General features: G+C 39.6%; 1 pseudogene; it reads left to right on the top strand.

Moving 5' to 3' along the window:
* Nucleotides 1-5,538: 5,538 nt before the first annotated feature.
* Nucleotides 5,539-43,429, top strand: LOC129655856 (60S ribosomal protein L15-like; annotated as a pseudogene).
* The last annotated feature ends 28,660 nt before the right edge of the window (nucleotides 43,430-72,089 follow it).

The following is a 72,089-nucleotide window of genomic DNA, read 5'->3' on the forward strand; positions in this document are numbered from 1 at the left end:
AAAAAACAAAAACAAAACATGTCTGAAACATGATGAAGAAGTGGTCCCCTATCTCTCCCCCATGCCAACAAAAAGCTCTACATATCTAGGAAAAAAAAAAAAAGAACTAAAATTTTTAATCTAATATTGGAAAATACTTTTTAATAGAAATTAAAATCTTTTTCATAAACTAATTTGGAAGTTTCGAAACATTTTTGCCCTATTTAGTTTTCCCATAAAATACCAGGCTTTTTTTTTTTTTTCCAGTTTTAGTAGTGTTGGTCAAAATGGAAAAATAATATAATTTCACATTTAACTGTAACAAGATTCTCTTTAGATATCCAGAGCAGAGCTAATCTCACCATCAGGAGTCATTTATGCTGCACTGCATTACTCTTTTTTTTTTTTATTTCTTTTTTTTTTCTTTTTTTTTTTTTTAATTTTATTTTATTTTTAAACTTTACATAACTGTATTAGTTTTGCCAAATATCAAAATGAATCCGCCACAGGTATACATGTGTGCATTACTCTTTTAATGGACAGAACCATACCTGCTCTTCATAACACACACACACTCACATGTGTGCACACACAAGCACCCAAGCCTACAGACAGTTGTTACATGGAACAGCTTGGGGACCTTCACCTGCAGTACCAAGGCAGGTCCAGGCTAAACTAAGCATATACAACTGTTTAATTCTGGGTACTTATTATATGCCTAAAAACAGCATTTTGGACCTTTATAGCTCCAGATTGAAACAAATCACAGAGTCTCAGCGTTGTAAAGCATTTACCAGCAGCTAAGTCTTACAGAGGCCTTCCAGTGTGAATAAAGCCAGTACAATCTTTCATTCCTATCTGATTCTGCTATAGTCATAGAGACGCCGTGCAAAGGATAAAAGAACCATTTTTCATGACCTTCCTCATGTCTCTGAACAAAGCCCGGTGTCAAAATCTTTGAAAAGCTCATATTATAGTAAAGAATAAGATTTTTTAAAAAATATTTGGAAGCATTCATGATACAGGAAAATAATTTCCTCTCTCTCTCCCATCCCCAAATAAAAAACAACCTTATGATGTGTTAGATTGAAATGTTTAAATATTGAACCAGTGCCAAAAAATGGTGCGTATGCCTCAATAAACTTCATGAAATTTAAAAATGATATTATTATCCCATCTGACAGAATGTCTTTCAGAACTTGAAGCTGTGTGGTTCAGATTAGGGGCTTTCTAATAAAAATAAACGTGGAACACATTTGACTTACAAATATAGTGACATGTATAATACTCACAAGACATATATTCAATGAGGTCCATCGGCAATTGCGAGTTACTAGTATCAATTTTGCTTCCTATGCAAGGCAGTGGAGTCTTCTCTTGAATATTACATGCTGATAGTCATAACAAAAACGTGCTTTCCAGGAAGGAAACAAAGCCAGCACTTAAGAAAGGCAACACAGTGCCTATACACACTGACTGAAATATCCTAAAACTTGGTATTTTAGAAATATGGACAACTGATTCTCTGTAATGAGGGTATAATATTCAATATGAAATACATGTATTCACTATAGTTGTCTGTGACATAATGTTAGATGTGTGGCTGAGAGTCATTTCTGCAGTCTCAGTTCTAGTTATTCCATTTTTTAATGATGAAATATATTCCATAAAACCAGTAACATAGGAGAAAAGGGCCCCCTTAGTCCATCTTTCTGTAGCCGTCTCTTTACCAGGAACACTTTATGTAAATAGCATCTCTTGTTTTGCTGCCTCCTGCTTTGCTGCAAATCCTGGTAGAGGAAGCAAAGGAAGTAAGAAATGTTTAGACAGAGGGGGAGGGGTAGAGAAGGGGCCTTGTTCACTCAGCGGCTCTGAGCTCAGAGCATGCACAAGATTGATGATGCTCCCTGGATGTACAGGAAGATCTTCTTGTGAAAGACTGCTCATGAGGCCTGATAGACTTGTCATCTCTTAATAAACATCTTGGATATGTTGGGAGGAGAAACTCAGAGCAGGAGTGGGTACATGCCAGCAGAGGGCTTGAGGATTTACTCAGCATGTCCAGCTGATGGGCCTGCAGAGAGGTGGACCTGCTTCCCCAGCTCAGAACTCCCCTGGGAGATTTCATTCCCTCTGGGGACCCCAGCAGACACATTTGTGATCCCGTTCCTCCCTCCTCTAAAATTTTCCTCATTCAGTGGAGTTCTCAAAAAAGAAGAAGTTCAAATGTTTCAGGAGTCTCTTCTCTAGAAATGCAGGGCATCCACATACTATGATTTTTCTTAGTCACTTGGGAGGTTTTTCTCTATGTTTTTTGAATACTAGAAACAGAGCATCTAATCAGCTTTCATAAACTCCCATGGCAGCAGAAGCAACTTCAGCAGAGACTCTGTCCTGGTTCTACAATGTTCTTCACCTCTTGCCTCCTCTTGACCCACCCCTTTTTATAAATTATTACTGAAACCCAACCTTTCCCATAAGAATGTTATTGATCAACTAACTCCCTAGGCCATTCTTGTTGCCCTTTACATGCATTACCGAGGAAATTCTGTTTCTCCTGTACTCAACACCCCCCACTCCCAAGCAAAGGTCTCACCTCTGTTGCCTCCTCCAGGTCCCAGTTAGGAGCTGGCAACCAGAGCACAAGTCACTAACATTTGAAAACAAAAGAACGTGTTCATGGATGAATTCTATGTTCATCCTTTCCCCTTCCCAACTTAAAATGAAACATTTTTGTATAGCCATTTAAATGTTCATTTTGATATTTCATTCTACTTTCCAATGAGTGATCAGCACATTTTCCCTGGTGTATCTGCATTAGAACATCCTGGAAGACAGGGGTGCAGGCAGGCCAGTCTCTGGGCAGCCCTAGGGCCCCTTTCAAGGAAGTAAAGTCTTTCCTAATGGATATTGCCAATGATGATGCTGACAGCCCTCACTGACACCTGCTTCAGCTCTATAGACATTTTTAATAGTACTGAATCAGTCATGCAGGCCACTTGGCCAGCACAAGACAGCTATCTGACCACTATAAAAACAGAAGAATCTGAAGACACAAATGGGGCCATAGCTTGGTGGCTGTGGTAGGGCTTTATGGTCTCAGCTTTGATATCTAAGCTATGTTCCATCCTTCATTTCCCCCTGTAGGAAATAACTCTTTTGATATTTTGAAGCCTTTTATGTATAACATGTGTGTGTGGCCAAATAGCAAGCTTGCTTATATACATTTTCATCTTGAAATAATTGCAATTAATAAGTTACAATGAAGCTGAAGTACAAGCTTCATTCCTAGGGGAACCACATGTTTATATTCTTACAAGTCAGCTATAGCCTGAAGTCAAAAAGGTCAGCTTCCACTGGAATTCAAGGTTTGTAGAAGATATGTGATGGGGTGGGCAATGAGGAAGGGGGTGAAGTTGACTTCCAGAATCCTCTTCTAGAGTCCTCTTCTGTCCTCTGCAATACCCAAGGCAACCACTCTTTATTACTCTCCTACTCATCTTATCCCCAGGCAGAGCAACAGAGAACTGCACATGTGGCAGCATCATTCCTCTTCTTAGTCCCCCACCTTTCAAGGTAAACAGCCTAGTAGAAAGCCTCTGCAGGTCTGCTTGCTGAGAAAACTGGGAAAGCAGCTATTCTGTGATGGTGTGGATGGAGTCAGCTGCATAGCTTTGTCAAAGAAACCTTTTATTAGGTTCTTTCAGAAATATCAGCTATTCCATGGAAATACTAGAATTCACTTTATAAAAGCCCCTAAGCTCAATTTCCCTGATGCTGGGAAAGATTGAAGGAAGGAGAAGGGAACAACAGAGGATAAGATGGTTGGACGGCATCACTGACTCAATGGACATGAGTTTGAGTAAAGTCCAGGAGTTGGTGATGGACAGGGAGGCCTGGCACGCTGCAGTCCATGGGGTTGCAAAGAGACATGACCGAGCAACTGAGCGGAACTGAACTGAACTGAACTGAAACTCAACTCAGGCAGTACAGCAAAGATGTAAGAAAGCTTGCTCCAAGCAAGATCAGCTTTGCTTTGATTCCAGGCTCTACCACTTTAACTGGACAGCTTTACCAGTTCTTATAATTCCCTTCTGCCATTCTCCTTTCTCATCTACGGGGGTCATTCATGGATAATATCTTATACACAATCACCACTCAAAATTTAGGGCTATTATTATTATCACAGCTTGTTATTATCATTATGCTTGTTATCATCATCGTGCTTGTTATTACCAGGATTGACTGAAATTCCCTTCATTAATTTAACATTTATTGATCATGATCTCTGTGCTATGTGTGGTCAAAGATGAAGAAAAATATGGAGCCTGAAATGAATGTATTTTACCTCCCACATCAATCTAAGTACAAAAATATTCACAGAACCAAGCGATTCCTAGACTATTTCAGGTTGCAGACAAAAAGTAGAAGATAATCATGATAACTAAAGCACCTCATTTGGCTTTGCATCCACCGCTTCTTTCCCAATTAAATCTTGGTGTTCTTGAGTGGTTTCTTGAGGGTTCATGAAATAGTTCCCTCAGCTAAAAGATACTCCCTGTATCCTTTGGCTTCAGTTTACCCTACTGGTGTCTCTTTTTACTGTCATTCTCAATAAATCAAATTTGCATCTGTCTTTGGAAGACCCTTTTGAAGAGGAGCAGAGAATTTTTAAATGTTGACTTGATACTCTAAGCCAGCCTGAGCTCCCCAGTTTGACAGACCCTACCACTACAATTAATTGTCATATATATCACTTCACATTTCATGCATATTTTATATTTCTTGCCAAGACATTACATAGGTTTTGCAAATACCCCTTCCCATAAATTCACTGATTCCAAAAGCCAGTGATGCATGCTGAGGGCATCCAAACTGCTGCCGAACCTAGGAGGCCACCCCAGCACCTTACTTTGCCTGTTTCTTCCCCATGCCAGCTATCTTTGGCACATGGGAGGTGCTCCATGGAACGCACTGACTGACTGCTCAGTCTGACATGTCCGTCTCTTATTGGTACCTGCTCTTAACCACAGCTCCGAAGAGGAGGTACTTTACGTGACATTTGATTATTTAGGCTACAAAATAAGAAGTCCCATCATCTCAACATATCAGGGAGATCTTAATGAAACAGCATTTTATTTTTCTTTTCTCTTTATTGCTTCTCTTCCTCACCCATGTAAGTCTTGGAAGAGCCACAGAAAACAATAAGAGAACATCCTATTGCTCTCAAAACAGTGTGGGTGTACACGCATATTTGTTTTTGTTTTTTTTTGCTATATGTTGCTCAGTCACATCCAACTTGCTCAGTTGGATGCCCAGTTGCTCAGTCACATCCAACTCTTTGCGGCTCCATAGACTGTAGCCTGCAAAACTCCTCTGTCCATGGGATTGTTCAGGCAAGAATACTGGAGTGGGTTGCCATTTCCTTCTCCAGGGAATCTTCCTGACTGAGGGATCAAACCTGCATCTTCTGCATCTCCTGCATTGGCAAGCAGATCCTTTACTACTGAACCACATGGAAAGCCCACATATTTGTCTTTACTCCCTACTTATTCCAGGATGTTCAGAGAACTTTATCAGTCAGAGATATATTCCGCTGCAGATAACAGAAAATCCCTCAGAGAGCGGCATGCACAAAGAAAGGAAGTAGTTGCTGTGTGGAACAAGTTCAGGTGTAGGCAATCTAAGTCTGGAGAGAGGCTCAATGGCTTCTGGACCCTTCTATCTTTGGGTTGAACCACCCTTACTGTGGGGTCTCATCTTTAAAATTGCAAGATGGTAGCAGCACTTCCAAGCATCATGTCTGAAATCCAGACCAAGAGAAGAAAAAAGAGCAAAAAGTTGTGTGAATAACCCTATCCTGTTTAAAGAATTTCCCAGAAATCTTATCTAGCAACTGCCACTTGCATTTCTATGAACAGAACAATGCTTTATATTAATCTCCAATTTCAAGGAAGTCTGAAGAAGATAAATTTTTTAAAGCAGGTTTCCTACCACTCCCAAATAAAGTAAGTTTTGTCATCAAAGGAGAGAGTAGATATTAGATAGGTAATTAGCAGTGTCTGCCAAAAAAATAGGCTTTGATACAGCAAAAAAAAATGTCATCAAAGATATTTGTAAAAGAAAATTTCAAGGTCTAACTTCTAAGAAGAATCTTTATTTTAGGTGGATAGCACTTTACAAAAAGCATAACAGGATGTTAAAGTAGGACATTTTCTTCAACCGCAGCTCCTAAGGCCAAGAGTGAAATGATAGGTGTCAAGTATACCTGCATGGCCAGGTAAGATTATGGGCATTCTGTACAGAATTGGCAGCAGGAATAGTCAAGAACTGGTCTTCCATGCTTTAGCTGAACACACATCTCCAGCTGACACAAAAAGGCTCACCTCAAGTCAAACAGAAGGCCTATAAAAGAATCACCTGTAGGCTCGACTTGTGTCCCATGAAATCAAGGCACCCAGGCACTGGTACCTGATTCTCTCCTGAGAAAAACAAGATAAGAAAACCATGTAAAGTCACAGCCTTGGGACAGAGCGAAAGAGGTAGCTGCCTTCAGAGTAAAATGTATTTCTCCTAAGAACTGGGCAAAAGTATATGTTTTTCAGAACTAAGTGTAGAACCTCATAGAAAAGAAATACCCTAGGTTTATTTGAAACTGGATTGCAACTAAAAGAAGGCCAGGCGTGCATACTCGACTGTTGTCATTATGAGTAGGATGAGTTATGTCCTGGTTGGCCAGGGGCAATCCCATGGGACAACTGCTGTCCCAGCATCCCAGCAACTCTACTGATAGCTCTTCCTTACAATCTCAAAAGTGTCCACTTCAGATGACAAATTACATGGTCACTTGGTAATGAAGGACTCTCATTGACACACAGAGCTGGATTATCAGCCTGCAGTTTCTCAAGATCTTAATCTGCGAGGGTCCTAAAACATCACTGGGAAGGTACCTAGCAAAACTACTTATGAGGGATATTGTTTATGTGAATAATAGGATGACTTCAAGGTGCCAATTAAGGAGAAGCAGAGTCATAGGTAGTAACAGCAGATGATTGATAAACTTCTTTCTCAGGATGGTACCTCCAGATAATTGGTGGAATTCATTTTGCCAATAGATAGCTAGTTTGAATGGATCAGAGGAATAGAAGAAAACATGTTACAAGAGATCTTCTGATGTGTTCTCCAATATAGAATTCAGTGGTAAATATACATTGAACAAGCAGATGAAGGAGATATCAGTTTAAAGTGGGGCTAAATACCTTCCGTAGATTCTCATGTATATCAGTCAAGCTTTGTCAATGCGTCATAATTTTTGAAATTATAAAGTATCAGGTGCTTCATTTCTCTACAACATCACTTTGGGGCTCAAAACACCCACAGGGTGTTTCCTATATGTGAAAATCATCCCTATGTATACAGCAGGACCAATACTGGGATAAAAAATCATCTTTTTTGGATGCAGACTCTGTCACAATTACATTTGCTATGCCCCCCAGAATGTAAAGAGGAAAAACAGAGGAGAAAGAAAAGGAGCCAAATAGAGCACATAAGCCACATGGATTATCAATATCCTGACAATAGAGCATTAAATTAGTTTTCTTCACATCATTGATAAAAACAAATGTTGATTAGGACAAAACTAACCACCTCCTGGACTTCCCAAGTGGCACTAGTAGTAAAGAACCCACCTGTAAGTGCAAATAGATGTAAGAGACACAGATTTGATCCCTGGGTTGGGAAGATCCCTTGGAGGAGGTCAAGGAACTCATTCTAGTTTTCTTGCTTGGAGAATCCCCATGGACAAAGGAGCCTGGCAGGGTACAGTTCATAGGGTCGCAAAAAGTCACACATGACTGAAGCATTTCAGCAAGCAAGCCAGCAACCACTTTCTAATGGCACCACTTCTAAACACCATCACACTGGGTATTAGAATTTAACATATGAATCTTGCTGGGACACAGACATTGAGTTCATAACACCTGCCCTACTGGAAACCAAGTCTACTAGGTCTACCTAGTATCCCTAATATTGCATCTAATAATACTGTTGATGAAATATACATGGCTGGTCTGGATGGGCTTTTTCTTTGTGAACCCAATAGAGACTGAGCCCTTAGTTGTCATTACTAGCTTTTCTAAATGTCTACACATTGCAGCATCTTGCTAGGGAACAGTGCCAGCCTTGTCAGGATTTATAAAATTCATCTTTTTTTGTTTGGGAATCAAAATAGCATTTGCCCATTTAGACTTCTGGCATCTCTCTGATTTACCATGATTCTGCAAAGATCACACATTTCAATAAAAGTTGCTAGATATTAAATGCTTACTAGATATCAATCAGTGTGCTGAGAGCTCTTACATACATTATCTCCTACCAGGTTCAATGCATGATACTGGATGCTTGGGGCTGGTGCACTGGGATGACCCAGAGGGATGGTATGGGGAGGGAGGAGGGAGGAGGGTTCAGGATGGGGAACACACGTATACCTGTGGCGGATTCATTTTGATATTTGGCAAAACTAATACAATTATGTAAAGTTTAAAAATAAAATAAAATAAAAAAAAAAAGATTAATGGACCCTGTCTAATTGTAACATGTGTGAACACAAAATGCTAATTTTTAAACACTTTTAAGCCAGCATTATAGAATTTCTTTATTTTTCTACAAAACTTGGTTGTCCTCAAGTTCTCCTGTCTACCAAGTCACACTACATCTCTAGTATCCTAAAGGTCACCATCTGAGTCCCTGTTCCAGCTGACCTTCGGCAGGCCGGTGTCTTTCACAAATCTTGAGGATTCCAAGGAGAGTTTACTTAGTCCTGGTGTCATTTGTCACCTCTGAGAATAGCTTTTCTGGACTTTGTAAGATGCTGTGAAAGTGCTGCGCACAATATGCCAGCAAATTTGGAAAACTCAGCAGTGGCCACAGGACTGGAAAAGGTCAGTTTTCATTCCAATCCCAAAGAAAGGCAATGCCAAAGAATGCTCAAACTACCGCACAATTGCACTCATCTCACACACTAGTGAAATAATGCTCAAAATTCTCCAAGCCAGGCTTCAGCAATATGTGAACCATGAACTTCCAGATGTTCAAGCTGGTTTGAGAAAAGGCAGAGGAACCAGAGATCAAATTGCCAACATCCGCTGGATCATCGAAAAAGCAAGAGAGTTCCAGAAAAACATCGATTTCTGCTTTATTGACTATGCCAAAGCCTTTGACTGTGTGGATCACAATGAACTGTGGAAAATTCTGAAAGAGATGGGAGTACCAGACCACCTGATCTGCCTCTTGAGAAATTTGTATGCAGGTCAGGAAGCAACAGTTAGAACTGGACATGGAACAACAGACTGGTTCCAAATAGGAAAAGGAGTACATCAAGGCTGTATATTGTCACCCTGTTTATTTAACTTATATGCAGAGTACATCATGAGAAATGCTGGACTGGAAGAAACACAAGCTGGAATCAAGATTGCCGGGAGAAATATCAATAACCTCAGATATGCAGATGACACCACTCTTATGGCAGAAAGTGAAGAGGAACTAAAAAGCCTCTTGATGAAAGTGAAAGTGGAGAGTGAAAAAGTTGGTTAAAGCTCAACATTCAGAAAACGAAGATCATGACATCTGGTCCCATCACTTCATGGGAAATAGATGGGGAAACAGTGGAAACGGTGTCAGACTTTATTTTTCTGGGCTCCAAAATCACTGCAGATGGTGACTGCAGCCATGAAATTAAAAGATGCTTACTCCTTGGAAGGAAAGTTATGACCAACCTAGATAGCATATTCAAAAGCAGAGACATTACTTTGCCAACAAAGGTCCGTCTAGTCAAGGCTATGGTTTTTCCTGTGGTCATGTATGGATGTGAGAGTTAGACTGTGAAGAAGCCTGAGCACCGAAGAATTGATGCTTTTGAACTGTGGTGTTGGAGAAGACTCTTGAGAGTCCCTTGGACTGCAAGGAGATCCAACCAGTCCATTCTGAAGGAGATCAGCCCTGGGATTTCTTTGGAAGGAATGATGCTAAAGCTGAAACTCCAGTACTTTGGCCACCTCATGAGAAGAGTTGACTCATTGGAAAAGTTTCTGATGCTGGGAAGGATTGGGGGCAGGAGGAGAAGGGGACGACAGAGGATGAGATGGCTGGATGGCATCAGTGACTCGATGGACGTGAGTCTGGGTGAACTCCCGGAGTTGGTGATGGACAGGGAGGCCTGGCGTGCTGCGATTCATGGAGTCGCAAATAGTGGGACACAACTGAGCGACTGGTCTGATCTGAAGATGCTTCTCCAGACTACTGTGATGCTCCTCACTTACATTCCATTGTTTGAGCAGCCCCTCTCGAATTTGCCAAATAGAGCTAACACTAGGCACTATAATCAATAAACTGGCTTCAGCCCCTGAGACAACACAATCCCACGCCCACCCTAAAACTCAGAAATATGATGGGTATAGTAGAGTGTGAGGAAAATGAAGGAAGAAGGGAGGATATCTTTTTTATTTTAAATTCCTCTATTTTCCCCCCATACTCTCACACGGATACTCCAGTCTCCCATTTGACTTTTTTATGTACCAGAGCCCTCTTTCTGAAAAAAAGAAGTTGGAAAAAATAATATAGGTTGAATCAGTGACCAAGAATAAAAGCAATGCAGAATAAAAGAGGATGTTTCAAGCCACACAGATGAATCATCTATTGATGCCACAGATACTGCCTTTTTTTGAAGCATCTATTGTGTTCTCTCTTTGGAGTTGTTTATTAGAAACTAAATATCTTCCATGGAGCAAAATTTCCATACTTTCATGGTGACTTTAATTTCTGAAAACAGGCAAAAGGTGTTTGGAACTAAGTCTGACAATTAAGGTGAGTAATGTGTTTCTAGGTCAAAAACCAGATGTGACAATATTGCAATGATAGTGAGGTTTTTTGTAACTGGGGAAGTAGCTGTTAAGGATATTCCCAGAGAGGCACTTACAAAGATGTTTGAGCAATTGCAGTGTGAGTATTTCGAAGCCCAACACGCACCAGGAAACATGGTATCATGACTAGAACCTAGCCTTGTTGGTTAATTCTAGGGATAAAGCCACATTCTGCAACTCACTTTGTCAATTTGGAAACATTGTTTGGTCATTTTTCTTTTCATATTGCTCAGCTGCAGTAAGTGAATAATGTCTGCCTTGAAAAAATTGTTGTGAGGGTTCTTATGCCAGATGAGTGGGCCATGGAGCTCAGGAGATAACACTTCTACTTTCACTCTTTCCATGGGCAAAGCTAAGACATTTGAAAATCCTTGTCTGCTTCTAATCTCAAGGTGGATGTTTTAGAATCAATGAAAAAAATAATGTCCCTGTTAAAACATTCTGTCTCTATGTTTCAATGTATACAGGAGCAGAGGAATTAGTTTTGAGTGTTCAGGAGGCAAATATATTGAATGGATAAGAAAAAAATGTATAAAATCCAAATAGTCATAAACAGTGAGATTATCTGTTGAGATAATCCTACTTGCCTATCGCATACTGTTCATCACTTTGCTGCCTCAGAGGTGAGGAGTCCAGGCTGAGCTGACATAGCAACAGAACCCAGAGTAAACTATACAGATATTTACTGAACTGAAATTTTGTTTTATAGAATGTATTCTTATACACACACACATGCTACACAGAGAATGAGAAAGTGAAGCCTGGGAGAGATATCCCATCTGGAAATCCTACCTTGGGACAATATAATGAGGAGGTATATAGAAGCACAGTTTCCCATGGTAACAGCCTTTATTGTAGAAATTTTGTCAGCAACCAGGTGCACTTATTATTAAAGCTAATTTAAATAATAATAGCAATATTTATGAAGCTACTAAGCACTGTACTACATGCTATGGCCACATGATCATAGCTGCTTTGGTTTAGTATAAAAGTCAGTATCCACTAGTCACATAGTCAAGAATGAATTTTTATGGATGCAAATACAGATTATATAGATGTATCAATTACCAAGAAAAAGACATCAGGTTCCCCAAAATGTACAGGGAGTGTGGATTCCTTGGCACATCCACTGGAGTCGGGAATAGGCCAGGCCAACAAGGTGGAGACTATCAGATGCCAGCGGGAGGAAAAGAGGTCATGAGGGCAAGGAGACAACCCACTATTCTAAAGCAAATCATTTACTTTTGAATCGCTGGTGATTTTACAAAAGAGATGAGTTCTGCAGCAAGGGCAGCCATGTTTCACCAGCAAGCAGAGTTATGGGGTCAGTCTGAATTCCATAAAGCTGCAGAGGCTTGTGAAAGGCACTATATGGGCCTCAATAAACAACAATGATCAGGTTAACCTCTTGCTTCCGAGATGCTCCTGGCTTTCTGTTTGCAGCAGGACCTGATTTTGGGCATGGTTAACAGCATTCCCCACTGATGCTGCCCTTTACAAAGCAAGTGCATTGTGACAGAAGGACAGAAGATAATCTCAGGATCTAAGTCCACTTTGATGAGTGTGAACATTGGACTTTAGTGTGAAGGTATTTTACATCATCGCCATCCCATTTAAGCCAAATAAAGAGAAAGCACTCCTCGGCAGAGGTTTTGTTTAAAGTCCCTCTTATGGGTTTCTGCTCTTAGTAGTTATATAACAAAGTGGTGGCATAACATATAGAGGCAGTGGGATGAGAGTTGAACATACCTGTATTTGAAGCCGTAATGAGAGCTTGGAGGTAACAAGGGGGGTGATTTGGATAATAATTAATAACCTGAGTTCCAGGCGCCACTGGAGCAGCATGCAAATTCAATGACCCCGCAGTGGTACCTCTTGAAGAAGAAGGTGCTTTATTGCCTCTGTCAGGCGTTCCCTTCTCAGCTGTGGTTTCCTTCCAGACTCGGTGGTTTGCATACTGCGGCTAAGCATTAAGCAGTAATGAATAACAACCCAGCCACTCTGCACACTGCAGTGAGAAGCTGCCATAATTGGCTCCCCCAGCCTCACTGTTCCCTCCCCCTCTGCAGAGGAGAGGAGGCCACTCATGGCAAGCACTTTGACAAAATGCAAAGCGCGTGGGAGCCACCACAATACTCAGAGGACACAGAAGTGATTGCACCAAATCTGTACTTATACTTTCCCCAAAGATACAGAGCCTACTGACTGGAGATATGAAGTATGCAGTTCCCCTCACACTCTGGGAAGTACAAGATTCTAAGGGACCAGGTAAGTATTGGAATTCTTGATATATGTACGTGCTTTCTGGGCTTCTTCCCCCTACTTTGGGTTTGGGTTTAGATTGCAAAACTGTAGGGATGAGAAGATCCACAAGAAAGATCGAAGGACATGAACCCTAATTTGGATATTGTTTTCTCTGATCATATCTAAGATTTTTGTTGTTGCTATTTTTAATGTCAGACTCAGTGCTCAGCCCTCTGTTCTAATTTAACTCTGCCACTACACAGATGATCCTGAACAGGCTGGAAGGCCATTCTGAATTGCAAATAGCAATAATATCAGTCAAAGGTACTGAGAATGAAATGAAATAGTAAGTTTAAGAATATATCTAAAACTTAAATCCAGATAAACAAAAGTTCTATTCATGTCTAGCTTCCATTCCATATCCCAATTTTTAAACTTTTTATGTTGCAATACAATAAAAGGCCTACTTTCTATATTTTGGATTCTTTAATAAGGATAAGCCTCTGACATTTTGGCTTAAGTGATTAGATTTAACTGAAAATTAAATTCTGTACTTTTTACTAGTTGACAGACCCAGTGACTAGCTTAACTAGAGGCCTAGGAATAAGGTCAATAACAGATAGTAAACATTAGCCCAGTGGACTCTTCAATGTTGAACACTGAAACTATTTTTTTTTAATTTATGGATATGTTTATTGAAATATAGTTGGTTTACATCATTGTGTTAGCTTCATGTGTATAGCAAAGTGATTCAGTTATACTTATACATATATGCATATACATTCTTTTCTAGTTTCTTTTCTATCATAAGCTATCACAAAATACTGAATGTAGTTCCCTCTGTTATACAGTAGGTCTTTGTTGGTTATCTATTTTATATATAGCAGTGTTTATATTTTAAAACTATGCTCCTAATTTACCCCCTACTTTTTCCTTTGGTAACCATAAGTTTGTTTTCTATGTGAGTTTATTTCTGTTTTGCAAATAAATTCATTTATATCATTTTTTAGATTTCTCACATAAGCAATATCATGTGACATTTGTTTTTGCCTGACTTACTTCACTTAATATGATAACTTCTAGGTTCATCCATGTTGCTGCAACTGGCATTATTTCATTCTTTTTTATAACTCAGTAATATCCCATTGTGTATATATACCACATCTTCTTTATCCACTCATATGCCATGGACACTCAGGTTGCTTCCATGTTTTGGCTACTGTAAATAGTGCTGCTATGAACATTGGGGTGCCTGCAACTTTTAAAATTGGAGTTTCCTCTGGATATATATACATAGGAGTGGGATCACTGAATCATAGGATACTTCTATCTTTAGTTTTTTAAAAAACCTCCCTACTGTTCTGTACAGCGACTGCATCAATTTCTATTCCCACCAACAGTGTGTGGGGGGGCGGGGGCAGGGGGGTGTTCCTTTCTCCACACATTTTCAGCATGTATAATTTGTGGACTTTTTGATAATGACCATTGTGACCAGTCTGAGATGATACCTCATTGGAACTTTGATTTTTATCTAATAATTATCAATGTTGAGCACCTTTTCATGTGTCTGTTGGACACCTGTATGTCTTCTTTGGGGAAAAGGAAAAAAGAAAAACAAAAACTTCTAGAAAGCAAGTACTTGGTACTTACATGTATAACACATAGTTATACTGCTATTCTTTCAATTGTAGGTACTAGAAATTTAACTGAGATTATCATTTGATATTCAATTGTTCCATATAGCTATTTGAATCACATTTAGAATAGTTATTTAACTTGGTAATTTATAAGCACAAGGATTTGAAATGAATAAATTAATACCATGGTGAGCAGTTCAGCCAAATCATTAAAAGCAAAGGCTTTTAACAGAGACTATAAGGAACAAGGATTTCTTGGAAGGCGATTAACAGGATAACCTTAATTTAGACAGATAGTCACCAAACACTGCATGAACATTGTGCAGCCAAGATGTGATAATCAGAGGAAGAGGTTGTATCATAGGGTTGGAGAAGAAGCCAAAGTTCAGATCACTTAGGACTTTGTGATAAAGATTGATAGTAGTCTCTTCCTTTACAGGACAAGCTGATTTTTTTTTTTTTTTGAGGTTGGAAATGTTCTTGAATAAAATATCATCTTTCTTAGCCTCCTTTGACTATAAATATGGGCATGTGATTAGATTCTGCCCAAGGAGACTTAGCAGAACTTAGCTAAGAACATCCAGAAAGCTTTCTTCAAGTTTTCTGTTCTTTATCCCCTCTTTTCTCTTTCTTTCTTCCCATTTGAAAAATACATGTAATAGCTACAGGTTCTCTTACATTATGGCCATGGGCTACACTGAGGATGGATGCCAAGGTGAAGAATAGCAGACTAACACAGTTGAGGGGCCCAGGGTCCCTCACGACTTTCTGGAGCCACCAAGCCACTACTAGATGAATGTATTCAGAGTTTTTCTACATGGAAGAATAAACCTTTGATTTGTTTAAATACCATAATTGAATATCTGTTTCAGCAGCTGAACACGATTTCTTGTAGACCCAGACATCAAAAAAGGACCTTTATTTTATTTTCCCTATGATGAGAAGCCAAGAAACTTTTTATGTTTTTAATATAAATTTATTTATTTTAATTAGAGGCTAATTATTTTACAATATTGTATTGGTTTTGCCATACATCAATATGAATCCACCACGGGTGTACACGTGTTCCCCATCCTGAACCCCCCTCCCACCTCCCTCCCCATACCATCCCTCTGGGTCATCCCAGTGCACCAGCCCCAAGCATCCTGTATCATGCATCAAACCTGAACTGACGATTCATTTCACATATGATATTATACATGTTTCACACATAAAACACAAGATCCAATTCACATATTTTAAAAAGAAAACTGACTGTTATATGGAGAATGGATTGAAGCGGAAGAAAAGAGGAAAAGCAAGGAGGTCAATTAGAAATGTTCAGCCTTAGTTCAAATGAGAAATCAATATAGCTTTGAGTTGGGTGGTGCGAATAGGAATGGGGAGAATAAATATTTTACAGGTTGAAAATCTAGGGGATAGTGAAAGATTTGATGAGCGGTGAGAAAGAAGCAGATTACTTACCAATAAACTTCAGGTTTTTTAACTGTTATTTAAAACCACTTTAGTTGAGAATGTGGGAAAATAAAAGGAAAAATATAAAAGGAAAAGCTATGCAAACATTTAGAGGTAGAGTGAAAAAGGAAAAGCCATCAGTGAAAACTGAGATGGAGATGTCTGAGAGGTAAGGGGAAAAAGGAGTGTGGGGTTACAGAACTCAAGAGAGAAGAACGTTTCAAGAAGGAAAGAATGGCCAGAGCTGTCGAATGCTGTTGAGGATTCAAGTAAGATGAGACTCAAGAAAACATTAATCAAATATGGAAACATGGTAGCCAACATGATGGTAACTAATTATAGACATGGAAATCAGATTGAATGGGTTAAAGAGTTCTGACAAACCCTTCCACTAAAAACAACTAGAAAAGCTGGGATATACTCACACAGATACACACATTTGTCTGCTTGAGTCATTATAAATATAATAAAGTTCTAACTAATCATGCAACCAAGATCCAGAAAAATGTAAGCCAAAGAGTTGAGCACAGCATTTGAGGAAATTTCCTCTTCGCAGCATCTCCTGTTCCCAGGAGAGGAAGCTGAAAGAGGACAGGAAGACAAAATCAGAGTCCTGGGACTACCAGTAAGGAGTGTGCTAGTGACTCTTCCTCCCTCTGTGCTCAACAGGAAAAAGCTACAAAGTAGAAGTAACAGTGATTCAGCATTCAAGAGGTTCTTGTTCAAATACTGAATTAACTCAAATCTAAAATCTATTGGCATTGACCTGTATTACCTAAATTACCTAAAATCTATAATTACTTTTTCCCTAGTAGGCTGTGATGCAAACTAAATCCCCTGAAAGAAGAACATCACTCTTTTCTCAAATTATTTCTATAAACTGTGACAAAATAATACCAGCCTGGCACTTAAAAAATATTCAAGCACATATGATGGAAAGCTACATTAAATAATAAACAACAGCATACTTTAAGGCAAGAAGCAATGCTGCAAACTGAGGACATTTTAAAATGATGGAAAGGTAAATTCGCCAGGAAGATTAAACAATTTAAACTTCTTTATGGTTAATAATAACCCAAAACAGATACAGAATTTTGAAGTATTGACAGAACTGAAGAACTACATAAAATGCCCAATCATTATGCAAGATTAAGTGTTTTTTCTCAACAACTAATAGGACAAACAGGTATTTTTTTTAAGATTAGGAGGATATAGAAGATTTGAACATGATTAGTAAACTTATCTAATTGACAGAGCACTGTGCCAGTCACTTCAGAATAAAAATTCTTTCAACAACACAGAGATATTTACAAAAATTGACCATAAAGTACATCACAGCAAACTCAAAAATATTGAGACTATGTTGCTTGTTCCCTACTATAACATCGAAAACTAGAAATCAACAATGAAAAGATAACTATAAATCCCTATATTCCAAGTGTTAATAAACTGATCAACATACTATTTGTTTGTTTTTCTAAATTTTCAGTTTGTATCATATATTTTAAAAGTTAGTACATATTTCCTAGTTCTATTCATTGAAGAGGCCCAGACGAGACCCAAACCAAAAAGGAATAAGCACCACTAGAGCCCATGTTATGATCTCTAAATGTCATTTCTCATTAAAGAAACCAATAATCTTTGGATTTCAAGCACCTAATCAATATACCTTTAAATAACATGATTCAAAGAAGAAATCTCAATGGAAATTGGCTGACAATGAAAATGTAACACTTAATAATTTGCAGCAGGTGGTTAAAGATATGCCACATCAAAGAAATGTGGTCATGCCTTAAAATTAAGGAACTAGTTCAGTTCAGTTCAGTTCAGTCGCTCAGTCGTGTCCGACTCTTTATGACCCCATGAATCAGAGCACACCAGGCCTCCTTGTCCATCACCAACTCCTGGAGCTCACTCAGACTCACGTCCATCGAGTCAGTGATGCCATCCAGCCATCTCATCCTCTGTCATCCCCGTCTCCTCCTGCCCCCAATCCCTCCCAGCATCACAGTCTTTTCCAATGAGTCAACTCTTCGCATGAGGTAGCCAAAGTACTGGAGTTTCAGCTTTAGTATCATTCCTTCCAAAGAGCACCCAGGACTGATCTCCTTCAGAATGGACTGGTTGGATCTCCTTGCAGCCCAAGGGACTCCCAAGAGTCTTCTCCAACACCACAGTTCAAAAGCATCAATTCTTCAGTGCTCAGCTTTTTTCACAGTCCAACTCTCACATCCATACATGACCACTGGAAAAACCATAGCCTTGACTAGACGGACCTTTGTTGGCAAAGTAATGTCTCTGCTTTTCAATATGCTATCTAGGTTGGTCATGACTTTTCTTCCAAGGAGTGAGCGTCTTTTAATTTCATGGCTACAGTCACCATCTGCAGTGATTTTGGAGCCCCAAAAAATAAAGTCTGACACTGTTTCCACTGTTTCCCCATCTATTTCCCATGAAGTGATGGGACCAGATGCCATGATCTTCATTTTCTGAATGTTGAGTTTTAAGTCAACTTTTTCACTCTCCTCTTTCACCTTCATCAAGAGGCTTTTTACTTCCTATTCACTAGTAATACATTCCAAAAGTTAGAAGAGCCTTGTTGGTGCTCATTGTTTAATTGCTAAGTCATGTTGACTCTTTGCAACCCAATGGATTGCAGCACACCAGGTTTCCCTTTCCTTTACTATCTCCCAGAGTTTTCTGAAATTCATGTCCATCGATTTGGTGATGCCATCCAACCATCTCATTCTCTGTTGCCCCTTTCTTCTCCTGCCCTCAATTTTTCCCAGCATCAGGGTCTTTTCCAATGAGTTGGCTGTTCGCATCAGGTGCCCTAAATAGTCAAGCTTCACCTTCAGCATCAAGCCTTCCAATGAATATTCAGGCTTGATTTACTTTAGGATTGACTGATTTGATCTCCTTGGTGTCCAAGGAACTCTCCAAGGGTCTCCTCCGGTACCAGAGTTTGAAAGCATCAGTTGCTCAGTGCTCAGCTTTCTTTATAGTCCAACTCTCACATTCATATGTGACTACTGGAAAAACCATAGCTTTGACTATCTGGACCTTGTACAGCAAAGTGAAGTCTCTGCTTTTTAATATACTGTTTAGGTTTGTCATAGCTTTTCTACCAAAGAGCAAACAACTTTTAATTTTGTGACTGCAATCACCATCTGCATTGATTTTGGAGCCCAGGAAAATTAAATCTGTCATTGTTTCAATTTTTACCTATCTATTTGCCACAAATGATGGGAACAGATGCCATGATCTTAGTTTTTTGAATGTTGAGTTTTAAGTCAGCTTTTTCAATCTCTTCTTTCATCTCCATAAAGAGGATCTTTAGTTCCTCTTTGCTTCCTGCCATGTGGGTGGTATCACCTGCATATCTGAGGTTATTGATATTTCTCCCAGCAATCTTGATTCCAGCTTATGATTCATCCAGCCTGACATTTCGTGTGATGTACTCTGACTAGAAGTTAAATAAGCAGGGTAACAATATATAGCCTTGCCATACTCCTTTCCCAATTTTGAAACAGTCCATTGTTACATGTCGGTTCTAAATGTTACTTCTTGACCTGCATACAGGTTTCTCAGGAAGCAGGTAAGGTAGTCTGGTATTCCCATCTCTTGAAGAATTTTCCAGTTTGTTGTGATCCACACAGTAAAAGGCTTTAGCGTGGTCAATGAAGTAGATGCTTTTCTGGAAATCCCTTGCTTGCTCAATGATCCAAGGGACATTGACAATTTGATCTCTGGTTCCTCTGCCTTTTCTAAATCCAACTTGTACATCTGGAAGTTTTCAGTTCATGTACTGCTGAAGCCTAGCTTGAAGGATTTCGAGCATTTCCTTGCTAGCATGTGAAATGAGCAAAATTGTGTGGTAGTTTGAGCATTCTTTGGCATTGCCTTTCTTTGGGGTTGGAATGAAAACTAACCTTTTCCAGTCCTGTGGCCACTGCTGAGTTTTCAAATTTGCTGGCATATTGAATTCAGCACTTTAACAGCATCAAATTTTAGAATTTGAAATAGCTCAGCTGGAATTCCATCACCTCCACTAGCTTTGTTCATAGTAATGCTTCCTAAGACCCACATGACTTCACACTCCAGAATGTCTGGCTCTAGAAGAAGAGCCTGATACAGAACAATTAATGATGATATATTGTAAAATGAAAAAAAAAAGAATATAAAATAGTATTACATAGTGTAATTTAAATTCTATGAAATTAAAGGAATAATTTTCAAATGTTAGCATACCCATAGAAGAAAATTTGGAGAAACATAGAATATAGGAAATGCTGGGTTGAAAAGTGAAGTGTCTGAAATGGATAGTCTCTGGTGATGGCAAGACTCAGGTTATGACCTTGGGAAAGGGTGGCTTAAGGGCAATAAAGAAACAGGTCAACAGAGATGAGATCAAAGAACTACCTGATCTGCAGCAGAGATGTTTCCTTATATTAGAGCATTTGAACCACCATCAGGGAATATTGGTTTCTGAAACTGCTCAAAATTCAGTACATAAGTACTGAACTTCAGATACTGTGATTTTATAGTTAGCCCAATTTTAGTTTGTACTAAAGACCATAGAACTTAAGCAATTTTCCTCTGCCTCTGCCTCTGGAAATGCCTACTACCTGGTTTATTCTGGAAATGGCTTTACCTTATCTGCCCACCCCTAGACCTCTGTTCTGTCTCCTAGAAACTTCATGATCTGCCTGTGATGCACTTTGGTTCAATTCAGTTCAGTCCCTTAGTCGTGTCCAATGCTTTGTGACCCCATGAATTGCAGCATGCCAGGCCTCCATCACCAACTCCCAGAGTTCACCCAAACTCACGTCCATCGAGTCGGTGATGCCATCCAACCATCTCATCCTCTGTTGTCCCCTTCTCCTCCTGCCCCCAATCCCTCCCAGCATCAGGGTCTTTTCCAATGAGTCAACCTGAGGTGGCCGAAGTATTGGGTTTTCAGCTTCAGCATCAGTCCTTCCAATGAACACCCAGGACTGATCTCCTTTAGGATGGACTGGTTGGATCTCCTTGCAGTCCAAAAGACTCTCTAGTGGAAAGGAATTTAGCCTTTCCAGGTTTTAGTGAGGCTAAAGTAACTTTCAGAATAGGTCAAAACTGAGAAAAATTTTACCATTAAGAAGAGTTGTCTCCACTAGGCTTCCTCAAAGTTAACATCAGATGCTTTCTTCTAATGGCACCATCTTTAAATTTTTATTTTCAATCATCTTCAGTCCTCTTGCATGCGTGTGTTGTGTGCTGAGTCATTTCAGTCGTGTCCAACTCTTTGCGACCCTATGGACAGTAGTCTACCAGGCTCCTCTGTTCATAGGATTCTCCAGGCAAGAGTACTGGAGTGTATTTCCATACCCTCCTCCAAGGGATCTTCCTGACCCAGGGATCAAACCGCAGTCTCCTGTGTTTCCTGCATTGCAGGTGGATTCTTTACCCACAGCAACTTCTGAAAAGTTCCTTCAGTTCTCTTACATGTAGTCAACTTCAACTTTGTGATAGCATGTTCTTCAATGACTTTATAAATTAAGCTTTTCATTTCTTAAGCAGTTGTTGAGTATGCATATTATAGGGGTTCCTAATCCTCTCTGACCTAGCCTTGGAGGATTCAACATGTTCCAGTGTGTTTCTGAGGTACAGGTACAACAGATCTCGACTCCAGGGAGTTCTCTTGGAGTTTAGTGTCAAGGAAGCTGCTAGAACACTTGCAGTTAGGCTTAGGCTTGTCTGGGTAAAAGACTAGAGGAGTGCTGTTCAATAAAGCTTTCTGTAATGATGGGAAAGTTCTATACAGAATATGGCAGCCTCTAGTCACATGTGCCCATTAAAATAAAAGTAGATGAAATTAAATAAAATTTAGGTCCTCAGTCACACTAACTACATTTTAGGGATCCCACTCCAGAGAAAGAGTGGCCAGCATTTCCAAGTACAGAAATGTTTGTTTCCATCGACGAGGATATTTGAAGGTGAAGTTCCCAACACTGGCAACAGCCAGAATGCTTCTTGCTGATCCATCATAGCTCCCTGTGCAAACTTCCCCAGCTATGTTTGAGGTCCATCTTCTGGCCCTGGGCACTTCCCAGGCACCCAGAGTGGGACCTCTCCAGGTCTGCAGTCCCTGGAAATTTTAGCCTGTGCATCAGTGTAGCACTTACACTCAGGCAAAGGGATTAGGGGTCTAATCGCCAGACCCATTTCTTGTCTGTCTGTCTTTATCTTGCTTCCAGCTCAGAAAAAGTTCCTTGTCTCTGCTCTTGTTAAGACCTTGGACACAAAAGCCCCATTTGTCTTTTACAGACCTAGAATTGTATTTGATGAAACAGTGAAAACAATTTGCAAACACACCCTTATAACATAGACTTCTTTACCCCCACTAGTAATTTTTTAAAAAGCCAAATACTTGAAACAATGACCCAATTCCAGGGTCCAGAAGTTAAAGGAAATAACTTCACTCTTTCCTAAAACATAGAATTGAATAAAAGTACCAAAAACAAAGCCAAATGACTAGGAAACTACTTATCTACAAGCATCAGGTGAATTTTTCTACCTTGTTTTCTCAATTATTCACATATTACAATGTATAGAGATTGCCCTGCTGCTGCTGCTGCTAAGTCGCTTCAGTCGTGTCCGACTCTGTACGACCCCATAGACGGCAGCCCACCAGGCTCCCCTGTCCTTGGGATTCTCCAGGCAAGAACACTGGAGTGGGTTACCATTTCCTTCTCCAAAGCATGAAAATGAAAAGTGAAAGTGAAGTCGCTCAGTTGTGTCCGACTCTAGCAACCCCATGGACTGCAGCCCACCAGGCTCCGCCGTCCATGGGATTTTCCAGGCAAAATACTGGAGTGGGGGTGCCATTGCTTTCTCCGATAGAGATGCCCATTAAAAGTTAAATCTAATTCCCTATCCCACAGTATGACAAAGGATTTTACCTAAACCACTGTTGAAAAGAAAAAATACAGTTATTAATAAATTAATCTTTCTGAAAATGCCCAGAGCACACCTACATTAATAGTTCAAGTCTCAGCATTCCTACTGACAAACAACCCTGGTGTTTTCTTCCAGCTCTAATAAGATATAATTGAGCTAGAATATTGTGTAAATCTAAGATGTACAATGTGTTAATTTTGTACACTTACATATTGTAAAATGATTACCACATAAAGTTAGCTAACACCTTCACCATGTAACACAATAGCCAATAATTCTTTGTGGGGACAACATATAAGGTCTACTTTCTTAGAAACTTTCAAGTAGTATTAATATATAATGCAGTATTATTAACTGCAATCATCATGCTGTAGATTGGAGCCCGAGAATTTATTGCTCTTATAACTGTAAGTTTATTCTTTGACCTATGTCTCCCCTTTTCCCCCACTACTCAGCCCCAGGTACCACAAATCTAGTCTCTGTTTCACCTTTTAGAGTCCGCATGTAAGTGATATTATATATGCTTGTCTTTCTCTGTCTTATTTCACTCAGAATAACGCCCTCGAGTCCCACCCATATTGTCACCAGAGAAGATTTCCTTCTTTCTTGTGACTGAATAGCATCCCATCATGAATGTATGTGTGTGTGTGCCTGTGTGTATGTGTATCTCACATCTTTTTTATCCATTCATCCATTATCTAATTATGAATATAAGTTCAGTGAATGATATTTCTGAAGTTCTCACATTTAATGCACAAATGTGTTTCAAGATTCCTGAACACTTAGTATAGCATCTTGTTCTCATTTTCTTAAGAACTTTTAGATAAAAGAAAATAACATAAACTTCTTTTAGACTGGAATTCCTCTTATGTACTGTTAATGCACAGTTTTTGGCTATGCTTTAAGAGAGAGAGGTTTTAATTATATGTGCTCAGTGACTTTAGAGTTATGATATCAGGAAAAATATACTGCATAATGCAGAGTGCCTGCTTCCAAGAATAAGTCAAATAGAAAAGTCTGTATTCAGAACCAAACTTTGCTTTCATTTACACATGCACAATCCTCCTTGCATTAAGTTCAAAAAAGAAAAAAAAAAGTGTACTTGGTCTTTCTTGACTCTGAGACTCCCTTTGAGTTCAAATGGGAAATAGATTTTTGTATATCTCATTTCTGGTATACGAGCTATGGACAATTATATGAGGTATGAATAATACTGCATTTTTGCCCTCCCTATGTTTTGAATCACATAAGATCACTTAAGACTTCAAGTCTAATTTTTGCTCAAGGTAGATTGTTTATTGATTCCTGTAACTTATAGGAAGTGCCTAGGTAAGCACATTTGACTGCCCAGGATGAGATTAATCAAACTCTCTTTTCAACTCTGTTATTGTAAAATCACTTCAGTAGTAGCCACAAAGAGTATCTCAGGGCTAGCAAAAAGGTTTATACCTCTCCTACCTTACGCTATTCATCAGTAACTACAAAACCTAAACTAAATATTACTTAATCTAAGCGTTAAGCATGCTTTCTAGGCAAATCAGCTCTCTTTCCATGCAAATCCATGTCTTCTTAGCACTCCTACCCCATCTTAATGATCCCATGTATATAGAAATTCTTGATCTTCTTCTGCACTACTAAAACTCAAGGCACTGTGAGGGGGACATGGCAGGTCATCTGTCATAATATTGATTAGCAGATTTGATGTCATTCTCTGGTTTGTTGGGAAGGGGAAAGTTTAGTAAAGAAAAGTTTCTTCCTTTACTAAATTCTCCATGTTCATCTTTCTCAAAGCTAGAAGAGGAGAGCTCTTTGGTCAGGATTCATATATGACCAAACCCAATCACAACCAGCTCCCGTGAATCTGCAGCTTAGTAGAGAAACACTGAAGGATCAGTACTATTTCTCCAGTCACAGAAGAGAAAGGATGTCGTTTCAGCAACAGAATAAAGATTAGCAGTTGGGAAAAATCAATAATGAGTACCCAATTTTGGGGATGGGTGTGATAGAGTTTCATGTACAGCAATAGCAACAGATATAAAGATGTAAACAAAACTGAGCATGCTAAGTCGTTTCAGTCATGTCCAACTCTGCAACCCCATGGACTGTAGCCTGCCAGGCTCCTCTGTCCATGGGATTCTCCAGGCAAGAATACTGGAGTGGGTTGCCATGCCCTCCTCCAGGGGAATCTTCCCCACCCAGGGATCGAATCCACATCTCTTATGTCTCCTGCATTGGTAGGCCAGTTCTTCACCACTAGCGCCACCTGAGAAGCAGTTGCCATATTTATTGCACAGACTAATTTTCTCCTCGTGTTTCATTGGATATACCTCATGATCACCTGTATATAGCACTCTGTGATCTCTCCCCTTGATGTCTCCTGGAAATTTTACCTCTATTTCCTGAATGGAAAAGAAGGATGCCCAGAACTCAGGATTTTATATATACTGTATGAGTCACATCATTACCAGAGAGACAAGGCTGGCTGAATGGGTACCAGGTATGTGTGTTGTAAGGATTGCACTATGTTTAATATTTCAAATTAGAGGTAATGATGAATCAAAGAAATGGACCAGTGACCAAGCCTATTAAAAAAAATACATTTACAAGAAAAAAACACATTCAGATACCAAGTCTTAGGAGTTAGAGGACAAGGATCAAAGAGGGTGAAGGATGCATGTGTATCCTGCTTGCAAACTGAGCAAGCATCATCAAAGTAGGGAGTGAGACAAAGCTGGTACTAAACGAATGTCATAAACATCAGCTGTGGCAAATCTTTAGATGACGACAAGTATGTTGGAGAAGTGGGGTATACTGATCTAAAGGACAAGAGCCAAGTATACATCTCTCCTGGTCCAATCCTAGTAAATTTCTCCCTTTTTCCTATTCATATTGATATACATACCTAATATTCCAATGGATGGGATGAAAAGTGTTCATCTCCTTGTGAGCAAACTTTCAAGACAAAAAAAAAAAATCTTTAGCAAGTAGTGTTAATGCAATTAAATCTCTAAAATCAAGGCTTTTACAATTAATCTTGATAAACTACACTATAAAACATCTTACTAGCCTCTGTGTTGTTTTTCTATTGCTATATTTAAAAATCACTACAAATTTAACAGCTTAAAATAACACATTCCATAATTCTGTAGGTCAAAGTTTGGCAGAACATGGCTGGGTTGCAAGCTAAGGTTAAAATAGATGTCAGCAGCTGAGAATGAGTCTTATTTTTGTAGTTATAGGACTGAGGTCCCCATACTTTTGTTGGTGTCAACCAGGAACAGATCTTAGTTCTAAGAACTGTTCCTTGCCCATGTCCACCTCCATTATAAAACTAGCAACAGAGAACCTCCCTCATGGGAAATCCTTTTCATAATTTTTATCTCTCAGATTTCTTCTTCTGCAAACACTCAGAGAAAACTCTTTGCCTATAAAGGTCTCATGTGGTTAGGTCATCTAGTTAATTTCTATATTTTGTGGTCAACTGATATGAGACTGGTGCTATATATGAAAAGTTCCCTCACAACAGAACCTAGAGAAATATTTGAATGTTACAGTGAATCAGTCTATTTAGACCGTATCTCTAATTCTTTTCCCCTCTTCAATTAGTCCTCTCCAGTGACCCAAACACTTCATTATTTTTTGAATACAGAATTATGCCCCTCACTGCCTTTACTTATGATTTGGTTTTTCCTGGATTGCTCATTCACTCCATTTCCAATGCTTAAAACATCATACTTCACTTCTACATCTACCAATAAAAAAGTAATTTCTATGGGACATTACCTCCCACAATAAACAACTAGAAAAATGAAAGATATATGAAACGATTATTTTCAGGCAATGAAAAAAGGCAGCAGAGGGCTGTGATTCTTAAGAGAAGGGAAAAAAACTTAAGTGAACTCTATAGTTACCCCGGATTTCTACCAGAAAGACATTTCTGGACTGTATAATGTAGCAAGAAGGGATGGCAGTCAGAGAACTGAGGAGACAGAGTAGATTTCAGAAATACCAATGTGGCTAGACTTTGTAGGTCAGAGTGCCAAAGAAGAGGGAATTATATAGTGAAGGTTCTCCAGAAATTTGCATAGCTCCCTAAGGTCTTTGGCTTATTGCCAATTTCTGCATCTATAAGTAAACTTTCCAGGTCATGCCCAGAAAAAGTACAACTTATGAGGAACTATAAGCCAAACAATTCTCAAAGCTTCACACAAGAATGTAAATCTTTTAGATTCCTACCAGCCAGAGAGGAAAAACTGTGTCAAATACACGGACACTCACTAGAACACTATGAGGTCCATAGGTTACTAGTGTGAAGAGTAAAGGCTACTGTGCAGCCCCAACAAAAATTTAAAAATGTACTCCAGAAGAATTACCTGATCCACAAGGATCACTGCTTGATAGAACAAATCCCAACACTATTTAAAAGAATACAACAGAATCCAGCAAAGAATTATGCAATATTTAAAATGTCAGCATTAAATAAAAGTTACTGATATGAAAAAGCAAGAAAATGTTTCTTTTAATCAGGAGAAAAAGATCATTCAATACAAGCATACTCAGAAAGGAAATTTTAAAAAATAAATAAGTTTTTTTTAAGTTATCTTAATATTAAAATATGCTCAAAAGTTAAAATAAACACATAGACAATGTAAAAAGAAATTAACGATATTTTAAAAAATAGAATTTCTAAAGATGAAAATGTGTCTGAACTGAAAATTACATAGTTGGGATTTGAAACAGATTAGACACTGAAGAAGGGAAGATCACTAGATTTAAAGTCATAGTAATATAAAATATCCAAGTGAAACATAGAAAAAAGATGGAAGCACAAAATAATCAGTGATGTGATTCAGTGGTTTGTGGGGAAATGAGTATAAATTTTAACCCCAGAAAGGAGGAAAATAGAAAACATATTTGGAAAAAAAATAGTAGCTGAAAATTGTCTAATTTGATGACAATCACAAATGCATTGATCCATGACTCTCAACAAGCTCCAAGCTGAATAAACATACAGAAAGTTACACCAAGGACATCATAATCAAATTGCTATATATAAATAATAAAGAAAAACAGCCTATGAGAAGAGGCAGCCCAAAAAGCCAGTATACGGTGTTATTAAACTCAGAAGCCTATCTGTAAAATGAGTAAGAGTGGAGAAAAACCGAACTACATCCACACAAAACTACTGCAAAATATCAGAATTTGTAAATAAAAGATTTTTCTACTGATAAGCCTTTGAAAAAATAAACCACAAAGATGAAGAAAACAAAACATAGCATTTTAAACAAGCACATGAGGATACAAAGAAACCCCTTAAATAAAAAATACAGAAATTAAAAATAAAATGGAAAAAAATAGTATAAAAATAAAATTAGAGTTAATTTTCCTGGTGAAAGAAGTAGCAAAAGACAAAAAATCATATCAAAAAAGAAGACTAAATTACTGCATGTCCAGGTAGAACAGATTTTAATACAAATTTAATAAACAGTATTGAAAATAATCAGTAAAGAAACAAGAGAATAAAATTGCAAAGAAAAATGAAAAACAGTAAAGAGATTAAAATAGAAAACAGAAAAAAAAATTTTTTTCACATAACTCAGCCCCTGAAGAAAAACATCAAATTAATGTAAAATAATAAAAATTTAAACTATAATATAGGGGGTGGTCCTAAGATGGCGGAGGAATAGGATGGGGAGAACACTTTCTCCCCCACAAATTCATCAAAAGAACATTTGAATGCTGAGTAAATTCCACAAAACAGCTTCTGAATACTGGCAGAGGACATCAGGCACCCAGAAAAGCAGCCCATTGTCTTTGAAGGGAGAAAGGAAAAAATATAAAAGATAAAAAGAGAGACAAAAGAGGGAGGGATGGAGATTTGTCCCGGGAAGGGAGTCTTAAAAAAGAGAGAAGTTTCCAAACACCAGGAAACACTGTCACTGGCGAGTCTGTGGCCAGCCTTGGAACCTCAGAGGGCAACATAATCGGGAGGAAAAATAAATAAATAATTAAACCCACAGATTACGAGCCCATCAGTAACTCCCACTGGAGAAGCAGTGCAGACGCCTGCATCCGCCACTAGCAAGAGGGGGCTGGGCAGGGAGGCACTGGCTGCATTGCTTAGAGTAAGCAATGGGCCTAAATGCCCCGAGGCCAATCTGAGGGAACTAATTTGAGATAGCAAACCAGACTGTGGGATAGCTACCACGCAAAAAGCCCTAACCTAAGACACCACCAGGCCTGCTCACAGAACAAAGGGCTGAGCCCAGCTAGCCGGCTGCGGACCGGCCCATCCCCCGCTGGAGACAGGCAGGCAAAGGCAGCCATAGCCGGAAGGGGGCAATCGCGGCCCCAGAGAGGCATCCTCTACCAAACTGTAAGCAGGATTTGTTGCTAACCAAGACTTCTTGGGATTCTGGATGGTCAACATCCGCCAGGAGGATCGCAGCCAGAGATCAGCTCCCCAGAAGAGACACACAGCACACCTGAAAAAGTGTGCCAGTTGTACACCCAGAACACCTAGCAGCAGGGACGGGGGAGGTGATAAGTCACAGTGACCATGCTCACCAAGCACCTGGTCACCTGAGCTCCTCGGACCTGGGAAGGGCATAAAACGCAGGCCCAACTGACTCTGCACCTTTGTGGAGTACCCGAGCACCTGAACCTGAGTGGCTTAGACCTGGGAAATGCATACAACCCAGGGCATGCCTCAGACAGTTCCGAGCAGAGCAACCTAGAGCTTGAACAGTGTAGACAGGGAAAGCACAGATGCTGTGAGCAGGGGTAAACCCAGTGTGGTCGAGACACTGCGAGCACACGCCAGTGTTATTTGTTTGCAGTGTTCCCCCTTCACTTGCACGACTGAACAAGTGAGCCTAAAAAAGTGTCCACCACCGCCCTCTTGTGTCAGGGCAGAAATTAGACACGGAAGAGACCGGCAAACAGAAGAAGCCAAAACAAAAAGAGGGAACTGCCTTGGAAGTCACAGGTGCAATAGGTTAAAATTCTGTAGTTAGCACCAACTACATAGGAAGGGGCCTATAGATCTTGAGAAGTATAAGCCAGATCAAGGAACTATCTGAAAGTGAACTGACCCCACACTGTCCAAAACAACACCAGAGAAAGTCCTAGATATATTTTTACTATAATTTTTTTAATTAATTTTTTTATTTTTAAGTCCTCTATTACTCCTTTAATTTTCATTTTTATTACCTACTATTGCTTTGCCAAAAAAAAAAGACCTTATTTTTTAAAGCAAACTTCATATATATATTTTATAATTTTTGTGACTGTTTTTTTCTTTAATATTGTATTTTTGAGAATCCAACCTCTACTCTAGATTTTTAAACTTTGCTTTCTGGTATTTGTTATCAATTCTGTACCTTTAAGAACCCAATCTTAAGTACCCATTTTTGCTTGGGAGCGAGATTACTGGCTTGACTGCTCTCTCCCCTTTGGATTCACCTTTTTATCCACCAGGTCGCCTCTATCTCCTCCCTCCCCCTTCTCTTCTCTACCCAACTCTGTGAATCCCTTTGTGTGTTCCAGGCTGTGGAGAACACTTAGGGAACTGATTACTGGCTGGATCTGTGTCTCTCCTTTTGATTCCCCCCTTTATCCTCCTGGCCACCTCTGTCTCCTTCCTCCCTCTTCTCTTCTCTGTGTAACTCTGTGGACATCTCTGAGGGGTCCACACAATGGAGAACACATAGGGAAATGATTACTGGCTAGCTTGCTCTCGCCCCTTTTGATTCCCCCTCTTCTCCTCTTGGTCACCTCTAGCTCCCTCCTCCCTCTTGTCTTCTCTTCTCCATGTAACTCTGTGAACCTCTCTGGGTGTCCCTCACTGTGGAGAAGCTTTTCATCTTTAACCTAGATGCTTTATCATCAGTGCTGTATAGATGGAGAAGTCTTGAGGCTACTGTAAGAATAAGACTGAAAACCAGAGGCAGGAGGCTTAAGTCCAAATCCTGAGAAAACCAGAGAACTCCTGACTCCAGGGAACATTAATCAATAGGAGCTCATCAAACACCTCCATACCTACACTGAAGCCAAGCACCACCCAAGGGCCAACAAGTTCCAGAGAAAGACATACCACGCAGTTTTTCCAGCAATACAGAACATAGCCCTGAGATTCAATATACAGGCTGCCCAAAGTCACACAAAACCCACTGACATCTAAAAACTCATTACTGGACACTTCATTTCATTCCAGAGAGAAGAAATCCAGCTCCACCCACCAGAACACTGACACAAGCTTCCCTAACCAGGAAACCTTTACAACCCCACCCATAGCGAGGAACCTCCACAATAAAGAGGAACCACAAACTGCCAGAATACAGAAAGGTCACATCAAACACAGCAATCTAAACAAGATGAAAAGGCAGAGAAGTACCCAGCAGGTAAAGGAACAGGATAAACGCCCACCAAACCAAACAAAAGAGGAGGAGATAGAGAATCTACCTGATAAAGAATTCTGAATAATGATAGTAAAAATGATCCAAAATCTTGAAAACAAAATGGAGTTACAGATAAATAGCTTGGAGACAAGGATTGAGAAGATGCAAGAAAGGTTTAACAAGGACCTAGAAGAAGGAAAAAAAGAGTCAATATATATTGAATAATGCAATAAATGAGATCAAAAACACCCTGGAGGGAACCAACAGTAGAATAATGAAGGCAGAAGATAGTATAAGTCAGGCAGAAAATAGAATGGTAGAAATAAATGAATCAGAGAAAAAAAAGAAAAATGAATTAAAAGAAATTAGGACAATCTCAGAGACCTCTGAGACAATGTCAAATGCCCCAACATTCGAATCATAGGAGTCCCAAAAGAAGAAGACCAAAAGAAAGACCATGAGAAAATACTTGAGGAGATAATAGTGGAAAACTTCTCTAAAATGGGGAAGGAAATAATCACCCAAGTCCAAGAAACCCAGAGAGTCCCAAACAGGATAAACCCAAGGCGAAACACCCCAAGACACATATTAATCAAATTAACAAAGATCAAACACAAAGAACAAATATTAAAAGCAGCAAGGGAAAAACAACAAATAACACACAAGGGGATTCCCATAAGGATAACAGCTGATCTTTCAATAGAAATTCCTCAGGCCAGGAGGGAATGTAAGGGCATACTTAAAGTGATGAAAGAAAATAACCTACAGCCCAGATTACTGTACCCAACAAGGATCTCATTCAAATATGAAGGAGAAATCAAAAGCTTTACAGACAAGCAAAAGATGAGAGAATTCAGCACCACCAAACCAGCTCTCAAACTAATGCTAAAGGATCTTCTCTAGACAGGAAACACAGAAAAGGTGTATAAACTCGAACCCAAAACAATAAAGTAAATGGCAACAGGATCATACTTATCAATAATTACCTTAAATGGAAATGGATTGAATGCCCCAACCAAAAGACAAAGACTGGCTGAATGGATACAAAAACAAGACCCCTATATATGTTGTCTATAAGAGACCCACCTCAAAACAGGGGACACATACAGACTGAAAGTGAAGGGCTGGAAAAATATATTCCAAGCAAAAAGAGACCAAAAGAAAGCAGGAATAGCAATACTCATATCAGATAAAATAGACTTTAAAACAAAGATCGTGAAAAGAGACAAAGAAGGACACTACGTAATGATCAAAGGATCAATCCAAGAAGAAGACATAACAATAATAAATATATATGCACCCAATATAGGAGCACCACAATATGTAAGACAAATGCTAACGAGTATGAAAGGGGAAATTAACAATAACACAGTAATAATGGGAGACTTTAATACCCCACTCACACCTATGGATAGATCAACTAAACAGAAAATTAACAAGGAAACACAAACTTTAAATGATACAAGAGACCAGTTGGATCTAATTGATATCTATAGGACATTTCACACCAAAACAATGAATTTCACATTTTTCTCAAGTGCACATGGAACCTTCTCTAGGATAGATCACATCCTGGGCCATAAATCTAGCCTTTGTAAATTCAAAAAAAAATTGAAATCATTCCAAGGATCTTGTCTGACCACAATGCAGTAAGATTAGATCTCAACTGGACTCTTGAGAGTCCCTTGGACTGCAAGGAGATCCAACCAGTCCATTCTGAAGGAGATCAGCCCTGGGATTTCTTTGGAAGGAATGATGCTAAAGCTGAAACTCCAGTACTTTGGCCACCTCATGCAAAGAGTTGACTCATTGGAAAAGACTCTGATGCTGGGAGGGATTGGGGGCAGGAGGAGAAGGGGACGACAGAGGATGAGATGGCTGGATGGCATCACTGACTCGATGGACGTGAGTCTGAGAGAACTCCAGGAGTTGGTGATGGACAGGGAGGCCTGGTGTGCTGTGATTCATGGGGTCACAAAGAGTCGGACACAACTGAGCGACTGGACTGAACTGAACAGAAGAAAATCTATTAAAAATTCCAACATATGGAGGCTGAACAACACGCTGCTGAATAACCAACAAATCACAGAAGAAATCAAAAAAAATCAAAATATGCATAGAAACGAATGAAAATGAAAACACAGCAACTCAAAATCTGTAGGACACTGTAAAAGCAGTGCTAAGGGGAAGGTTCATAGCAATACAGGCATACCTCAAGAAACAAGAAAAAAAAGTCAAATAAATGACCTAACTCTACACCTAAAGCAGCTAGAAAAGGAAGAAATGAAGAACCCCAGTGTTAGTAGAAGGAAAGAAATCTTAAAAATTTAGGGCAGAAATAAATGCAAAAGAAACAAGAGACCATAGCAAAAATCAACAAAGCCAAAAGCTGGTTCGTTGAGAAGATAAATAAAATTGACAAATCATTAGCCAGACTCATTAAGAAACAAAGGGATAAAAATCAAATCAATAAAATTAGAAATGAAAATGGAGAGATCACAACAGACAACACAGAAATACGAAGGATCATAAGAGACTACTATAAGCAACTATATGCCAATAAAATGGACAAATTGGAAGAAATGGACAAATTCTTAGAAAGGTACAACTTTCCAAAACTGAACCAGGAAGAAATAGAAAATCTTAACAGACCCATCACAAGCACAGAAATTGAAACTGTAATCAGAAATCTTCCAGCAAACAAAAGCCCAGGACCAGACAGCTTCACCGCTAAACTCAACAAAAAATTTAGAGAAGAGCTAACACCTATCCTACTCAAACTTTTCCAGAAAATTGCAGAGGAAGGTAAACTTCCAAACTCATTCTATGCAGCCACCATCACCCTAATACCAAAACCAGACAAAGATATCACAAAAAGAAAAAAAAGAAAAAAGAAAACTACAGGCCAATATCACTGATGAACATAGATGCAAAAATCCTTAACAAAATTCTAGCAAACAGAATCCAACAACACATTAAAAAGATCATACACCATGACCAAGTGGGCTTTATCCCAGGGATGCAAGGATCCTTCAATATCCACAAATCAATCAATGTAATATACCACATTAACAAATTGAAAAATAAAAACCATATGATTATCTCAATAGATGCAGAGAAAGCCTTTGACAAAATTCAACATCCATTTATGATAAAAAAAAAAAACCCTCTAAAAAGCAGGAATAGAAGGAACATACCTAAGCATAATAAAAGCTATATATGACAAACCCACAGCAAACATTATACTCAATGGTGAAAAATTGAAAGTGTTTCCTCTAAAGTCAGGAACAAGACAAGGGTGCCCACTCTCACCACTACTATCCAACATAGTTTTGGAAGTTTTGGCCACAGCAATCAGAGCAGAAAAAGAAATAAAAGGAATCTAGATTGGAAAAGAAGAAGTAAAACTCTCACTGCTTGCAGATGACATGATCCTCTACATAGAAAATCCTAAAGACTCCACCAGAAAATTACTAGAGCTAATCAATGAATATAGTAAAGTTGCAGGATATAAAATCAACACACAGAAATCCCTTGCATTTCTATACACTAATAATGAGAAAATAGAGAAATTAAGGAAACAATGCCATTCACCATTGCAATGAAAAGAATAAAACACTTAGGAATATATATACCTAAAGAAACAAAGGACCTATATATAGAAAACTATAAAACACTGGTGAAAGAAATCAGAAAGAACACAAATAGATGGAGAAATATACCATGTTCATGGATTGGAAGAATCAATATAGTGAAAATGAGTATACTACCCAAAGCAATCTATAGATTCAATGCAATCCCTATCAAGCTGCCAATGGTATTTTTCACAGAGCTAGAACAAATAATTTCACAATTTGTATGGAAATACAAAAAAAAAAAAAAACCTTGAATAGCCAAAGCAATCTTGAAAAAGAAGAATGGAACTGGAGGAATCAACCTGCCTGACTTCAGGCTCTACTACAAAGCCACAGTCATCAAGACAGTATGGTACTGGCACAAAGACAGAAATATAGATCAATGGAACAAAACAGAAAGCCCAGAGATAAATCCATGCACCTATGGACACCTTATCTTTGACAAAGGGGGCAAGAATATATAATGGAGAAAAGACAACCCCTTTATCAAGTGGTGCTGGGAAAACTGGTCAACCACTTGTAAAAGAATGAAACTAGAACACTTTCTAACACCATACACAAAAATAAACTCAAAATGGATTAAAGATCTAAACATAAGACCAGAAACTATAAAGCTCCTAGAGGAGAACATAGGCAAAACACTCTGCAACATACATCACAGCAGGATCCTCTATGACCCACCTTCCAGAATATTGGAAATAAAAGGAAAATTAAACAAATGGGACCCAATTAAAATTAAAAGCTTGTGAACAAAAAAGGAAATTATAAGCAAGGTGAAAAGATAGCCTTCAGAATGGGAGAAAATAATAGCAAATGAAGCAATGGACAAAGAATTAATCTCAAAAATATACAAGCAACTCCTGCAGATCAATTCCAGAAAAATAAATGACCCAATCAAAAAATGGGCCAAAGAACTAAACAGACATTTCTCCAAAGAAGACATACAGATGGTTAACAAACACGTGAAAAGATGCTTAACATCCCTCATTATCAGAGAAATGCAAATCAAAACCACAATGAGGTACCATTTCACACCAGTCAGAATGGCTGTGATCCAAAAGTCACAAGCAATAAATGCTGGAGAGGGTGTGGAGAAAAGGGAACCCTCTTACACTCTTGGTGAGAATGCAAACTAATACAGCCACTATGGAGAACAGTGTGGACATTCCTTAAAAAAACTGGAAATAGAACTTCCATATGACCCAACAAACCCACTGCTAGGCATACACACCAAGGAAACCAGAAGGGAAAGAGACACATGTACCCCAATGTTCATCGCAGCACTGATTATAATAGCCAGGACATGGAAGCAACCTAGATGTCCATCAGCAGACGAATGGATAAGAAAGCGGTGGTACATATACACAATAGAACATTACTCGGCCATTAAAAAGAATACATTTGAATCAGTTCTAATGAGGTGGATGAAACTGTAACCTATTATACAGAGTGAAGTAAGCCAGAAAGAGAAACACCAATACAGTATACTAATGCATATATATGGAATTTAGAAAGATGGTAACTATAGCCCTGTACATGAGACAGCAAAAGAGACATAGATGTATAGAATTGTCTTTTGGACTCTGTGGGAGAGGGCAAGGGTGGGATGATTTGGGAGAATGGCATTGAAACATGTATATTATCATATATGAAATGAATCGCCAGTCCAGGTTCAATGCATGATACAGAGTGCTTGGGGCTGGTGCACTGGGATGACCTATAGAGATGGGATGGAGAGAGAGGTGGGAGGAGGGTTCAGGATGGGGAACACATGTACACCCGTGGTGGATTCATGTCAATGTATGGCAAAACCAATACAATATTGTAAAGTAATTAGCTTCCAATTAAATAAATAAATTTATATTAAAAATTAAACTATAATATATAAAAAAAGACTTTCAGACTCTCCAGAATAAAATAAGAACTCACACACTGAGAGGGATCAGCATGTTCCATAGAAAATTGGCATAGAAAGATGAACTCTGAGACATAAAGTAAAAATATTCAAGGGCTCAGGAAAGAAAAGATGAAATAAATTATAGAGGCAAGAGAATTAGATTATCAGATTTCTCAAAAAGCAACATAAAAAGCAGGATAATAATGGAGCAGTATTTTCAAGGAACTTAAGGGGGGAAAACGTGTGAACCAAGAAAATTATATCTGGTGAACCTGCCACTCAAGTTTTAAGATTATAGAACAGTTTTGCATGTTCCTGAACTCAGGAAGTACTTAGTGAGGGTCCCTTCACTATAAGCCTTCTACAGGTTGAGCTTCTTTCAATCAAAAGATCATTGGAGAAATGACCCAGGGTGAGGACTCATCTCTTATTCATACTAAGATCCTAAGGGCTAATGTAATTGTATAGGGAGTACTGAATTTGGAAAATTATCATTGTGCAACCAACATGGTAAATATTGGGTTAAGCAAGAATCAATGAAATCTCAGAGAATTTTGCTATGAATTTTGCTGTAAATAATTTATTTAATTAATTAATGTTAAAGAATATTACATAAATTAAATTTATTATTAAAAACACTCCAACAAAAAACCTCCAGGTTAAGATGGCTTCATTCTGAGTTTCATCAAACAATTTAGAGATAAATATTAAGCCTATGCAACCAATTTCAGAAAACATAGAAAGGGATATGCTTGTCAACCCACTGTTTAAGACCAACATTCAAAAGACAATACAATAAAATAAACTACAGAAAACTACAAGATCATGTCTTATGCAGAAAAAGCACTTGACCACCGTTATGAGATACTACTACACACTTCATAAATGGCTAAAGTTTAAAACTTGGCATATCAAGTGCTGATGAAGAGGTAGAGCAACTGGAAGTCTCATATATTGCTAATTGGAATGTAAAAATTTACAACCACTTTATGAAATAATGTATCAGTTTCTTATGAAGGTACACATACACTTACCATATGACACGGAAATTCCTCTGTTATGTATATAGCCAAGAAAAGTAAAAATATTTGTCCACAGAAAGACTTGATCATGAATATTTATAAGCAGCTTTATTCACAGTAGCTGTAAATTGGAAACAACTGAAATGCCCATCAACAGGTGAATGGATGAAAAAATGTTGGTATACAATAGAACTGTTTAGTCCGACTGTTTTGCGACCCTGTGGACTGTAGTCTGGCAGATTCCTCTGTCCATGGGATTTCCCAGGCAATAATACTGGAGTGGGTTGCTATTTCTTTCTCCAGGGGATCTTCCTGACCCAAGGATAAAATCAGCATCTCCTGCATTGGCAGGTGTATTCTTCACTACTGAGCCACCACAGAAGCCAATAATATTGCAATTTCCATACAACAGAATACTACTCAACATTAAAAGCAATAACTACTTAAATAGCAACCACATGGATAAATTGCAAAAAAATAATATGTTAAGCATAAGGATGCATATCTATGATCTCATTTATGTGGAATTATAGACGAGGAAAAATTAATCTACAGTGACTGAAAGAAAAGCAGGAGTTCCCTGAGGCTAAGTATTGACTGCATGCAGGCATGACAAGATACCCTGGGATATTGGAAATGTTCTTTATAATGAGGTGTGGTTACATGAGTACAAATACTTGTCAAACTCCTTGAACTGCAAACTTAAAGTGGGAATATTTTATTATATGCAAAATATGCTTAATAACATTGATTAAAAACCGTGCTTGTCCTTAAAAATCATGCTGAAATATTACCTTTTCCATGAACCCTCCCCAGTCTCCAAACTCACAGGAAGTGCTTTTTCCTGCTTCTCCCACAGCCCATCATCAATATCTATATTATAGCTCTCCATAAGTCTGCTTTACACTACAGATGATGATGTGTGTGCTCCTCTCTCCCACTTGAGTTTACATCCCCTGTTTATCCCTTAAAAATCTGTCTTCCACCTGAAATGATTCTTGCTAACGTCAATAACTGCCGAGTGCAACAGTCACGGTGCAGTTCTTATCATAGTTAATTTCTTCTTGGCAACCAATGCTTTTGAGCACTTGTTTTTCCTCAAACTATCTGACTTACTTGTATGTTATTACATTCTCCTTAGTTTCATATTATGGTTCCTTTTTCAACTTACCTTTAAACAATGATGTCCCCTAGGATTTTCCTCTTGATCTTTTCTCACTGACAATCTTTCCCAGAAAACACTTTTCTGCCCAACAATTTCTACCACCGCTATACTAATAACTCCAAAATATTTTTTTTACTTTGAGTTCTTTTAAATAAAAATCATTGTAGACTGTGACTGCAGCCATGAAATTAAAAGACACTTGCTCCTTGGAAAGAAAGCTGTGATAAACCTAGACAGCGTATTAAAAAGTAGACACATCATTTTGCAAACAAAGGTCTGTATAGTCAAAGTTATGTTTTTTTCAGTAGTCATGTACAGATGTCAGAGCTGGACCATAAAGACTAGGTGCCAAAGAATTAATGCTTTTGGATCGTGGTGCTGGAGAAGACTGTTGAGATTCACCTGGACTGCAAGATCAAACCAGTCAGTGTAGGAAACCAACCCTGACCATTCATTGGAAGAACTGAGGCTAAAGTTGGACCTCTAAAACTTTGGCCACCTGATGTGAAGAGCTGACTCATTGGAAAAGACCATGATATTGGGAAATATTGAAGGCAAAAGGAGAAGGAGGCAGCAGAGGACTGGATGGTTAGATAACATCACTGACTCAATGGACATGAGTTTGAGCAAACTTGAGGAGACAGTGGAGGACAAGGGAGCCTGATGTGCTGCAGTCCATAGGGTTGCAGAGAGTTTGACATGACTTCATGACTGAACAATAACAAAACTCATTTACGTACCTGCATTCTGAATATCATATTCATTCAAATTATTCTTTTCCAGAAATGACCTCATTTTTTAAACACTCAAATGTATTCCTCCTTTGTATTCTCTCTCCTATTAGGAAACTACATAAACCAAGTCACTTTAAATTACATCTAGAGATTATCCTAGACTTCTGGTTATCCCTGCCTATTTAACTGATCATTAAGTCAGACACAACTGGGCAACTGAACAATAGCAACAAGTCCTTTTTGCTCTGTTTTGTGATAGTTTTAAAATCATTTAGTTGTTCTCGTCTCTGATTTAATTTAAAATCATATGACTATACAATGAAGCTTTCTATTACATCTCAGGTTTAAGAATAGGAATATATTAAATTCAGTGTGGGTTCTGTTGATTTTTAAGGTAAACGAACAACAGTCAACAGGAAATGTTCATTGAGGAGTTGGATTTATGAGCTCAAATATCAGTGAAGGGAACAAACTTGAGATTAAAGTACAGATTTGGGAGTGCTTAGAATGTTAGTGGTTATTTTCACCAGAGTATGAGCATCCAGTAATGGGTCAAAGTTAGAAGCCTGACACCCTCTATTTCCTTCTGGGAAGAAATGCTGCCTGTGAAGGCAGGGAATTTACAAGGAAAACTGAAGTCTTGAAAGAACTTCTTTGGAAGATGGGAAGGGAAGTGGACAAGGAAAGTGTGGCATGGTTCTTGAGCAGCCCTGAGAGAAGGAGGCAAGAGAACAAGGGGTGAGGGTTTTCTAGGGTCCCAACCAAAAGATCCCATGGTGTCCTAGAATAGTGACTATCCCAGATTACTAGTGAGGAGAAGTTAGGCAGGGGAAGGGATCCTGACAGACTCAGAGAACACGGGGAGTCAAGGGATTAGAGATCACATTTAGAGCACAGCAAAGATGTATAGTGTAAAACAGAAAAACATAAGGAAGGACAGAGATTAGGTCAGAAAACAGAAGATTACAGGGGTGCTGAAGGGGAACAGATGTAAGGAACAGTAAAATCAAACATGGCAAGGAATTATATTGGGGCACTGGATGTGATGTCAACAAAGACACTGAATCTCTCCAATATTTTAGGTGTCTTTTGGGGTAACCAGGAAGGCTTTAGCCAGATATCAAAGTCCTCTATGAAGATCGCAAAATGACAAGAAGTATACAGTCACCCATAATACCAAAGAGTGCTAGTTTAAGTGAATTATAAGTTTTAGGAAATATAATGTGGCTAGAGACTCAGGAACTTCACTCTGGAGTCTGGAGTGGGAAGTGGGATGGGAAGATGGAGTGGGAATGAGATGCTACCAGTTCTTGTCGCCTTGAATTACAGAGGGCAAAACTCTGGGGTAAAAAAAAAAATTTAAAGTCTGTATCTTGTGTGTTTAGGTGTTGAAAGGCCTCTAAACATTTTTTTTTTTTCAAATTAGTTCTGATTTTAAGCCCTGGAAATTTAGAAACTACTTTACTCATGAAGGATGGGGGAATAAGGGAGGGGGGATATTTTTTCTCTTTCTCTTGAAAATGAAACACTTCTTGGTAGGAAGTCTCTGGAGAAAGAGCTGACTCATAGCTCTGCTTGTGACAAAACCTTACCGTGGTGCTGCTTCTCGGGTCACAGAGAGCTTGGACTTCCTGCCAGTCAAGCAGGTTGAAGTTGGCTAGAGAAGATTACAATTAGTGTCTCTTCCTGAAAGACCCACTGGCTCATCCTGGAAGACACTTTGCTTTTGTGACCTTTTTCAGCTTCTAGTTTTAGATTTCTTATAGAAGCTAAAGGAAAAGGCATTTGGGCTGCATTTTTGTTTAGGTAAACTTGTTTTAGCCGATTTTTCCTCTCCCCAATATTTTTTTTTCCCTTTTGATCCTAAGTGGAGATCATGTAAAGGGATAGTATCTTTAAAGACTATTACTATGAGACATACCCGCTCCCCCCACCCCCGCAAAGAAAAAGTCATATATGTTTGTGAGGTGTATAGAGGCTGCAAAATACAGACAAAAAACACAGGCAGAGAGAAGAAAGACTATGAGGAGAGCTTCTAGAAATCACAAAAGGCAAAAAGGCTCTGCCAAAATCCACAGAAATTTTAAAATAACAGGTATTCCCATTTAAAAAAATGAACTTGTCAGTCTAAATAAATTACACACATTCAATGACAAAACCTAAAATATAAAGAACCAATGGGGGAAAAAATAATGAGGGATGAGATTTTCCCAGCTTTCCAAGAGTAACTTTGCCTTCCCAAGAGAGAGAGCTATTTTGCTGACTCACTAGTTAAGATGGTAGGAGAAATGTGTCAATAGCCCTAGAGAAGATTTACTAGCCTCAATTCTAATCATGTCCAAAAAAATTAAAGAGTCAGTGTAGTTGAGCAGAAGGATTTGGAAGTAGAAATACCATCTCTAACCCAAGATTTTCTAGGCAAACCCTGGAATCTCCACTCTCATACAGGGACTTTTCCTCACTAAGTTTGGTTGCAGATCATTCTGGTGACCATCATAATGGAGAGATGCTTTTCTTCTGCATCATAGCTAGTGCCTTAAGTTTCAAAAAGCTGTATCCTTGATAACTGGGTCAGGAACTCTGCTGCACATTAGACAGACACAAATATTCAGCAAACCCTATGAATATTTACCATTTAGTGGGGTTATGGCACTGCATCCAACAGCCAACTAGCTGCTGTTGATGACACCAAAGAACATAAATGTGATCCCTTACATTATAAGACAGGAGAAAAGACATATGCAAGAGAGATTTTTAAAGGGCGATGGCCTTTCCATGTGGCGGCAGCCATCAGGTGAGCTCAGATAGACACTTACAGACACCTCCAGGAACTAGGGAGGAAGAAGCAGTGGACATGGTGCCCTCAGGATACGTTGCTGGCAGTACTGCCAGCTCTCCATCCCGCACTGCACTGCCCCCAGACCCTGCACCCCACCCAGCCAACAGGCACACAGGCTGAGATACAAGGCCAAGCAAGGTCATGTCATATATTGGATTCCTGTGCACCATGGTGGCTGCAAATGCCCAGTTTCTAAGGGTGCCACCTATGCAAGCCTGTCCACCATGGGGTCAACCAGCTCAAAATTGCTCGAAGCCTTCAGTCTATTGCCAAGGAGCAAGCTGGATGCCACTGCGGGGCCTGTGGGGTCTTTCTGTGTTAGGGATGATTCTGTGTATGAATCTTCGAGGTTATTCCCATTGATCCACTCCATAAAGTTGTCATCAGAAACCCTGACACCCCATGGATCACCAAACCAGTCCACAAGCATAGGCTGACATCACCAGGCAGAAAGAGCCCTGGTGTTGGAAAGGGTCACTTGTCCCTGCACAAAACTGGTGGTTCTTCCTGGACAGCCTGGAGACAACGTAATACTCTCCAGCCCGAGCTCCACCGCTACTGCTAATATAAGTAATGTTTATAAAATTCTTACCTAATAAACTGTTTAGGACATTCAAAAAAAAGGCAACAAACACAAGCCAAGTCAAATGAGAGATGCTTACAGTAAGTAAAAGACAGAGGTGGTAGTGAGCTCAAGCACTCAGAAAACTTCTTTTGTGAGGTCACCTCAGTGAGAAATGGTGCATAGGTTTTGAAGGTTGAAGTGTCACCAGCAGATCCCTGTTTTAGAATATTACTCCAGCAACATTTATTACAGATGGATTTAAGGAGGAAAGAGGACAAGGAGACTAGTGATTTATCAACAATGATACAAATTAATGTGGTGGAAGCGAGGATGAAGAGAAATAGATGCATTTAAGTCATAGTAAGATCTGTCAGAAATTAGTGACTGATCGGAGGCGAGGGTTGCCAAACAAGGAGGAGTTTAGAATAACACACAAGATTTTTTGACCTAAAAACACTGTTTAGATTCACTCAGATAGGGAGTGCATTTGAAGAGACAGACTTCTGTGCTAGTATTACCTAAAATGCATACACAGTATAAAATGTTGTCCGTGCTTGGGTTCCACTTCTCCTTTCTCTTTCTTTCCTCCTTTATTTCAGGAGTCTTAAATAGTTTCATTGCCCAACTTCATTTAAATATTTTTGTGGCCAAATTTGTTGCCCTGTTGCCTTTCCTTTGGCACTTCTGAAAGCCTTAGGGAAGCTAATTGAAGTGTGACCAGTTCATAACAAAGAGATTCCAAAGTTCTTTTTATGGGGATCTCTCCAGTCTTCCATTCCTAACTCTCCCAACTTTTCTAATTAAAAAGACCAAAAGAGGGACTTCCCTGGTGATCCAGTGGCTAAGATTTCATGCTCCCAATGCAGGGGGCCTGAGTTTGACCCCTGGTCAGGGAACTAGATTCCACATGCCACAACTGTTTGCATGCCACAACTAAAACCCAATGCAGTCTAATTAATTAATTTTTTTTAAAAAAGGACAAAAAGAGATTGAGACAGACAAGACAGACTTTCAAATGTCTTCACAAACTAGTCAAGTTTTCAAAAATGCTTTTGGACCTACTCATCTTTACCTGTATCTAAGGGATATTGTACAAGAAGTCCATGAAGACCGGTCTCCAGGCCAGGACTGAGGCTTTCAATTGCATTTTCTGCTTAATTTTTTTTTTTTCCTGTAAAGATTTCCAATTTTCTGAAAATTTGAGCTCTCAGCTGGAAATCTCTTAGGCCTCTGAGTCAGGCCTGAGCCTGAGAGATGTGAACGCATTTATATGGCTGGATTAAGCAGATCATTTCTAGCCTCATTTGGCCTAGACAAGAAACCAGCTTTCCCCCAGTTGAAGCTTCTCCCAGGAAAAAGGCTTCATCACCACTGTCTATTCTACTTTGTGTCTGGAATTGATGGAGCAACCAATGTTTCATGCAAGAGAGAAAGGGGAATTTGCACATGTCAACATCGTGTTGGCAGCAAAATGCCACCCCTGGTACATGTCTAGAGGCCCAGCAGCATAAGCGTGTATCTGCCAAGATAAGGATCGGTGGAGAGAACCTAGGCCCAGGTAAACGTCCCAACCGAAGTACTGCTAGTCAGCACTGATAGACGCAAGACCTAGATATGTCACTCAGAGCCTGTCTCTCTGTTCTCCTGTGGCATTCAACTGAAGACAGTTGGTGTATGTTGGCTTTTTCCCACAACAGGGAAGTACTTTATGTCCCAATCAGAAGTATTCTCAGAGTTCACAAGTACTTTTTACTAAATGGTTGCTGCAAAGGTCAAACCCGTCTGTGTACAGTAATCTCTGCTGGTGAAGTCTTTCTTTTGGAATCTTTACATCTAGGCTCCTAACCATTAGGGTTTGAACAGTTATTCCTGTATTTCCCAATTTGGGACCCCAAGGAATGAAGCCAATGGCACGCTTCTGTAAAACGGGGCCACCCTGAAACAAGTTGGTAACAGCGGCGGCAACAGTGGCAGGAGCAAGCCAGAGTTGAATTCCATTTAAATAAAATGCCAAAAGGCAGTCAGTGAAAGTGACATTTATGGTGTTACTACAAATGCATTCAGTGGGAAAGCTCAGTAGCAGAAGCAAGGGGGAAAAAAACAAGCTGTAGTGAAAACTGCCATCTGTATATTGTGCCCCGTTTTTAATATTCTGTATTCTCATAAAAAGTGTTGTTTCTGTCACTATTCAATCTCACAAACTCACACAGAACACTGTTAAAAGTCAGCAGTGTGTGAAATGGTATTTTAAAATAAATGAAACCCGCTCGCAGAGCTGCGGAGGAATATTGCAATGCTGGGCGCTGACAGACAGGCACTGAAAAGTAACAACCGTTATCATCTTAAAGCAAAGCGGATTAAATAAAAACCCACAGCCAGTGGTGCATTACCAAGTCTGATATTGACACAGCTGCTGTGGTGGTTATTTTTCATTGTCTCATCAAGACAAAGCATCATGGGATATCAATCTTCCCTCTGTCAGGCCATGCCTAGTATAAAGTTTTTCGTTTACATTTTCATTATATCCCTTTTATCTCCGGTGCCAGCAATTTTTTTTTTTTTCCCCCTTAACTATGGGATCAAATGACCTGCAGGGCGGTGTTGGGCTATTAGCTTCTGGCCGGAAGAACTCCCTCCTGGGGCAAAGGATAGTTGAGCCCTCTTCCCCTCCCCCATCACCTTTGAGCATCTCTCAATGGTCTAAGATGGCCATTATCCTCATGTGCTGTCGGATGATTAGAAACAAGAATACTCATGTGTTTGTGTGGTGGAGAGAAAAATACAGAGCAACCAGGAAAGAGATAATGACTATGAGAATTAGAAGAGAATTTGAGAGTACTGTTTTACCTCTTTCCCTTTTCACTGGAGAGGGACGGTTGGAAAATACACAACTCTTGAGAATGCTTCAACTGAAAAGCCGGATTATAGCTTAACTTTTCTACACCACTGTTTTATTTTCTGGACTGGCTCACTCTTCCTAGAATTGGCTTTCAATGGAGAAGTTGACTTATCTGTAGAAAAATATATTTTAATTTGACTCACAGAAAACAGTATCTTTGAAAAAAACTGTCTTCCTTGGGAGGTAGGGGGAATTGATAGTTTTCTGTACATTTCTTCCCCTACTCTTATGTCACCTGCTTTGGAAGTTTATTAATGCGATTGCTTTAGGAGAGAAAATTCAGTTATGAAATGCAGTATTTTGATCTCCTGTCTGTAAACCATTAGCCCCAATAACAAGGAAACATGACCACCAAGTTCTCTTAGCAAAGGTTAGAAACATTTGATTTTTTTTAAGACTGAGGTGAGTATAATAGGGAATAGAGCTCAGAGTCCCAAGGGGGTTCTGCCTCTTTGAGCATCTTCTATGTCCCCGACAGAAGGGTTGGAAATGAGTGAGTGCACTCAAATCATGATGCTCTACACCTTAACAATACAATGCTGTATGTTAATTATATCTCAGTAAAACTGGCGGAAGTAATGAATGAGAGGATGTGCTGAGGTTTTGTGAGATAGTCACAGAAAGGACTGCTCCCCAGGACTTCTCTGACAGTCCAGTGGTTAAAACTCCATGCTCCTAGTGCAGAGGACGCAGGTTCAATCCCTGGCCAGGGGACTAGATCTTGCATGGCACAGCTGGGACCGGGCACAGCCGAATAAAGTAAATAAATATTTCTTTAAAAAAAAAAAAAGAAAAGAAAGGACTTCTCCCCATAGGTGCCTTCCATGCCAACAAAAAGCAAGTCAGGTCAAAGGATTCTATGTAAGTTAAGGTAATGCTCACTGACTACTGAACAAATAACCTTGGTACTCAGCATCTCAGTGGTTTAATAAAAGTTTATTTCTTCCTCATGTCACAACCAATGAAGGCTGAGTTGTCCTCCTACAACTTCTGAAGCATGTGGCCTCCAAGATCATTGCTGAAAGAGAGTATCCAAGTGTCACATAGAAAGTTTTTGGGACCAGGCACTAAAAGTTTTTAGGACTAGGCAAGAGGGGGCATATTTATATCACTCTGGCCTCAGCCAACTTTAAGAAAGTCAGGGAATCTTGTAAGAGGCTACATATGTATTCTGCAAAGGGGTGCAGTGAACACAAGGAGGAAAGGGGAAGGTTGAAGGGACAGTGTGAAATCACAGTGAGTAGGAAGAGCAGAACTATTGTTGCAGTAAGGCATAAGGAGCAACTTCCACCTCATTCTGTTTAGCCATCCTGCCAAACTCAGTGACTATACCTCTCACTACCACTTCTGCCCATATCCCCTGCCCTCCATCAGAAAACAGAGACTCCATAGAAATGTTCATAAAATTGTGTTCTGGTTATCCATTGCCAGGTGATGACTCATTTAAAAGAATGACATAAAACATACATCTTTCAATTTTTTGTGTGAATCTGGAAATTGACTGGGCTCAGTAAGTGTTATAGATTGGATGTTTGTGTTCACTCCCCAAATTAATATGTTGAAACCTTAATCCCATGTGATAATATTAGAAGGTGGGGCATGTGGGGGGGGGGTGGGGGATTGGGTTATGAAGGTGGAGCCCCCGTAAATGTAATTAAGGCCCTCATAGAAGAGACTGAAGAAAGCTCCATTGCTCCTTTCATCATGTTATGTGAGGTTACAGTGAGAAGATGACTATCTCTGAGGAAGTAGTGTTTTTAGCAGACACTGGATCTGTTGGAACAATAATCTTGGACTTTCCAGCCTCTAGAACTGTGAAAAATATATTTGTATTGTTTGTGGACTATCCAGTTGCTGCTGCTGCTGCTAAGTTACTTCAGTCGTGTCCGACTCTGTGCGACCCCAGAGACGGCAGCCCACCAGGCTCCCCCGTCCCTGGGATTCTCCAGGCAAGAACACTGGAGTCGGTTGCCATTTCCTTCTCCAATGGATGAAAGTCAAAAGTGAAAGTGAAGTCGCTCAGTCGTGTCCGACTCTTAGAGACCCCATGGACTGCAGCCCACCAGGCTCCTCCGTCCATGGAATTTTCCAGGCAAGAGTACTGAAGTGGGGACTACCCAGTTGATAGTACTTTTTTTAAGGCAGCCCAAATGGACTAAGACAGTGAGGCCATTCTTCCTCAAGGTCTTCAGAGAGTTTGCAGTGGAATAGTGACTTTGGTGGATCCAAATATTTCTTTATTCACATGTCTGGTGCTTGGACTAGGAAGACTCAAAACAGCTGTGACTGGAATTTCTGGGGCTCCTTGAGCATCTCTCTGTACATGTGATTATTCTGTGTGCTCTCTCCACATTCTGGTCTCAGGGAAGCTGAACTTCTTACGTGGCAGCCAAAGGGTCTTAAAGAGAATCTCCCAAAAGAAACCACCAAGAGTTACGAGGCTTTTTCTACTCAAGTCTCAGAAGTCAAAAGGTGTGATTTCTGCCACAGTCAGATCAGATTTCCTTTCTCTCCCATTTCAACGGGAAGAGACAAAGGCTTCCACAAACAGTTTTAAAACCATGACAAAATTGAAAGTTTTAAACTACCCATCTTGATGAAGATGAATGTTCAGAATAAACCCCTATCCTAGCAAATTCTTAAATTTTGAAAGTCAGTCTACCATGGGAATAGATCTAACATGGTAATTCTAACATAGAAGCAAACATATGAGTGGCTATGAGGCACTGATATTTTTCATTGTAGTCATCCAGTTTGGTTAAATTTGTTCTATTTTTACATTTGCAACAACAAAAATCCTTCAGGAACTGTTCTATTACAGGTTATCTCCTAGCTATCCATTCCCTCTGTAACATCTCTAAAGGTTCAAAATGGATTTTTTTCAGCCAAAACTTTTCATTAGAAAAAGTTCTTTTGAAGAACCTTAAAGTGTGACAATGTCTATAATGACCTGGCTGCCCATCCACCTCAGTAAAGAGAACCAAAGTTCTCTCTGTGAGAACTTTATCAGAACAGAAAGTTGGTAGGTGCAGAATAGCAGTGGGAAAACGTCAATGTCATCCTCACAACCAAAACCCTGACTTCCCTGTAGATATAAAGATCAGAAGCCTGTACACATAGCCCCCAAATGTAGGAGGAAATCTGATACTTCCTCGTGAGTAAAATCAGTGTAGCTGCCTGAGAATTGCTATCTGTGTGCCAATGATGGCCCAGACATCCTCAGTCTTCTAAGCTCCAGCTTTATCATCTAACTTCTCCCCTCTTAATCCCTGTTTAGAGCCCAGCTTCTGCTCTGGTGTACTGATTGCAGTACAGCTCCCCTTTGAGATCGACAGCTGGCCTGAATTCCTGTGTCTCTTGTTGGTGGCTCTGAACTTCTGCTGCACTCTGAGTCCCAGCTGTCCACACCACAAATTTTGACTGACATTCTTCTGCACATAATCACACTACTACGAAGCATCCCAAAGAGTCTTTTAAGTGAGATTTCTGCTGCTATTGCAGCAGGAATTGGACCTCTTTATGGAGCAGTGTCATGGCTACTTGGATATTGAGATATGGACTAACAGCCACCTAAGGTCTTCTTCGGTGGTACAGTGGATAAGAATCTGCTTGCCAATGCAGAGGACACAGGCCAAAACCTTGGTCTGGGAAGATTCCACATGCCATGGAGCAGCTAAGCCCATGTGCCATAACTACTGAACCCTTGTGCTGCAACCACTGAAGCCTGTGCTCCTAGAGTCCATGCATCACAAGAAGAGTAGCCTCTACTCGCTCCAACTAGAGAAGGCCCACGTGCAGCAATGACGACCCAGCACAACCTAAATAAATAAATAAACTTTTAAAAAAAATGACCACTTCAACCAAATTTCTTCCCCTAGTCCTGGCCTCTTAAGTTACCAGTTTACATTCCGCTTTCTCCAGCATCACTGAGTTCTCAAGATGCTTAACAATGAGGTTGTGTGAATAATTATAGATAGGTGATAGATAGATAAATCTGAATTGTCCACCGTTTATTCCAACTACTTGCAGAATCTCTCTTCTCCTTTTATATCCTGAGTTTCACCTCGTGGACAGCATTTAACTTGAAATTTGTGACCTCAAGAATGTGATCCAATTTGAATTTTCACCAACCTATGACATCACCAAATCAGTAAGATAGTAACTTCTATTCAGCATAGGGAAAAAAGCATTCTCACTAATCACATGTTCTGACAATCAAAAACTCACAACTGAGATAATCTACCTATTGTAATATATACCGAACGTAACAAAACATTTGGGGCATAAAATTTTTTCTGAACATAATTCACCACACCTTGATGATTCATAAGTGGCTTTAGAATCATACTATGAGGCCAGTGCATCATGTTTATGAGCCTCAGTTAACATGGAGCTATTTCTGTGATTGGGGAGTGTTTATCAACAGAAGCTGTCCAGTTAATGGAGTGCTGGATAGTAAAGGGTATGGGAGGCACTGTAACATAAGTGCCTCGAGAAAGCAGCGACAGGACAGTAATCAGAGTGCTCCATCCCTCTGTGGTTGCCATAGGTCTCATTGGGGTTTAAATAAACACGTGTACACCCGTGGTGGATTCATGTTGATGTATGGCAAAACCAATACAATATTGTAAAGTAATTAGCCTCTAATTAAAATAAATAAATTTAATTAAAGAAAAAAAATGTCAAAACACAGCACTGATCTTCCTTCACCAGATACCACCTCCTTCCTGTAACAACTGATAGCTCACTTCCCACACTTTTTTCCTTGCACAGAAAAAAAAAAAAAAAAAGGCTCAAAATCAGGTAATCATTTAAACCCTGATTTTCCTTTTCAGAAACCTCATAATAAATTTTCCACTTTACATCCAGATTAAATGACTCAGCATCAGTCAGTAACCTATAGTGTTATTACCATTCTATGGACGTCTCAGGTTTACCTATATCACGCTACTGATCCTTTTGTGGTTTAGCGAGTATTGCTATGTCTGTCTGTAAGCAAATGACCACCTTCAGTTTCCAGCTGAAGTCCCACCTGAACTATCTTGGCCCCTCATTTGTATCCTTCTGATTGGGGGATGCTGGATCAAATGTTGAATTTGTGTGTTTCTCATATCTGTCAATCATATCTGATGGTCTCTAAGGACTAATTATAATTTCATAAAGTTGATGATTCATTTGAATATAACTTAAAAACTCTGTGCTTGTCTCAAATTGATGCTTAAAACAATGGTCTGAGATAGGCAAAGTCTATACAATTGATCTTATATCACAAATAAGGAAACGAAGACACAGAAAAGGTTTTCCCAAGATTCCCACAAAAGAGGAAGTTGAAACCTCAGATATATTGAATTATTTACTCAGAATCATGAAATCAAAGGATCAACTGAGTCCTAATCTGATGTCCTTGTCTCTGTCCCAGCCTTTGCCTTTCAGATTAAAAGATTATCATCTTTACTCCAACATGCAGGTAGCACAAGCCCCACCCTCAATGCTCTTGTTCATCATCCTCGTCTTTCCTGCATCTTTGCTCTTAGGTCATTTTTACATTTTAAACTTTAGTCTTGCATGCACTATTTGAGTTGCAGATGCAGTCACCTTTGTATCACTTGTCAAACTTCATATTATGTCATGAACATGGAGGGGCCTCAAAACATATGTGATGAATGAATACATTTCTAATAGTACTCAGGTCCAGCACACCTTCTTCCTGAAGAGGCCCATTGGCAATTCAGCCATCTCTGGTATATTCTTTGGAATCCACCATTCACACATTGGCAGAAGGAAATAGGTATAGCATTATTTGTATGCCTAATAAACATCAGTTTATTTTGCATGCTGGAAAAATTGCAGGCTATGGGTCAGATAGACCTGGATTTAGATCTCAACTCTGACAATTTACTGGCTCTGTAAACAGGCAAATTATATAATCTCCTATTTCCTAGTTTCCTCATGTATAAAATGAAATAAGAACCTCTTTGTAGGTTAATTTGAAAGATTGCTGCTAAGTCGCTTCAGTCGTGTCCGACTCTGTGCGACCCCATGGACTGTAGTCTACCAGGCTTCTCCGTCCATGGGATTTTCCAGGCAACAGTACTGGAGTGGGGTGCCATTGCCTTCTCACAATTTGAAAGATTAAGATAATGTAAATAAAACTGCGGACACATAATAGTCCCCCAATCAGCTGCAAAAATGGTTACTTCATCATAATTTCTTAATGTCTTTTTGCCCAAGAGAAACCCTTCCAGTCTCCATGGTTTTCAAAGACTGTTTACTAAATCTATAGGCCTTTTCTCTATGGCAACTCTTTAAATATTATAGTTTCAATCTGCTATGCTAAGTCACCTCAGTCATGTCTGACTTTTTGCCACCCCATGGACTGTAACCTGCCAGGCTCCTGTCTGTGGGATTCTCCAGGCAAGAATAACAGTACTCAAAAGTCTCTTGGCAATTCTATGCTTACATGTATTGGGCTTTCTTATATATTAAGAAATTTTCCACTATGGAATATATAATGTGTATTTTCCATTATCAAAGCATGATAATATGTGATTACTTATATTTATCATCTATACACCCAACTAACAGAAAATGATGGTGGGATATAACCTCCTAAAAGTTTCAGTTATCCAGATGCTTTCCCAGACTTTACTCAGTTGGAAATGAGAGGCACAGTTAATCAGGGTGAGTAATAAGATTTTCACTAGCTAATGCCTTCAAAGTCATCATCCAGGGCTTTGATTGCTAGACAAAGTTGTGAGATGCTTCTGATTCTTCTCCAAAAATAAAAGGGGTCACTTGAAAGACAAGAGGGCAGGCAACTCCCCATTTTCAAGAATGCTATGCTTAAGGAGGCCACACGACCTTCAGAAACACCTCAAAGAGAATGCAAATGTATGAACGCCAATCTTCCCCTTACATTTTTCCAGGAAATGAATAGCATTTATACATGAATTGCACACCCTGATTTATCCACATCAAATTCCTAATATGATCTGGATAACTGAAACTGTACCTTGAACTTACAACAGCTCCTGGAACCTCTGCAATTAGATGCTGGCCCTCTGAAGTGAGTGGCTTCTCAGAGCAAATCTTTTCATCATGACCCAATGTCTGATTTCTTATTCCTCTTCATTTACAAAATTATTTAAATAAATATTAAGCCGCTTATTTACCAACATTAAATTTCACAGTGATTATGTGGAACATTTCTTTAACATGATTAACCACAGAGCAGTCACTTCTCATTGGTAAAACTCTTTTTTAATGTCCTCAATAAGGGTTCCAAAAAGCAGTCTGATTTCTTCAGACACTACCTTCGGTAAGTACATTTCCATGGCCTTCATCTTTTTTAGCATCATCATCAGAGTTTAAACCTCAGCCTTTCCAATATAGTATCGAAAATATTGTTTTCAGATATCAGTTTGTCCATTTGTTTTGACTCGGGTAGACTCTGTTACATCTATAGTTGATTCTCAGTAATTTAGGTAAATATTTCATGCTTCTGATGTCTAAATATTAACAGTGGTCCAAATAAACCTCTCTATTCCTACGTCATTGTGCTGTGATAAAGGTCTTGTTATCTGACTGCAATTACTTCAACTCAGTCAGTAAACTAGACAATCAAATAAATGAAGGGAGGGGGCATTAAACAGACTGTTTCTATTCTATCCCTCATTTCTAAAACTCTGTCAAGGTCCAATTTAGTATTGCTTATATTTGTACAAGACAGGATTTTCTAGATATCTGTCTGAACAGTGGCCCATTTTTTATTTATTTTTTTAAATTTTATTTTGTTTTTAAACTTTACAATATTGTATTGGTTTTGCCAAATATTGAAATGAATCCGCCACAGGTATACATGTGTTCCCCATCCTGAACCCTCCTCCCACCTCCCTCCCCATACCATCCCTCTGGGTCTTCCCAGTGCACCAGCCCCAAGCATCCAATTCCTCTCTTAAAAGAGTCAAGACTGGCCTAACCACCCTTTGAACATTGGATTTTGGTGGGCTGGGACACAGCAGGGATATACACTAAATTACAATGAAAACTGAAAGTCAAAGGATTAGGCTCACATAAAATCTAAAGGAAAAAAATGAAGTCCAAGCATCAAAAAAATTTCATATGAACCATAAGCCCATAGAAAGTGAAAGAAAGTGAAGTCGCTCAGTCATGTCTGACTCTTTGCAACCCCATGGACTGTAGCCTATCAGGCTTCTCCGTCCATGGGATTTTCCAGGCAAGAGTGATGGAGTGGCGTGCCATTTCCTTCTCCAGGGGATCTTCCTGACCCAGGAATCAAACCCGGGTCTCCCGCATTGTAGGCAGACGCTTTACCGTCTGAGCCACCAGGGAAGACCCAAGCCCATAGAGGCAGAGTACAAATAGAGAATATGTTATCAGAAGAAAAGGGGGTATTCTTGAATGACCATGCATCAGAAGACCAGAACTTTATTTTTTTTTTAATTTTATTTTATTTTTAAACTTTACAAAATTGTATTAGTTTTGCCAAATATCAAAATGAATCCGCCACAGGTATACATGTGTTCCCCATCCTGAACCCTCCTCCCTCCTCCATCCCCATACCATCCCTCTGGGTCGTCCCAGTGCACTAGCCCCAAGCATCCAGTATCGTGCATCGAACCTGGACTGGCAACTCGTTTCATACATGATATTTTACATGTTTCAATGCCATTCTCCCAAATCTTCCCCACCTCTCCCTCTCCGGTCAAAAAGAAGCAGTGCATACAACAGTGGTCAGGTGGCCTGGCTGGCAAATGCAGCCTACTGTTACAGTAAGTTTGTAGATGGGGCAGGCTTGTTTAAAGGCCAGAATCAGAATGGCCATTGCCTAGCAGTAAGAAATTTTAAACAGTAGTTTTGATATTTTGACATCCATCTATGAAGTTATCACAATGTATTTATACAAGACTCATCTGAAAGGTCATCAAGCATCACCTACAGCCACTAATCTGACTGCAGAATAAGTTATAAGATTTTGGTTTTAAAGGAGGGACACATTCATTCTGTCTCTCTCTATCTCTCCCCCACCCCTTTCTCTCATTCCTTATTTCATTAGAAAATCCTTTATAAATCTGGGTAGTAAATCTGGGACGATGGAGGATGAGATAGTTAAATGGCATCACTGACTCAATGGACATGAGTTTGAGCACGCTCTGGGAGGTGGTGATGAGCAGGGAAGCCTGGCGTGCTGCAGTCCATGGGGTCACAAGGAGTTGGACACGACTGAGTGAACTGAGCTTAACTAAGAAGAGTAGACTGTGTTGAAATATATATCCTTGGGAAAGACTGAAGGTTGATAGGCTGATTTTATTCAAAACTATTCGGCAAGAGATTCTATCAAATGGTTATCTTCAGTTCTCATGGTACTTTTTAAATAATAATTTTTATAATTTATAAAGTTATAATTTTATATTTTTATATACTTTATAATTAAAATTTTTATAATTTTAATAATTTTGATCTTTACCACATAAGCTGATGTTGGCAGGTTCTGGCTGAACCAGTGTCCTAAGAGCTAGGCATAAAAGAGCTTGCCTCTCACAAACTCTATCTGATTTGATAGCAGAGGTTTCCTGTGGTCATCTGCTCATTTGACCTCTGGCAGTACCCTTATCAACCCACTTAAATCAAGAGTAATATCCCTCAAAGGCTGAATATTTGTGTCTCATCATAGGACTCAGTTATTAAATCTTTCACCCATTTCTTTTTTCTCCCTTTTTTAACAGCCAAGTTTCATGTTTTATAGAACAATGTTTTCTCCATTATAGAGTTCCATTATTTTTAAAAGAGTTGGTGACGCAGAGATCCCAGGAGATATTTGTATCATAAAATGTGATGTTCACAGAAGTGATTCCAGATGCAGATCCATTTTTTAAAGCTTAGACTCTCTTTGAGGAGTTCTTTCTCACACTTGGAACGTTTAAGACAGTGTCCTGGTTTTGAGAAATGTCAAAGGGAAACAGTTACTGTCAGCAGATTGACACTCCCACTGAATCTGCAGCAGTGTCATTCACACTGTCTTACGCTGTGAATAGTGAAAACTCCATCTGCCCAGGGACCTAGTATAAAATACGTAAGATTTTATATGTTCAAATAATTAGATGAAAGAAATATTACATCTCCTTAGTTTCCCCTAAAGAGCATGCTTCCTTTAACGGTAAGGTGCCAACATCTGTGGATACTTACAGTAGTGTGCTGGGCACTGTTCATGAGTCTTCAATGTGCTGGATCATTTATTCCACTTAGTACTCCTAAAATGTGATGGGTATTATTTTACTTTACTGTAACTTAGTTTCCTAGGCTACAAAAGAGGCTACGTTTAAGTCACGTGTTCAAAGTCACAGATCTGGAATTGCAACATGAGCTGTCCAGCTCTTCAGTTCTGTTCAGTCACTCAGTCGTATCTGACTCTTTGTGACCCCATGGACTGCAGCATGCCAGGCTTCCTGTCCATCACAAACTCCTGGAGCTTGCTCAAACTCATGTCCATTGAGTCAGGGATGCCATCCAACCATCTTATTCTCTATCATCCCTTTCTTGTCCTACCTTCAATCTTTCCCAGCATCAGCGTCTTTTCAAATGAGTCAGTTCTTCACATCAGGTGACCAAAGTATTGAAGCTTCAGTTTCAGCATCAGTCCTTCCAATGAATATTCAGGACTGATTTCCTTTAGGATTGACTGGTTTGATCTCCTTGCAGTTCAATAGACTCTCAAGAGTCTTCTCCAACACCATGTTTCAAAAACATCAATTCTTCAGCGCTCAGCTTTCTTCATAGTGCAACTCTCACATCCATACATGACTACTGGGAAAACCATAGCTTTGACTAGATGGACCTTTGTTGGCAAAGTAATGTCTCTGCTTTTTAATGTGCTTTTTAATGTGCTGTCTAAGTTGGTCATAGCTTTTCTTCCAAGTGTCTTTTAATTTCATGGCTACAGTCACCATCTGCAGTGATTTTGGAGCTCAAGAAAATAAAGTCTCTCACTGTATCCTTTGTTTCCCCATCTATTTGCCATGAAGTGATAGGACTAGATGCCATGATCTTAGTTTTCTGAATGTTGAGTTTTAGTGGTACATATACACAATGGAGCATTACTCAGCCATTAAAAAGAATACATTTGAATCAGTTCCAATGAGGTGGATGAAACTGAAACCTATTATACAGAGTGAAGTAAGCCAGAAAGAAAAACACCAATACAGTATACTAACGCATATATATGGAATTTAGAAAGATGGTAATGATAACCCTGTATACGAGACAGCAAAAGAGACACAGATGTATAGAACAGTCTTTTGGACTCTGTGGGAGAGGGAGAGGGTGGGATGTTTTGGGGGAATGGCATGGAAACATGTATAATATCATATAAGAAATGAATCGCCAGTCCAGGTTCGATACAGGATCCTTGGGGCTAGTGTACTGGGATGACCTGGAGGGATGATATGGGGAGGGAGGTGGGAAGGGGGTTCAGGATGGGAAACATGTGTACACCCATGGTGGATTCATGTTGATGTGTGGCAGAACCAATGCAATATTGTAAAGTAATTAGCCTCCAATTAAAATAAATAAATTTAAACTAAAAAAAAAAAGGTCAACAGATATTCAAAAATAAATTAATTAATTAAATAAACCAACTTTTTCACTCTCTTCTTATACTTTCACCAAGAGGCTCTTTAGTTCTTCTTCACTTTCAGCCATAAGGGTGGTGTCACCCTCTGCGTATCTGAGGTTATTGATATTTCTCCCAGAAATCTTGATTCCAGCTTGTGCTTCATCCAGCCTGGCATTTTGCATGATGTACTCTGCATATAAGTTAAATAAGCAGGATGATAAGATACAGCCTTGACGTACTCCTTTCCCAACTTGGAACTAGTCTGTTCCACGTGCAGTTCTAACTGTAGCTTCTTGACCTGCACATTTAACCAATTTGTTGTTGTTTAGTTGCTAAGTCATGTCCAACTCTTCTGTGACCCCATGAACTGTAGCCCACCAAGCTCCTCTGTCCATGGGATTTCCCAGGCAAGAATACTGGAGTGGGTTGTGCCATTTCCTTCTCTAGGTGATCTTCCCGACCCAAGGATCAAACCTGCGTCTCCTGCATTGCAGGCAGATTCTTTACCACTAAGTCATGAGGGAAGTCCAATACACTGTACTTATTCCCCAATAAACTATCCCTTAAAATTGTATCTACATTTTTATTCTCAATCTCACTAGTTAGATGCTCTCCACCAGATTATTATCTATGCTTCTAAAATAGCTAGGTGAACTTTCTTACTAGAACACAGCCAATTTGGGGTCAAATCGCTATGTCTTTCATTGTATGTCAAGGATAATGTATGGATGCTCTTCTAAAGTAAATTTTAATGTAGAGTCCAGTGAAGCTCTAGAATCACCCTTAATTTTCAGGTAGTGCTCACTCAAATGACCCCTCCCATTCAGTGTGTCCAAGTCTATAAGGTGGCCCAAAACTGCTTCTGTAAATATATTCAAATTATTATCTCTTTTCTATTACTTAAGATCCTATCATCTTTCCAGTAGCTCTCTAGGATATGTCAGTTCCCAACTTCCGATGCATGTTAGATTTTCCTTCACAGGTGGTCTGACTTTTGTTCCTCTTCAGTTCTTGACTCAGAATCACAAAGTCATGGCAAATCCATATAGACAAAAAATAGATTGGTGGTTTCTAGGGGCAGGAAGAAAAATCGGGAATGATGATTAATGGGCACAGGGTTTCTTGGGAGGTAACTCCCAGGAATTAGATAATGGTGGTGACTTTACAATATTGTGAATATATCAAAAGCCACAGAGCTATCCACTTCAAAACGGTTAAAATGCTGACTTTTTTAATGCAATTTGAATTTTACCTCAGTTTAAAAAAAAGAGGAAAAAGAAACAAAGAAACATACCAAGGCTAGCCTTGTTCATTGTCTCATTCAGTCCTGACTCGATAGGCCTCAGTAGGAATTCTATAGACATCTAGATGAGGTTGGTTTTGCTATAATAAGGATGCTTCAGCTTTACCTTCCTACAAGGCTTCACAAAGATCAAATATGTGCCTTTGCTGTTGTTTTGCCTTATTCCGTGGTATTATTTCTTCAGACATGGTTCTAAGCACCCCTGAGACTGAAGCCTCCTTAACCACCTGCCTGTGAAAGCAAGCCGTTCTATTAAAATCCCACCTAAGCTTGTACCATGGTTTTAAAACAAGCAGACAAATTTTTTGACACAGAATTCTTCCCCACAGAAGATGGAACTTAATTCTCCTCTTTTTCAGTGTGGGCTGGACTTAGTGATTCCAGTATAGACGTGATGATGTGTAACTAGGTTATAAAGGCACACCATCCTCTTTCCGTTGTCTGTCTTGGATCGCTAACTCTGCGGGGAGAGCCAGCTACCACGTGATGAGGACACTCCAGCAGCAAATGGAGAGATCAGCTTCATGAGGAACTGAGACCTCCTGCCATCAGCCATGTGAGGTGAGTCACTTTGGAAGCAGATTCCCTGGCCCCAGGCAAAACTCAAATGACTGCATCCCTGAACAAACCCTGACTGCAACCTCATAAAAGAACCTGGGCCAGAACCACCCAGTTAAGCCATTCCTGACACAGAAAGAGTAAATGTGTCATGTTTTAAACCAGCAAGTTTTACAGAAATTGTTTATGCAGCAGTAAATATCTAATACAATTATACTGTACCTTGTTGTCTTCCTTCTGTCCACATCCTTTGTTTTCCTTCTTTGACCCATCACTTTCTCAACTCCTAATTAGTACTACATCAATAGCTTTTAATTGATTTACTGATCGTTTCATGAAATAAGTATACCATTTCAAACACTGTAAAAGTGGTTTCTATACTGCGTACCCATATACCACCACCTAAATTTAATATTTTGCTGCCTTTACTTTTTCATTTCCCTCTCCATCAATCAATTCATCCTATTTTTCACATATTTCTAAGTAAATTGCAGACATCAGTACCCTTCACCCCAAATATTTCAATATTCAAGTGTGCATAGTGGTGAGTGGGTTTCAATATTTATGTACAGTGTTCTTCTTGTAAAGTAAAAGTTCAATGCAATGAAATGTACAGTCTTAAGCATCATTTGTTGATTTTGACAAATGTATACACCTGTGTGCATGCCAAGCTTTCATGAAGATATAGAACATTCATGGGTGTAAATTTATATTACTGAGAGTCCATAAGACAATTTCTTATAGTTCTGTGTCTGTCTCATAACATCAGATCACATGGTAGGTACCTTTTAATCTATTACTAAATGTCGCCTGGATTTTTGAGAGAAGGCAACTAAATATTTTTGTGGCCCTGACAGACTGAAAAACAAAGACATTTTGGAGTCTTGAGACACAGAGGAAGGACAGAGAAGCTGCCCTTTGTTCTTCATCTGAACAAAACCCCTTAAGGAATAGTTTGTCTACCAAAATCAACATGGTGTAGTGATAATAAAAATGCTTATGAAAAGCAATTTGTTTTCCATGGTATTCACCAGATGGTCCATACTGTTAGGTATCACTTAAATCCCCACTTGGGAAAACCTGTTATATCTCTTCCTTTTAATAACCTCTTGGCCAGAATATTATGACCTGTACACAGAGTAACTGAAAAGTTTTGCTACAACCATTTAATGGCTTTGGACAGCATGTGAAACAAAGATATCTTGGAAGGAAAAAAGGAAAAAAATAAAGAGCAATCTTCTGGTCTGAGCATGCTTTAGATAAGGAAAGGAGAGGTTCTGCCTCTTTCATTATAAGGGCTCAGCTCCAACCACCAGAGCTACCCATGCACCTGAACCCCACTCTCACCTCTGCCTGCTCACTCTCCCTCCCCTCCTCCCTGCATGTCCTGGCCCTGGCTGACAGCAGATAGCTCTGAACAGGCCCTTTGAAATTACACTCTGATACCGGCCTGAATTTACAGTGGTGTCTGCATTTTTTTTCTTTTTTGGCTTTCCATTGTCTTCTTTCTTTCTGACCCTCTCTCCTTATCTCTCATCTTTGTCTATTGATCTCCAAACACCTCTTTTCTTGAAGTTTCCATTTATTTCTCTCACAGTCTATCTTGCTCATGTTGGCTCTCACATCATTTTTATCTCTACCTTCTCCCACTTTCTCTCTCTCTCATCTTTTTCTCTGTAGCTTTTTTTTTTTTCTTTCAAACTTTCAGTCTCACACCCAACACCCACTTTGCCAGTTCAGTCTCTTGTTCTGCCTTGATCCAAGTTGAGTGGACATATTGCCCATTTTCAAACCTTCTTGAAATGATGCTATTCCTCTTTCCTACCTATGCTGCTGCTACTAAGTCGCTTCAGTTGTGTCCGACTCTGTGCGACCCCATAGACGGCAGCTCACCAGGCTCCCCCGTCCCTGGATTCTCCAAGCAAGAACACTGGAGTGGGTTGCCATTTCCTTCTCCAATGCATGAAAGTGAAAAGTGAAAGTGAAGTCGCTCAGTCGTGTCTGACTCTTAGCGACCCCATGGACTGCAGCCCACCAGGCTCCTCTGTCCATGGGATTTTCCAGGCAAGAGTACTGGAGTGGGGTGCCATTGCCTTCTCCTCCTACCTATGCTAGGCTCAGTCTTTGGTAGCAAAGTGAAAATACATGATTTCCACCTGTGAAGGTTGCCCAGAGATGTCTAATTTGTTAGCCTGGTTCCACCTGCTGTGTGCATAGCCTGACACCCCATGACAGCCCTCATTTTCTAAGCTGACCTTCAGTCTTTGCCCTTAGACGCTTTTGTTCACATTCTGTTGTTGCAAAAGGACAGAAACACAACCCACTGCTGCCTTATTATGTTTTAATTTCCTGAGTAGTTCTAGCATCTCATAGACATCTTCCTGTCTCTCTTTTCAGTTGCTCCCTTTTGCTTTGGGTGAAACATAACCCCGAGAATCACATTTGCATTTTCTCTGTGATTGAGATCGATGTTAAGGTGAGATTTTCTTTGAATGTTTTTTTGAGTCCTCTGCGCTTCTCTGTTTCTAGATGAATATACTGGTTATCACTCACCTCTTCCTCTTCACACATCCAATATAAAACATATAGATTAACACAGAAATCTTTAAGGAATTTTTTCACTTTTATGATATCTTGTTGGCATTATTGTTGCTATTTCTGCTGCAGCTGCTTCTGTCCTGAAACTCACCAACAGAGTTTTGTGTTTTTCAACCTAGACTTTTGACCCAGGAAAGGAGGGATTGTTGGTCAAAAGCACCTAGTTTCTGTATGTCTATCCATGGTAAGTTTATTTTGTTTTGAAATCATGGTTAAAAAGAATATTCAGCCTAGTTAGAAATATTGTCATCATTATTTGCTGTTGTTGTTTAATCTCTTAAGTTGTGTCTGACTCTTTTGTGACCCCATGGACTGTAGCCCTCCAGGCTCCTCTGTCCATGGTATTTCCCAGGCAAGAATACTGGAGTGGGGTGCCATTTCCTTCTCCTGGGGATCTTCCTGACCCAGGGATCAGGCCTATGTCTCCTGGATTGCAGGTGGATTCTTTACCACTGAGCCACCTGGAAAGCCCATAGTCATCATTATGGCCCTTCATTAATCTAGAAAAACTAATTTATCTTGAAACTTTTAGGCCAACAACTAGAAAGTTCAGTGAATAATCTTCACTTAAAAGTACTAAACTGAAAAATACTTCAGCAACTAGAATGCATAATTGCATTTAAAACATCTCCATGAGGCACGAGGTAGTAAACAATCTCCCATAGCACACAGCAAGGGACATTACATATTGTAGACTGGACTCAGAGCTATTATAGAGGAAACGGTGTCCTTTCTCTTTGAATTTCCAGCAGTTAGCAAGGTAGCTAACATTTAATATTGTCTCCATAAATTTTTACAACTAATCACTTTGATTTCACTAATATGTCTGATCATTAGTCAGAATTATCATTTGGCATTGTAGACTTTCTAGAAGGAAAAGATTTGATGGAATCTTTGAATGCCCACATAGCAGGCTCAGAAGAAAAAAAAAAAGTGTCACTTCTTCACTCTATAACTCAGTTTCTTCACCTATAATGTAAAAACAGTCAAAGAGATCATCTCTAGGTCTCCGACATTTCCAATACTACAAAATGATCATCCTGATTTAATCCCATGTGAACATAACCTATACACACAATGGGGGAGAAGCTAAGATTTAACAGAATTAACAAGAAATTCAACTGTATTGACCACAAATGTATATGTATGGTAGATATAACTAGGATTCAGTGTACTCTGTATTCTTCATGTATCCACATTCTAATGAGGAAAACAAAATTTAAGCAAAATTATCTATAAAAAATAGTCTGATAGTAACTATCATTCTGTTTTTCCTTTTTTAATTGGAATATAACTGCTTTACAATATTTTGTTAGTTTCTGCCATACAGCATTGTAAAATAGCTATCAGTTCAGTTTAGTTCAGTTCAGTCGCTCAGTCGTGTCCGACTCTTTGTGACCCCATGAATCGCAGCACACCAGGCCTCCCTGTCCATCACCAACTCCCGGAGTTCACTCAGACTCAAGTCCATCGAGTCAGTGATGCCATCCAGCCATCTCATCCTCTGTCATCCCCTTCTCCTCCTGCCCCCAATCCCTCCCAGCATCAGAGTCTTTTCCAATGAGTCAACTCTTCGCATGAGGTGGCCAAAGTACTGCTATATGTCTACATATATCCCCTCCCTCCCAAGCCTTCCTCCCAATCTTCTAGGTCATCATAGAACACTGAGCTGAGTTCCCTGCACTGTGCAGCAGCTTCCTGATGGCTGTCTGTTTTACACGTGGTCGTGTATATACGTCAATCCCAACCTCCCAATTTATACCCTCTTCTCCCTCCCCACTCCCACTCCATGTCCGTATTCTCTACGTCTGCACCTCTATTCCTGTCCTGCAAATAGATTCATTGGTAACATTTTTCTAGGTTTCATACATATGTGTTAGTATGCAATGCTTGTTTTTCTCTTTCTGACTTACTCCATCCTGTTTGACAGGCTCTAGATTTATCTACATCACTTCAGCTGACTCAATTTCATTCATTTTTATTACTAATATTGTATTGTATATATGAACCACACCTTTATCCATTCATCTATCAATGGGCATCTAGGGTGCTCCCATGTCTTGGCTATTGTAAGTAGTGCTGCAATGAACATTCGGGTAAGTATGTCCTTTTGAGCTGGTTTTCTGAGTATATGCCCAGTAGTGGGATTGCTGGGTTATATTTAGTTCTATGTTTAGTTTTTTAAGGAACTTGCATACTGCTCTCCATGGGCTTCCCTTTTGGCTCAGCAGTAAAGAATTTTCTGCAACTCAGGAGACACAGAAGACATGAGTTCGATCCCTAGGTTGGGAACATCCCCTGGAGGAAGGTATGGCAACCCACTCCAGTATTCTTGCTGGGAGAATTGCATGGATAGAGGAGCCTGAAGGGCTGCAGTCCATGGGATGCCAAAGAGTCAGACATGACCGACATGACTGAGCATGCAAGCATACTGTTCTCCATAGTGGCCGTATCAATTTACATTCCCACCAACAGTGTAGGAGGGTTCCCTTTTCTCCACATTCACCAGCATTTATTGTCTGTAGATTTTTTGGATAATAGTCATTCTGGCCAGTGTGAGGTGATATCTCATTGTAGTTTTGAGTATGTATGTAGTCATTTTTCCCTTTCTTCCCCTCTCCTAAAAGATTTAGCAATCAGTTACATAGTCTATTCATTTAGCACATATATATTTTTTTTTCACAACAGTTAAAAACAATTCAGCTCTGAATATCTAACCTCCAACTCAAGATGTTAGCAGTGAACACAAATAAGCAACCTCTGCTTTAACCATGAAAGTCCTTGGGACTGCAAGCAAAGGATCAAGAAGGAGAGGGATTAAGGCTCAACTAGATTCTTCACAGATCACTGCCGTGTCATGGCAAAGGGGCTTGCATAAGTCAATGAAGCTATGAGCCCTGCCAAGCAGGGCCAACCAAGACGGACAGGTCACAGTGGAGAGTTCTAACAAAATGTGATCCACTGGGGGAGAGACTGGCAAACCACTCCCGAATACTTTCTGTGAGAACCCATGAGCTGTTTAAAAAGGTATGGCACCAAAACATGACTCCCCGCCCCCCCAACCCCGCCCAAGTCAGAAGGTGTTAAATATGCTACTGGGGAAGAGTGGAGGACAACTACTAATAGCTCCAGAAAGAATGAAGCAGCTGAGCCAAAGTGGAAACAATGCTAAGTTGTGGATGTGTCTGGTGATGAAAGTAAAATTCGATGCTATAAAGAAAGGTTTTGCACAGGAACCTGGAATGTTAGGTCCATGAATCAAGGTAAATTGGATATGGTCAAGCAAAACATGGTAAAAGTAAACATCAACAACTAAGGAATCAGTGAACTAAAATGGACAGAAATGGGTGAATTTAACTCAGATGACCATTATATATTCTACTGTGGGCAAGAATCCCACAGAAGAAATAGAGTAGCCCTCATAGTCAAAAAATGAGTTCAAAATGCAGTACTTGGGTGCAATCTCAAAAATGACAGAGTGATCTCTGTTCTTTTCCAAGGCAAACCATTCAACATCACTGTAATCCAAGTCTATACCCTGACCCACTGATGCTGAAGAAGCTGAAGTTGATCAGATCTATGAAGACCAAGAAGACCTCCACAAAATAATGCCAAAAAGGATGTCATATTCATAATAAGGGATTGGAATGCAAAAGTAGGAAGTCAAGAGATACCTAGAGTAACAAACAAGTTTGGCCTCAGAGTACAAAATGAAGCGGGGGGAAGGCTAACAAAATTCTGCAAAGAGAATGCACTGGTCATAGCAAACATCCTCTTTCATCAACACAAGAGACAACTTTACACACGGACATCAGCAAATGGTCAATATTGAAATCAGATTCATTATATTCTTTGTAGCCGAGGATGGAGAAGTTGTTTACAGTCAGCAAAAGCAAGACCTGAAACTGACTGTGGCTCAGATCATCAGCTTCTCATAGTAAAATTCAGGCTTAAACTAAAAAGAGCAGGGAAAATCACTAGACCAGTCAGGTATGAGTTAAATCAAATCCCCTATGAAGATACAGTGGACATGACAAATATATTCATGGGATTAGATCTAGTAAACAGAGTGCCTGAGAATTATGGACAGAGGTTTATGATATTTTATAGGAGACAGTGAATAAAATCATCCAAAAGAAAAAGAAATGCAAGAAGGCAAAGTGGTAGCCTGAGGAAGCTTTACAAATAGCTGAGGAAACAAGAGAAGCAAAAAGCAAGAGAGAAAGGAAAAGGTACACTCAGCTAAACATAGGGTTCCAGAGGCAAGACAGACAAGTGGGCCTTCTTCAATGAACAATGCAAGGAAATAGAGGAGAATAACAGAAGAAGAAAGATTAGAGATCCCTTCAAGAAAATTGAAAAAAAAAAGAAAAGATCAAAGGACTATTTCATCCAAAGATGGGCACAATAAAGGACAGAATCAAAGATCAAGAAGAGATGGCAAGAATACACAGAAGAACTGTACAAAAAAGATCTTAATGACCAGGATAATCACTCACCCAGAGCCAAGCATTCTGGAGTGTGAAGTCAAGGGGGCCTTAGAAAGCACTCCTGCTAGTAAAGCTAGTGGAAATGATGGAATTCCAGCAGAGCTATTTAAAATCCTAAAAGATGATGCTATGAAAGTGCTTCACTCAGTATGTCAGCAAATTTGGAAAACCTAGCAGTGGCCACAGGACTGGAAAATGTCAATCCTTATCCCAATTCCCAAGAAGGACAGTACTAAAGAATGTTCGAATCACCAGACAATTGCACTTATCTCCTATGCCTGTAAGATTATGCTGAAAATCCTTCAAGGTAGGCTTTAGCATTTCATGAACCAAGACCTTTCAGATGTTCAGACTGGGTTTAGAAAAGGCAGAGGAATCAGAAATCAAATTGGCAACATTTGCTAGATCATAGACAAAGCAAGGGAATTAAAAAAAAAAAGTCTACGTCTGTTTAATTGACTGGAATAAAGCCTTTGACTGTGTGAATCATAACAAACTGGGGAAAAATCTTGAAGAGATGGGAATACCTTACCTGTCTCCTGAGAAACCTGTAGGCAGGTCAAGAAGCAACACTTAGAATCTTGTGTGGAACAACAGACTGGTTCAGAATTGAGAAAGGAGTACATCAAGACTGTTTATTTTCACCCTATTTATTTAACTTATACACAGAGCAATCATGCAAAAATGCTAGGCTGGATGGGTTACAAGCTGGAACAAAGATTGCTGGGAGAAATATCAACAACCTCAGGTATTCAGATGATACCACTCTATTGACAGAAAGGGAAGAATAACTAAAGAGCCTCTTGATGAGGATGAAGGAGGAGAGTGAAAAAGCTGGCTTAAAACTCAGTATTAAAAAAATAAGCTCATGGCATCTGGTCCCATCTCTTCATAGCAAATAGAAGTGGAAGAGGTGGAAACAGTGACAGATTTCCTCTTCTTGGGCTCTAAAATCACTGTGGATGGTGACTGTAGCCATGAAATTAGAAGAGGATTGTTTCTTGGCAGGAAAGCTATGACAGTGTGTCAAAAAGCAAAGACATCACTTTGCTGACAAAGGTCCATATAATCAAGGCTATGGTCTTTCCAGCAGTCATATAGGTGAGAGCTGGACCATAAAGAAGGCAGAGCACTGAAGAATTAATGCTTCCAAATGTGGTGCTGGAGAAAACTCTTGAGAGTCCCTTGGACAGCAAGGAAATCAAACTAGTCAATCCTAAAGGAAATCAACCCTGAATATGCACTGGAAGGATTGATGCTGAAGCTGAAGCTCCAATACTTTGGCCACCTGAATCGAAGAGCCGACTTATTGGAAGAGACGCTGATACTGGGAAAGATTGAAGGCAGAAGGAGAAGAGGGTAACAGAGCATGAGATGGTCGGATGGCATCACTGATTCAGTGCACATGAACTTGGGCAAATTCTGGGAGATGGTGAGAGACTGGGGAACCTGGCTTGCTACAGTCTATGTGGTCTCAAAGGGTCAGACATGACTTGGCAACTGAACGACAGCAAAAGCAATATCCAGAGAAGGAGGGCAACATAAGTTCCTTCAGTGAACTGAATACCTATCATATATTAAGCACTGTGCTTGACAGCTTGATAGAGGCAGAAAGGGAATCACAGAATAATGAACAAGACATTCTTTCCATCATCAAAGAGTTCAGTTCAGTTCAGTCACCCAGTCATGTCAGACTCTTTGCGACCCCATGAACTGCAGCACACCAGGCCTCCCTGTCTATCACCAACTCCCAGAGTCCACCCTAAGCCATGTCCATCAAGCTGGCAATGCTATCCAACCATCTCATCCTCTGTCATCCCCTTCTCCTCCTGCCCTCAATCTTTCCCAGCATAGGGTCTTTTCTAATGAGTCAGCTCTTCACATCAGGTGGCCAAAGTACTGGAGTTTCAGCTTCAACATCAGTCCTTCCAATGACCACCCAAGACTGATCTCCTTTAGGATGGACTAGTTGGATCTCCTTGCAGTCCAAGGGACTCTCAAGAGTCTTCTCCAACACCACAGTTCAAAAGCATCAATTCTTTGGCACTCAGCTTTCTTTATAGTCCAACTCTCACATCCATACATGACCACTAGGAAAACCATAGCCTTGACTAGAAGTACCTTTGTTGGCAAAGTAATGTCTCTGCTTTTGAATGTGCTATCTAGGTTGGTCATAACTTTCCTTCCAAGGAGTGTCTTTTAATTTCATGGCTGCAGTCACCATCTGTAGTGATTTTGGAGCCCAGAAAAATAAAGTCTGATACTGTTTCCACTGTTTCCCCATCTATTTCCCATGAAGTGATGGGACCAGATGCCATGATCTTAGTTTTCTGAATGTTGAGCTTTAAGCCAACTTTTTCACTCTCCTCTTTCGCTTTCATCAGGAGGCTCTTTAGTTCTTTGCTTTCTGCCATAAGAGTGGTGTCATCTGCATATCTGAGGTTATTGATATTTCTCCTGGCAATCTTGATTCCAGATTGTGCTTCATCCTGCCCAGTAGTACTCTGCATATAAGTTAAATAAGCAGGGTGACAATATATAGCCTTGACGTACTCCTTTTCAGAAAACAGAGAAGGTACCAACTAGAAGAACTGAAAAATGCTTTCTTTCATGGTGATTCTGGCCTTTAAGCTAACTTTTGAAAAAATGAATGAAAACCTGAAAGATGGTGTGTATGGGGGGTGGGAGGAGTAGATGAGTAGCATGTGGAGAATTAAAGGTGATAGTTTACAGTGAATGATGTCAGATTCATGATCTCTGAAGAAGATTTAGCTTTCGGATCAGGGACCAGGCTTGATCACTCAAGAGTTTTTGTGTAGCAGAGTTTTATTAAAGTATGACAAGGGACAGAGAAAGCTTCTGACACAGACATCAGTAGGGGATGGAGAATGACCCTGTGCTAGATTTAGCAGCTGTTTTATGTTGGTTAGAAAGTTATTAATCAGATAAGAGAGACACCTCAAGGCTGACAGAGTTTCTTTCACAAGCTCTTCTCCCACAATATGCATTTTTGTGATAGGACGGCATGAGGTGTGTCATCCCCCAGCCATAAAACAATTGATATGAATACTGGTTTGTTGAGCTATTATCAGCCCAAGGTTTGAGAAAATAAAAAAGTTAGTCTTAGGTGAAACCATTTTGAAGAAAGGCAAATTGCAAAGCAAATACATAGTTTCACTAACATAGCTTAAGAAAAATATTTCCAAAGAGAGTTTGTTTCCTCCTGCCACTTACGGGAGAGATTTTAAAAGGTCTGACACTTGCAGCCTATTTCCTCCATTTGGAGACCCCTGGCCTTCCTGCCTGTGACCCTCTCAAAGACATCTCAAATTACTCTGGAAATATAGACTTGGAATAGATGGAAATAGTCCTGCAGTGTAGGACAAAAGATCTGGGACCTGATTCCAAAGGTAAGGAGAAGCTGTGGAAGTTTTCCAGGGAGAGGAGTTTTCCATTTGAGGAAGATTATGTTGGCACTAGCGTAAAGAATGCACAAGATGCAGGAGACATGGACTCACTCCCTGGGTCCCGGCAATCCCCTGGAAGAGGAAATGGCATCTCCCTCCAGTATTCTTGCCTGGAAAGTTCCATGGGCAGAGGAGCCTGGTAGGCTACAGCCCACAGGGTGGCAAAGAATTGGACATGACACCACACACACCCACTTTATGGTAGGAGTATATAGAGTAAGTTGATGAAGAGATAAACAGGAAACCAGTGGGCTCATAGAGATGCTGCCAAATATGTGTCTGGTGGGAACTTCCCTGGCAATCCAGTGGTTAGATTTCACACTTCCACTGCAGGGGGTGTGGATTCCATCCTATATCCCATGTGACATGGCAAAAAAAAAAAAAAATTAAAGAAGTGTATTTGGTTATCTTCATTTTATTTACTAAATGTTCCAATCCTGCTCCCTCCCAGATATTGTAGAATTGTGCTTCCCTACTATCATGAAGTTGAACATGGCCACATGACTTGCCTTGACCAATAGAATTGAACAAAAGTGACACATATTGCTTTAGGACAGAATCATTTTATTCCCAGTGCAAACCCTGCACTGCCTCTCTCCATTTCACTATGTATCCAGTAATTCTTTAGATGACAGAAGTCTACATCTCTGAGTGGGAACAGAATTCCTACATTGCCAATGCAGCAAAAGAGAAATAAATGTTTATTATTTGGGGCCACTGAGATTTGACCTATTCTCACTGATGTGTGTGCTCAGTTGCTCAGTTGTGTCCAACTTTTTGTGACCCCATGGGACAGTAACCCTCGAGGCTCCTCTGTCCATGGCTTTCCTGGTAAAAATACTGGAGAGGGTTGTCATTTCCTCCTCTAGGGGATCCCCCTGATCCAGGGATCAAACCTGCATCTCCTGTGTGGTCAGGCGAATTCTTTACCACTGAACCACCTGGGATGCTCATTCTCACTGATAATGTGCCTCTAATATAGTTTCACTTCTACCAGTTAACACTCCCCACCCACCCCCAACCACCCGCATATCTCTTGCTACATTTTATCTTTTTTTCATTAAGAAAAACTACTCTGTAGCTATACCTGAGCCATTAGTAAAAGCTCTTTGGGTCTAAAGTACTTATATCATTTATAATCACTCCCTATCAAAATAGTGCAGCTATACTCCCTCCCCCGGGCGAGAGGCTCCTTCCTATACTTCCACATCAATGTTTGTAATGCCCTCTCCTGCCCTTTAAAACACTACATTGTAATTATTTTCAGACTGTATCCTCTACTTGCACAATGCTATGAAGTCCTTAAGAACATGTTCTGAGCTTATACACTTTGGTAACCCTGAATCTTGAAACTGGTTTCTCAATAAAACTTGGTGAATTAGTAACTAATAACCAGTGGAGAAGGAAATGGCAACCCACTCCAGTATTCTTGCCTGGAGAATCCCATGGACAGAGGAGCCTTGTGGGCTACAGTCCATGGGGTTGCAACGAGTCGGACACGACTGAGTGACTTCACTTCACTTCACTTCACTTCAACCAATGGATGAGTAAACCCAGATTCTACTAACTAGTGATATGATTTTGAGAAGTGCTGGTCTGCTCTGAGTCTCTATTTCACCTTTTGAAATAAGACATTTGGATTAGGTGATTCCTAGTGACCTTCCATCTCTGAAACTCCTTTGACAATAAGTCTAATATCTCTCCTTCCCCTTT

The sequence above is a fragment of the Bubalus kerabau genome, chromosome 6 (genome assembly GCF_029407905.1).
Source record: "Bubalus kerabau isolate K-KA32 ecotype Philippines breed swamp buffalo chromosome 6, PCC_UOA_SB_1v2, whole genome shotgun sequence".
In the NCBI taxonomy this organism is placed as follows: Eukaryota; Metazoa; Chordata; class Mammalia; order Artiodactyla; family Bovidae; genus Bubalus; species Bubalus kerabau.